This window comes from Dermacentor andersoni, chromosome 9 (genome assembly GCF_023375885.2).
Source record: "Dermacentor andersoni chromosome 9, qqDerAnde1_hic_scaffold, whole genome shotgun sequence".
In the NCBI taxonomy this organism is placed as follows: domain Eukaryota; kingdom Metazoa; phylum Arthropoda; class Arachnida; order Ixodida; family Ixodidae; genus Dermacentor; species Dermacentor andersoni.
This window is the reverse complement of record NC_092822.1, coordinates 116,178,201-116,240,000: the sequence shown is the minus strand read 5'-3', so window position 1 is coordinate 116,240,000 and position 61,800 is coordinate 116,178,201. Positions and strand designations below refer to the sequence as shown.

At 46.8% G+C, this 61,800-nt stretch overlaps 1 protein-coding gene and 2 pseudogenes across 2 annotated transcripts; all 3 read right to left on the bottom strand.

Moving 5' to 3' along the window:
• Nucleotides 1-3,986: 3,986 nt before the first annotated feature.
• LOC126529627 (uncharacterized) lies at nt 3,987-6,630 on the bottom strand (annotated as a pseudogene).
• Nucleotides 6,631-6,751: 121 nt separating this feature from the next.
• Nucleotides 6,752-38,482, bottom strand: LOC140213350 (uncharacterized; annotated as a pseudogene).
• Nucleotides 38,483-45,255: 6,773 nt separating this feature from the next.
• LOC126529631 (uncharacterized) lies at nt 45,256-58,256 on the bottom strand. 2 transcript variants are annotated; one of them, XM_055069909.2, is made up of 3 exons: nt 56,793-58,253; nt 52,201-52,351; nt 45,256-46,922 (listed from the first exon to the last, which is right to left on the bottom strand). In XM_055069909.2, exons 1-3 carry the CDS (start codon nt 56,860-56,862, stop codon nt 46,685-46,687), a joined length of 459 nt encoding a protein of 152 aa, XP_054925884.1. In that variant the 5' UTR covers nt 56,863-58,253; the 3' UTR covers nt 45,256-46,684. The 2 variants fall into 2 exon arrangements, 1 of the variants encoding a protein (XP_054925884.1); XR_011890087.1 differs by having other exon boundaries at nt 45,257-46,922; nt 57,864-58,256.
• Nucleotides 58,257-61,800: the final 3,544 nt, after the last annotated feature.

Genomic DNA, 61,800 nt, shown 5'->3' with positions numbered 1-61,800 from the left:
CCACCAAGCTGTTGCTATTAAACTGCCTAATAACCTACCTATCTTAAACAAGAAAAGGAAAGAAAAAAACAACGCTATGAACTCCCACAACCAAATTTTCTGATCACCTATTGCGAACTTTGCTTTTGTACGAGTCTGTTTTTTGTCGTTTCCCGACTTACACCAATCTTCCAATCGCCTCTTACTAAACTCTATTGCGGACGTTTACTTTTCCAGTGCTCTCGCTGAACCCAAGGATTTCAAGGAGGCCATCATCATCATCATCATCATCATCATTAGCCTAGTTACGCCCACTGCAGGGCAAAGGCCTCTCCCATACTTCTCCAACTACCCCGGTCATGTACTAATTGTGGCCATGTTGTCCCTGCAAACGTCTTAATGTCATCTGCCCACCTAACTTTCTGCCGCCCCCTGCTACGCTTCCCTTCTCTTGGAATCCAGTCCGTAGCTCTTAGTGACCATCGGTTATCTTCCCTCCTCATTACATGTCCGGCCCATGCCCATTTCTTTTTCTTGATTTCAACTAAGACGTCGTTTACCCGCGTTTGTTGCCTCACCCAATCTGCTCTTTTCTTATCCCTTAACGTTACACCCATCATTCTTCTTTCCATAGCTCGTTGCGTCGTTCTCAATTTCAGCAGAACCCTTTTCGTAAGCCTCCAGGTTTCTGCCCCATATGTGAGTACTGGTAACACACAGCTGTTGTACACTTTCCTTTTGAGGGATAGTGGCAACCTACTGTTCATGATTTGAGAATGCCTGCCAAACGCTCCCCAACCCATTCTTATTCTTCTGGTTATTTCAGTCTCATGATCCGGATCCGTGGTCACTACCTGCCCTAAGTAGATGTATTCCCTTACCACTTCCAGTGTTTCGCTACCTATCGTAAACTGCTGTTCTCTTCCGAGACTGTTAAACAGTACTTTAGTTTTCTGCAGATTAATTTTCAGACCCACCCTTCTGCTTTGCCTCTCCAGGTCAGTGAGCATGCATTGCAATTGGTCTCCTGAGTTACTAAGCAAGGCAATATCATCAGCGAATCGCAAGTTGCTAAGGTATTCTCCATCAACTTTTATCCCCAATTCTTCCCACTCCAGGCCTCTGAATACCTCCTGTAAACATGCTGTGAATAGCATTGGAGATATCGTATCTCCCTGTCTGACGCCTCTCTTTATAGGGATTTTGTTGCTTTCTTTGTGGAGGACTACGGTGGCTGTGGAGCCGCTATAGATATCTTCCAGTATTTTTACATATGCCTCATCTACACCCTGATTCCGTAATGCCTCCATGACTGCTGAGGTTTCGACTGAATCAAACGCTTTCTCGTAATCAATGAAAGCTATATATAAGGGTTGGTTATATTCTGCACATTTCTCTATCACTTGATTGATAGTGTGAATATGGTCTATTGCTGAGTAGCCTTTACGGAATCCTGCCTGGTCCTTTGGTTGACAGAAGTCTAAGGTGTTCCTGATTCTATTTGCGATTACCTTAGTAAATACTTTGTAGGCAACGGACAGTAAGCTGATCGGTCTATAATTTTTCAAGTCTTTGGCGTCCCCTTTCTTATGGATTAGGATTATGTTAGCGTTCTTCCAAGGAGGCCAGTGGTGCCTAAATCGACCGCTGGACAGACGTCTTCACATTCTAATTAAACATGCTCTATCGTTTCCCTAGATCTTACCGCAGCAAGCACATACTTCGTCTTCCTTCTTATATCTCGCTTATAGGTGCGTGTTCTAAGGCATCCCGATCTCGCTTCGAAAAGTAATGAGCTTCCCTTTGAGTTATAATAAATTGTTTCTTTCCTGATTTCGTTTTCTTTTTTTTCTCTTAAGTAGTTACTCATGGCAGGTTTCTTTTCCATTGCCGCCACCCATGAGGTTATTTCAGCATCTCTGACTTCCTGCTTGACCTTCTTTGTTGCCGTGTTGCCCACCCTACAGGCCGCATACTTGCTGGTAAGCTTCCTAGTTATTTTCTTCCACTGTGAATCAATGTGTTTCCTGTACAGATACCTGGAACACTCTCCAAGCCCATTTACTTCCTTCCATATTCCTCAGTCGTTTTTCATAATCAATTTTACTGTTGGCTTCCCTCACTTCAAAACTAGTCTAGCCCATATCACCCTGCACAGTTTCATTTGTAGTCTTCCCGTGAGCGCCCAATGCGAGGCGACCCACTGACCTTTGGCTCTCATCGAGTCCTGATTGTACCCCTGATTTCAAGCAAACAACCGCATTTCCAAAACTAACTCCTGGAACCATTACACCTTTCCACATACCTCGGAGGACCTCGTACCTATTGTATCCCCAAAGCGCTCTGCGCTTCATTACGGCTGAATTTCTCTTCACCTTTACTGTTATTGTTTTTCCCTGTGTTTCCATATATCTATTGCCTTCGTTTATCCATATACCAAGGTATTTATATTCTCTTACCCGAGGTATTTCCTGGCCCTGTATTGCCACTGTCTGTACAATGTTTTCATTGAATACCATAACACCTCATTCTCTAACACTAAATTTCAGATCTAAATTCTTGCCTTCCTGTCCACAAATATTAGCCATACGTTTCAAATCACTTTGGTTCTTAGCTAGCAACACAATGTCGTCCGCTAAAATAAACCTGGAAACTGCTGATCTACTACTGTACCCGCCTGTTCGTATGGGACATTAAACCCGATATTACTTCCTTCTAGCGCCCTCTCCATCCTTAACTTGTACATCATAAACAGCAGTGGCGATAAAGGGCACCCCTGCCTCAGTCCCTTGTTGATATCAACTGTCTCCTCGCTTCTCATCCCTTCCCATTCAATGCAAACGGTATTTTCTAGGTGAATCTCTCAAAAGCTGTAGGCAATCGTCACCTAAGCCTTCCCCTTCCAGAATATCCCACAAAATCTTGCGGTCTACGTTGTTTTACGCCCCTGTAATGTCTAAAAAGGCCACATATAACAGTCTCCTTTGTACTCTTGATATTTCAATACACTGAGTAAGAACAAATAAGCTAGCATCCAAACGCCTACCTATTCTGAAGCCATTACGAAGTTCTCCCAGAATGCCATTATTCTCTGCCCAATTTTGCAGCTTTAATTTGATTGCCTGCATTGGTAGCCTGTATATTACTGATGTAATGGTCAACGGTCTATACGGGTGAATTCTAGCTTTCTCCTCTTTACCTTTATAAATTAAATTCATTCTACTTTGTCGCCAACTGGCTGGTATTCGTCTATCTTTTAAAGTTTTTTCCACTGTTTTCACCAGAGCTTCCTTACTTTCTGTTCCTAGTTCATTAATCATTCTAACGGGAACCTCGTCAAGCCCTGTGGCTGCACGCTTAGGAATTTTCTCTTCGGCTTTCTTCCAGTTCAAATTCGTCAGCAACAGCTCCTTTTCCATCTGGTTCTCTTTCATGCTCTTTTTTTTTTAAATACAACCTCGTCATTGACTTGGAAAGATTCGGCTGTAATTTAATGCCGCTTTCCCTTCCAATTTGTTTCCGTCTTCGTCTAGGATATGTAGTAGTATTGTTGTTGACTTCCTGCCTAATAATTTGATGTGGTTCCAATAAACTCTAGGTGCGGCCTTCTTTTTCTCACGTATTTCTGACAACCAACGTTCACTTTCACCTTTTATCTTTGTTTGCACCTGCATTTGAACCATAGACTTTTTTCTCCCGGTATAGTTCCCACTTACTGGCTACTTCAACTGCGCTTACTGTGCCTGCCTGTGCTCGCGGTATGCTGTCTGTAGTTCGGCGATCGCTTCTCATATCTCCTGTATCATACGTAATGCACACGGTCGTGGCAGCAAGAAGACTATTGATAACAAGGGAACGTATTTATAGCCGCGCTTGTGCACCACGCTGATCTCTTCGTTCGCCCAGTGTCACTGTCTTGGTTGGCCGTTGCATCCTCCTTTCTTTGAAGAATGAAAACACTGAAAACACGGAAAGCACTCAGTATCGATGAGTAGCAGTCGACACTTCTAGGCCGTTTCAGTCTGCTGGAATCCGTGCGTGTAGGCCAGGCGATCTGGTAGTCTTCGCGGTCTGGTAGATCGCCTCAGTGAATCTAGGATGTTGGGCGGGCCTGGTGTGCATGCTGGTGGCCGATCCGGTGGGGCCTGCGGAGGTTCTGGCCGCTGCTGCGAGACTGCGCTCGAAGATGAATCGGGGGTGTCGTCGCAGTCGTCCGCCTGGTAATGGATGGCTCGATGAAGCGCTTCTGGTGTTTTGCTAAGGTGCTGTCTATTTCGACGGAAAACCCGGCCATCCTCCGTCAGAACAGTATACGACCTTGGGGCCACGAGATCTTGGACTTGCGCCATGATTTCCCATCTACCATTTACGAGGATGCGGACGACGTCTCCCTTCTGTAGTGGAGCTAGTGGTCTTCCTGCGGTCCTTGTTTGAACATGTTTTTGGGCGGGACCTGACGCTGACGCTGAAAAATCTGGAAGTAGCGTTCTGAAACTTCGTCCCTAGCAGTTCCGATGGTGAACGGCCGTCCTCGAGAGGACACACCCCGTAGTTGAGAAGGCCCAAGCCAAACTCCTCTTTCGTGCTCTCAGTCTTGCTCAGCAGCCGGTTGACCACTTGTACGCCCTTCTCGGCGAGTCCGTTGGACCTGGGAAAACGGGGACTGGAAATTGCATGCACAAAGTAATAACGAGCAGCAAAATTTTTAAACTCTTTTGAGGCAAACTGCGGGCCGCCATCACTGCAAACTTTTAGTGGTAATCCATGCCTTGCAAAGATCTGACGTAGTTTATGAATGATAGTCGTTGCAGAGGTCTCCTGCAGGTGCTCGACTTCTGGACAATTAGAGCAGGCGTCATGGACCAAAAAATGCTCCCCGGCGTGTTAAAAAAAATCTGTACCAACTCTGACTCATGGCATGTCTGGATCGGTGCGCTGGCACAGGGGCTCGTCAGCCTGTCGATGGGCAAACTTCTTGCAAACGTCACACCTGTCGATGAAATGGGCAATATCTGTTGACATTCCTGGCCAATACATCAACTTGCGAGCCCTCAATTTGCATTTTCCTAAGCCGAGATGCCCATGGTGCACTCGTCGCAGCATCTCTGTTCGCGTGCTTGCAGGCACGACTACTTTGGTTTCCTTGAGGAGTAATCCGTTGACTACAGAAAGTTCTTGTGCGAAGGGCTTTAGCTCGCCTTCTACAGGTATTGACGACTGCAGCCTGGAGATGACGTCTTGCGTCCTTGCATCACTGGCCGTTGCTGCCTGCAGACGGGATAGGGTGGCTGGTCCAACAACGGCAGTCAGGGCGCCCAACAAATGAACTTCAACGTCCGTTGTGGCTTTTTCTGGTTGTTCCTGTTATGGTATTCGTGACAAGGTGTCAGCGACAATCAATTTGCTGCCCGGAACATACTGCAACTAAAACTCGTACTTCAGCACTCGAAGAAATAGTCGTTGCAGACGGGGTGGCATGTCGCCTATTTCTTTCTTTGAAATTGCCAACAATGGGTCGCGGTCGGTTTCAATAACGACATGTCTTCCAATAACGTAATCATTAAACTTTTCACAGCCGAATGTTATGGCCAGAGCCTCTTTCTATTTGGGCGTACCTTTGCTCAGTTTCCGTGAGTGCTCGTGATGCGTGGCCTACCAGGCACCAGTCTCGTACATGTTGCTGGAAAGCACCGCTCCGAGTGCAAACGCTGACGCATCCGTACACAGTTTCGTGGAAAGCTCGGGATTAAAAATAGCCAGAACGGGTGCTTCCGTCAGCATCATTTTGAGCTACGTCCACTCACGCTCGTGAACCTGCGTCCACTCGAAAACTGTCGTTTCTAATCAGGCTGCGCAAGGCCTCAGTGTGGGCTGACAACAGTGGCAAGTATTTCCCGAAATATATAGTTCACAGTGCCAAGTAAGCGTTGAACGTCTTTCTTGGTCGTTGGCGGAGGGTGGTTTAAAAGGAACTTTATCAGGTCGGGATTCGGCTCAATACCTTTGGAACTAAGCTTAATTATCACTCAAGAATCTGATTTCAGTACGTCCAAAAATGCACTTTTCTGCATTCAATGTTAGGCCCTCTGCCTGTGCCCTTTCTAGCGCTTTGTACAGGCGTTCATCGTGTTCCTTTTGCATAGAACCCCACACTAGCACATCGTCAATGTACACACGTGTACCCGGGAGGTCGTCGAATATCTGGCTCATTGTACGCTGGAAAGCTTCTGGTGCAGATGCAGCACCAAACGGCAGTCTGATATGCCGATAACGATCAAACGGCGAACTGAATGTGCAGATTTCTTATGTTTTTTTGTCGAGAGGAATTTGATGGAACCCACTGTTTGCATCGAGTCTGCTGAAATACTTTGCATGTGTTACATCACCTTCGCTTTCTTCCTGGCATGGCAACTGAAAGTGCTCTCTCTTCACCACCCTATTAATTGCCCGCGGGTCCATGCCTACTCTTAAGTCTCCATTTTTCTTCCTCACGGTAACCAAAGGACTTACCCAGTCTGACGGTTCTTCCACCTTCTCGACGATGTTCACAGCATTCATCCGGTCGAGTTCTTTCTTAAGCGGCTTCTTGAGGGCATAAGGCGCACGCCGAGTTGGCTGTACTACAGGGACAGCGTCCTTCCGAAGCACCATTCTGTACTCGCGCTGCGTCCTGCCAATGCCCGTGAACAGCCTTGGGAATGTCTGCTTTAAGCTTCCGTATGCCTCGCTGCTGTCCACCGAGTTCACTCTGTTGACCAGACCAATAAGTTGCTCACTTGCCCCCGAGGCCCAGGATGGTTTGCTTCTTTACTATGAAGAACTCAAACAGCACATGCCGTTTGTCTAACTGCACGGCGAGGCAAACCTTCCCACTGTGTGGTATTTTGTCGCCCTCGTAATGGTGCAGGATGCTCCTCGTGGGGTACGGCTGCTGCCTAGTTCCGAGCCTTTTGAACAGTGAACGCGGCAACAAGTTAGCCTGCGCTCCCCTATCGACCTTCAACAAGTTAGCCTGCGCTCCCGTGTCGACCTTCAGCTGCGCATCACTTCCCTCAATGCTCGTTGTTACAATCCAGTCGCGACTTTCGGGGCCACGCTTACTTTCCGTCGTCCTTATCTCAAGAACGTTGAAGTCAATGTCACTCTCCGCTCCCTCGAGCACGCCATCAACGGCTGCTCGCTTGCTCGTACAGCAGGCGGCGAAGTGATTAGGCTTCGTGCACTTGTTGCATGTTTTGCCGTACGCCGGACACTTCCCTGGCGCGTGCGAGAAGTTGCAGTACCGACATTGTTGGCGTCCGTGTTTAGCTTGCGTTCGTAAAACAGGTTCAATCTTGCTTTCCGCCGTCCACGCCCTATTTTTCGATTCGGCAAGTTCCTCAGCTTTGCAGCATTCCACTGCTGTGGCCAGGGTCAGGTCTTTCGAAGTTTTTCTCGCAGGGACGTGCTTAAAATGCCACAGACGATTTGATCCCGCAGCATGGAATTTCGTAGATCCCCGAAGTTCTTGCTTTTAGTTGCAGATACCGAAAGACCTGTTCGAATGGCTCTTCGTGTGCCTGACGACGCAAGCGAAACGCATATCGCTCTTAAGTGTCATTACACTTAGGCAAGCAGTAGTTTTCAGATGCTTTAACCAAAACGTCATAGTCTTTAGCTTCCTCCGGTGATAGGTTCAGAGTGTTAAACACGTCAATTGCTTCTTGACCCGCAACGTGCAAAAGAAATTGCAGCTTTCTGCTACTTACTGCGTGGCTTCGTGGGCTCAGTTGCTATCAGGTACAGCTCGATGCATTGCTTGAATGTCTTCCAGGACGCCGCTGCGTTGTCGCCCACTTGCAGTGGCTCAGGCGGGCGTAGGACGGTGATGGTTCCGTGAGCGATCTACACTTCTGACACCATGTATCGTGCGTAATGCACACGGTCGTGGCAAGAAGAAGACTGCTGAGACTGCTTTATTGATAACAAGGGAACGTATTTACAGCCGCGCTTGTGCACCGCGCTGCTCTCTTCGTTCCCCCAGTGTTGCTGTCTTGGTTGGCCGTTGCATCTCCTTGTTCCACCAGCTTTTCGTTTTCTTTTTTCCTTTCCAACGAACATGTTGTTTCCTTCCGTATTTCTGTCGTTATTACACTTAAAAGCTCACTATATTCCCACTCTTTACTTGGCCATTTGCAAAATTCTTCCTCTACTCTAGTGACTATATTTGTTATCTGTTCAGCGTTTAAATTTGCCTGGCCATTTTGCACACCTTGCTCTCTTTCCCAACTACATATCCCATATTCAATATGATACGTTTATGGTCACTCCCTATGCTGTTATACCCTTCCTCATCAATGACCATTTCTCTCAACTTATCATGAATTCCTTCTGTCATCAAACAGTAATCAATGGTTGATTGCCGGTTTCCCACTTCCCGCGTGATCTGCCCTTCACACTTAGGCCCTGTATTCACGATAACGAGGTTATGTTGCTCACAAAGGTCTAGCATTGACTTCCCATTGTTGTCGGTATAGCCATATAAATCCTTTATGTGGGCATTCATGTCACCTAATAGGATAATTTCAGCACCATTCCCGAAACCCTTAATATCAGCGCTTATGCATTCCACTAACTCTTTATTCTTCTCTGTGCTATTATTTCCGGTCCACAAATATGTAACGCCTAGCCAAGTTCTTTTTCCCCTCATTGTACCTGATAACCAAAGATGCTCTAGACATTTTGAATTTTATCTTTTCCATTTGGCTTCCTGGTGTATTAGCATTCCGACTCCCCCTTCCTTTCTTTCCAACTTAGTTCTGTTGCACCCTTCCGAAACATAATTCTCAATCACTGGCGGCTCTTCCCAGTCCCTAAGGTGCGTGTCTGTAACCACATACACACCTATTTGTTCTCTATTTAACTGCTCCTCAATCTCTGCCCACTTTTCCTTTCTTCTGCCGTCCTGCATGTTCATGTAGCCTATTGCATGGCGAGCTCTCTTTCTTGCTTTCCTCCTATTTCTGTTATTGACGGCGATGCTATACTGAGGTTTCCTTAGGGGACCTTCATTACCACCTACTCAGGCCTCCTGAGCGCCCGTGGGCCCCCTAAAAATGCAACAGCGCGACCAGCAAGTCGCCAGCCCACTTCTCGTGCAAGCCTGTAATTGAAGTGGATCCCGTCTTGTTGAAAACCACCACACCTTCTCACTTCTCTGTTTTCTTCGACAACCTCGAAGCCTTTCTCTCGGGTCATTTTCCATACCGCCTAATTAGCAGCCATTATGGCTCTTTGTATGTGACCGTCACGTACAGGCACCTTCGGCACCGTGCACACCACGATCTGCACCTGAGGTGACAGCTCGCGCAAGTCGTCCACCCTCTTCGCCAAGCGCTGGGCTAGTCCTGTCCCTTTCCTGTTTAGGACGTCATTTAGCCCCCCTGCTACTATGACAAGGTTGTGCATGTGAGCATTTTCCGCGAGCTTTTCTTTCGCTCGCTCCATGACAGCACCCTGTGTCCGCCCTGGAAATGTCCCTACCGCCACTCTTTTATCGCCTTTCACCCTCTCCACTATTGCTTCTGAGCACCCAGCCAGATTTGAGTCGCCGGCAATAATCACCTTTTCACTCTCTCCTACCTCTCCCGCTTCCCTTTGACCTTTTCCGCGCGATTCTCACTCGACAAGGGGCATTGTCCCCTGTGCCCCTGCTTTTTCCGCGTGGCAGCCTCAAGGTAGGTCTTTCTTTCCAGGCCGCTCTTTCCAGTTAACCCTTCACCACGTTGCACGCATTCCACATTCTTTGCTAGCACTCACTTTCCTTTCACTTGTCCTGACCATTCTCGTTCACAATGGCGGCCCTGTTCAGCTTTTCCTCGGCTGCTTCAAGTCCTTTTTCCACTACCTTCCGTGCATCACGCTCCCTATTTAGCTCATTTTTGTGCTATTCAACCTGTTTGACAAGCTCTTCCTGGAAAGCCTCCATTTTCTCCAGCCTAGCATCGACATCACAGTGTGTGCCGATTGACTCGCTTCCCTCTCCATTGTCATCCGTCCCCTCATCTTCCTTGAGGGACCCCCCGCGCACTGCTTGCTTTCCCGGCTTTCTTGTCATGTATTGCACGGCTTTTTCTAATGCAAATACTATATTACTATTGTAATGCAGAGCACGTGCCTTCTGGCAAAAACTGATACGCACAGGATCTAAATCCTTAAAATGCTGCAAAGTAATTCTCACAAATGTTTTAAAAGCAGTCAAAGCCGCAGAGCTAGACTTAAGGTATGACACGTTTTCGCACGTGTTCAACCACGCGGCCACGCTCTCACTTTCCTACCAACACACACACGGTAAAACCACTACTAGCTATTAGTCTTGCCACTTCACTATTTAAAGGCCATAAGGACTCAACGTCGCACCCGGTTGCACGTGCTGAAGCACGTGGCGCGAAAGGGCGCTTTGACTATCTTGCAAAACCTAGTATACACGAAACACACGCACACACGAAAAAATGAGAGTGACAAAAAAAAGAAGAAAACTACCCAATTATTATTTAAAGGCTAGAAAAACAGCAAATCAAAAACAGAAGCAAGCTCAAAGCATGCACAAGAACTTATGATTTCGTCGTCGCCGCCACGGAGCCCTATAAAGCACGTCCATCCGCCGCAAAATCTCGAATGCTGGCTTGGGCGAGCGCATGGCGGTAGTTTCTGGCGTTTCTTTTCGCGCTCGTGCGGTCTGTTTAATATGACGTGGTGTCTTCTACGTGGCAAACGGTTGTGTGAGACGTGCTGAAGTGGTTTAAGAGGAAGCTTTAGCTCGGGCCCAACTCCGACGCGGCCTATTCAAATACATGTAAAACGCAAAAACGTTTTTATGAGATAAACCCTGGACCGATTTTGATGAAATTTGTTGCATTTGAAAGAGAAAGTTAAATTCTAGTGACTGTTGGAAGCGGAATTTCGATTTAGGACTTGAATTTTCTTAAAACAATTTTCAAATATTTCACCGTTTGAAAAAAATAGAAGCACGAAGTTTACTAATTCATAGCTCTGCATCAAGAACTGATATCGCGGTTCTGTAAACGGCATCCATTAGATCGTTCAAAGCGGACAAATTCAATATGTCATTTTACATGTTACGTGAATTTGTTACGTTGGTTACAACGGTTTTGCAAAAGTTGTATTTCCCTGTGATTAAATTTTTTTATATTCATGTGTAACATATCAATTTTGTCCGCTTTAGATGTACTACTAGATGCAATTCACAGAATTGCATTATCATTTTTAGTGGTTGAGTTACAGAGTTGTAAACTTGATAGTTTCGTTTTATAAAAATTTTCAATTTTTGCCAATTTTTAATAAAAAATTGACAACCTAACTCAAAAATTCGAAACCAACAGTCACTAGATTTTAAGTTTGTCTTTTAAATGCAACAAACCTTGTCAAATTTGATGCAGTGGTTGCCGAGAAAAACGAATTCTCCTTTTGCATGTATTTAGATAGGAGCGCCCGAGTTAAAGCTTCCTCTTAAGTCGGCAGGGCCGTACTTTCTGCTGGCGTTGGCGAGCACGGAGCACGCAGCGCGATGTGTGCGCGCATATAGAGCCTACTATGAGCCTCGGAGATCAAGTGTATATTTTTGAATGTTCCATTCACTAATGTGACATTATCGCAGTATTATCCTCTAGTTCTACATGGTGGTTTACAAGCAATGCAATATGCACGAAGATCGTAACAGCGAGGGTTCCGTTCTGCTACGATAGGAGCTGTGCTGTTATACTTTGACAAGCGTTCAAACTGTTAGCTGCAGATTACATTGCGTGGCTACTTGGTTCGGTGGATGAGGTTTGCACCCATGCATAAAATAGCTTTGTTATTACGAACACCATACTTTACAGTGTGAATTAAGCTTGTCCAGCAAAGCGACAGTTCACGAACCACGCGATAGGTGCAGTGATAGAAGTGATATGTGCTGGATTACAGATATCTTTGTTCTATATAGCGCATGGTCCGAGCATACGACATCAACGTTTATCGATCTATAAACGTTGATGCCGTATGCTGATCTATAAACGTGGTGCGGCGTGACCATACGAGGTAGTACTGCGGCTCTAGCCCGTTTTCTCTTTTTTTTTAATTCGAAAGCATGCCCTTAGGCATAATACAAAAGATGTTAGAAATACACGAAGAGGTTCGACTCGTGCAAAAAATCTAGGAGTGGACGATGATGGGGTCCATGAATCCAACGTTCAAGGTCGGGTGGGCGGCCAGGCCGGAGGCCTGTGGCCCGGAGATGGCGGAGACGGCTTAGATGAAGTCCTGGGCACGTCCATAGTAGGTGTATCACTGTCACATTTTGGATTCCTGTGTTGCAAAATGGGCACGATGAGCCGTAAGGACCATGGTATTGTTGTGGCCAGAGACGGGTCACAACAGTCGACCCCGACACGTAGCCTCCTTAACGTAACCTCCTCTCGGCGGGTTAACCCACCAGGGAGGTCAGACCCACACGGAGGTATGAGAGCTCGTGTGGTACGTCGGAGGTTTTCCGTTTCCCGGATCAGTCGTCCACAGGCGTCTTCAGGGAAATGTGGAAGTGGGTATGTTGTAATCTGTGGGTGGGTTGCCATATCTGCTTCAAGGAGACCCGGCAGTGCTGCTCGAGGCACCCACTGGACGCGTATGAGGATATTCGTAGTGGCAGCAAGGCGGTGAGTGCTATCTGACAATACAGTGGACCGAGATACCCTACGTATGTCGTGGATGGCTTGAGTCGAGTCTGTGCGAATTATGAGTTGAGAGTATCGATCATTATGAACAGTAGGTAGCAACGCGACCAAGCCGTCTCGTATGGCAGCAAGCTCGGCAAGGTAGGCCGGTGGTGCAGGATCGGCAACATACGAGCACGCTTGGCCTGCCTCTGGTATCAATGGATACACGAGAGCTGTGTGAATTATGGTGCCATTAACACTGGCATCAGTGTATGCTACAAGAGTCGCATCGTCTTGATTGTCATCGGCACGGTGAAGGCGGGAAACATGGGCATTCGCCTGACGAGGAACCGGGCTATACAGACGACCAAGAGGCTTATTGTCACTTAATTGTACCCTTTTCCACGGAGCTACATCGGGTCTCGTAGATGCTGGATTGTCTATTTCGTGTCCCATGTACCGGGCCAGTGAAGCAGCCGAGCCGAAATATGATGGCTTTAGGGCGCGCGCGCATCGACGTTGGTGTACGAGTTCGTCAATAGTGTTGAGTTGGGACTCACCCTGTAGGGTTGGCAACGGAGTGAGACGTGGTAGTCCCGTTATGGCCCGCATAGCTTCGTTATTAATGGCCTCAAGGCGAGCCCATTGTGCCTTCGTTAGATGATGAAACTGGACTCTGTAGACGAGTCGTGGTTGCAATACAGAATGGACAAGAAGGCGAGCCATGTTGGTGCTCGCTCCGCCAGATTTCTTCGCAATCCGACGTATCAACTGTATCGTTTCTGCAGCCTGTTGCTTTGCATTCTTGACCCATGGTCCCGCAGATCCGGAGCAATCCATTTCAAGGCCGAGTACACGGAGATGATGATGATATGTGGTGTTTAATGGCGCAAGGGCCAGGTTTGGCCAAAGAGCGCCATGACAAGTGGTGATGTTGACGATGTATTATGGAGATGTGACTTGGCTGTAAACTGGCCTAAAAATTGTCGCTGTAAAGTGCGTAAAATCTACGTGCTATAAAATTATGGCGATGACTCATGACGAATACTTTGAACATTAAAATCCATCGTAAAAGTATGATGCAGAATAGAAGATATATGAGATAGTAAAATTACCTGGAGCACTGCTGCCTCACCGGAGCCCTGGAAGCACAAGGGCCTAGAGGCGCGTGCTATACGAAAGAGCTATCGCAGCGGCATCCTCTGAAGAGAGGACCCGCTACGAACATGTGGGGCTAAAAACATGCAGGACAACATCTTTCAGGAAACTTAGAACTGCGTTGGTGTCAAATAGCGGTTCTGGGCCGAGTAACATTACCGGATGTAGGGGGATGTGCTGCCGGTATGCTAGGGAAAAATGTTTCCTTCTTTCAGGTTCGGCTGCCCGACACTCCAGGAGGACGTGCAGGACGGTCAGCCTCTCCCCGCATCTACCGCAGGTTGGAGGATCATTTTCAGTGAGTAGAAAATTATGCGTGCCAAATGTGTGTCCTATTGTCAGGCGACAGAATAGGACATTTGTTCGCCGTGATTTTGTTACGGGGGGCCAAGAACCTAACTGTGGTTTTATCACGTGCAGTTTGTTATTTACTTCTGCGTCCCACATACGTTGCCAGTGATTTCGCAGTTTCCTTCTTAAAAAAGGCTTCAGGTCTGTGACAGGGACCGAAGCAGCAGGATTAACTGTATGCAAGGAAATTGATGTGGCCATCTGGTCTGCTAGAACGTTACCCTCGATGCCCCTATGTCCAGGCACCCAGCATACAATGACATGCTGGTTAGACATATACGCTCTACAGAGAATGGAATAGAGTTCAGTAATTACGGGGTTTCTGTGTTTACAGTGTGACTTCAAGGCTTTCACTACGCTTAGGGAGTCTGTAAATAAAATTGTTTTTTGAATATTTGATTTTCTGATATGTTTCACAGCCGACAATAGTGCATGGGCCTCAGCCGTAAATATACTTGTTTCAGGGTGCAGTACACCGGATTCCGAGAAGGATGGACCAATGGCAGCGTAGGACACCCCGGCATGCGACTTAGAAGCGTCTGTGTAAAACTCTGTGCACGAGTACTTGTACTGGAGCTCCAAGAAATGCATTTTGATATGTGTCTCTGGCGCATGTTTAGTGACCTCTACAAACGATGTGTCACACTCTATCAGCTGCCACTCCCAGGGCGGTACTAGCTTAGCTGGAGGCATTAGGCGTTGTTCGAGAATTGGGACATCCATTTCCTTGCTAAGTTCTCTTGCACGCAGTGAGAAAGGAAGTCTCATAGAGGGTCTGTTATTAAAAAGTGTTTCACACGTCAAGTCGTTAATGGTTGTGAAACACGGATGTTCCTTATTAGAGCGAACCTTGAGAAAATACGTTAAGCTGATGTTGGTTCGCTGAAGATGGAGTGGCCACTCATCCGACTCTACATATAAACTTTCAACAGGGCTTGTCCTAAATGCGCCAGTGGCCAGACGGATACCCAGATGGTGTACGGGATCTAACATCTTAAGCGCGCTCGGTGCAGCAGAGTGGTATACTACGGCACCATAATGTAACCGTGATCGAACTAGGCTCCTGTAAATATTCAATAAACACTGTCTGTCGCTACCCCACGTTGTGTGGGAGAGTATTTTAAGTAAGTTCATTGTTCTAAGACATTTTTCTTTAAGATGTTTTAAGTGAGGAATGAAAGTGAGCCTGGAGTCAAGGATAATACCTAGGAATTTGTGTTCTTTGTTGACAGGAATTTGTTGTCCGCCCAGTTCTACACAAGGATCGGGGACCAGGCCTCTCTTTCTTGTGAAGAGAACACAAGAACTTTTGTGGGGGTTGACCTTAAATCCGTTTTGGTCTGCCCATTTGGACACTTTGTTTAATTCCTGCTGTACCTGTCTTTCGCATACTGTGAGGTTGCAGGATTTGAAGCCTATTTGTATATCGTCTACGTATACGGAATAAAAAATGGCAGGTGGTAGTGAAGCACGTAGTTTGTTCATCTTAACAATAAAGAGAGTGCAGCTGAGCACGCCTCCCTGGGGTACACCAGTTTCCTGGGTAAAGGGACGTGACAGTGCATTGCCGACTTTTACACGGAAGGTACGATTGGACAAATAGCTTTCAATTACTTTCAACATATTTCCACAGATGCCCATTCCCGACAAATCTCGCAAGATCCCGTAGCGCCATGTTGTATCATATGCCTTCTCCATATCGAGGAATATGGAGAGGAAATACTGTTTGTGTACAAAGGCATCGCGAATATATCCTTCAATGCGCACAAGATGATCTGTTGTTGACCGCCCTTGTCTGAAGCCACACTGATGGGGATCGAGTATATTGTTGAATTCAAGGAAGTGTATGAGTCTGTGATTAATCATTTTTTCGAAGAGCTTACACAAGCAATTCGTAAGAGCTATTGGACGATAACTTGCTGTCAAGGAGGGGTCTTTTCCTTGCTTCAGGACAGGAACGACAATCGCCTCTTTCCATGTAGATGGGAGGTATCCCGCAGCCCAAATAGTGTTGTAAAGTGTGAGTAGTGTAACTTGTGTGTCAGTATGTAAGTTTCTGATCATATCATACATGACTCTGTCAGGTCCCGGTGCAGTGCTTTTGCATGTGTTCAACGCAGCTCTCAACTCGGCAATACTGAAAGGCCGGTTATAGGGTTCATTCTGCCTGGAGTTTCTAATAATTGGCTTACATTCTTCTATCTGTTTATATTTGAGAAAGGACTGAGAATAATGGGTTGAGCTCGAGACGCCCTCAAAGTGCTCCCCAAGTGAGTCTGCCTGAGCTTGCAGGGTATCGCCTCGTGTGTTTACCAGAGGGAGTGATTGTGCTTGTCGCCCTATTATCCTAATAACCCTGCTCCAGACCTTGGCCTCATCTGTGTACGAGTTGATGCCCGATAAAAACTTCTGCCAGCTTTCTCTTCTGGCCTGTCGGCGGGTTCGCCTGCCTTCGGATTTTACTTTTTTAAAGTGGATAAGATTTTCTGCAGTGGGAGAAGCGCGTAGCAAACCCCACGCTTTGTTCTGTTTTTTATGTGCGATCCTACAATCGTCGGTCCACCACGGGACGCGCCGTTTGCACGAGAGGCCATTTACTTGTGATATGCATTTAGATGCGGCATCTATTATAAAGGCTGTAAAATACTCCACAGCTGCATCAATTTCTAAGGAGGAGATGTCATGCCATGAGATACCAGTAAGAGTTCGAAATTTGTCCCAATCAGCTGTCTCAATCTTCCACCGAGGTGCCTGTGGTGGATATTCGTTTTCTTGAGGTGTTCGTATTAGTATGGGGAAGTGATCGCTTCCGTAAGGGTTCTTTGTAACTTCCCATTCGAGTTCGGGCAGAATAGAAGGAGAGACTATGCTGAGATCGATTGAAGAAAAGGTTCTGTTTGCTAGAGAGTAATATGTGGGTTCCTTCTTATTCAGAAGGCACGCACCACAAGAAAAAAGGAACTGTTCAACAAGACGACCTCGCGCATCTATACGAGAGTCGCCCCACAGGGAGCTGTGCGCATTGAAATCGCCGAGGACAAGATAAGGTTCTGGCAATTCGTCTATAAATGACTGAAATTCATGTTTGTTTAATTTGAAGTGTGGGGGTACATAGAGCGAGCAAATGGTGACGAGTTTACTTAGAAGAACAGCTCGAACCGCCACTGCTTCAAGGGGCGTTTGTAGCTGTAAACGCTGACAGGAAATATTTTTATGAACCAAAATGGCAACACCGCCTGATGATACGACAGCATCATCGCGATCTTTGCGAAACGTGACATACGGTCGGAGAAAGTTTGTGTGTTGTGGTTTTAAGTGTGTTTCCTGTAGACACAGCACTTTTGGATTGTGTTTTTGTATAAGCTCTTGCACGTCATCAAGGTTCCTGAGAAGTCCTCTGACGTTCCATTGAATTATTGGTGTATCCATATTGGTAGTAAATAAGTGCTGTGTATACGGAAACAGAAGTATTAATTACAGAGATTTCAGAGCTTAGGTTCCAGAGCTCTTTCGAGGCCCTGTAACCGGGGTTTTACTCTTTTTGAAGCGTTCGAGGGAGCCTCGCCGCTCCTTAGGCGCTTGGTGCGCCGTGGGGATAGGTGTTGTGTCCATTGCCTCTTGGGAGGCGCCGGACACGCGCTCTTGCGAGCGAGAAGTTTTTCGGGAGAGTCTCACCTCGGAAGGCGAGACCCCTGCGCCCACCAGCCCGGAGGTCGATGGGGCACCCTGTGGAATTTGGCTGCGCCGGCTGTTGCCAGCGCTGGGAGGGGCCGGGGAAGTCGAAGCAGCCTCGGCTGCGCCTACCTTCGGGGCCACTATCGGTACTGCGGGATCGCTGCGTGTAGCGTAGGTTGCCGCAGAAAAGTCTTGTGGGGCTGGCAACCCAAGGGTAGCCTGGCCTGGTTGCTGGTTGGATGGAGTAGGCTTACCTACTTCCACCCTGGGGGCAGGAGCCAAAGGTACCTGCTCGCTGCACGCGGGCTGGGCACTTGGCATTGGCCGCTGCGACGCTGCCCCCCGACGCGCCGCATCAGCATAAGGTGTGTTGTGGAAAGGTGAGCACCGTTTACGGGCTTCCTTAAACGAAATATTTTCCTTGACTTTAAGCGTGATTATCTCTTTTTCTTTCTTCCAGTTTGGACAAGAGCGTGAGTAGGCTGGATGGTCACCACTGCAGTTCACACAATGAAGTGTGCCACTGCAGTTGTCTGAGGGGTGGCCCTGGATTCCACACTTTGCACAAGTTATTTGACCACGGCAGCTCTGCGAGCCATGGCCGAACCTCTGACATTTGAAACATCGTCTAGGGTTGGGGATAAATGGTCGAACATTTAATCTGATGTATCCTGTTTCGATGGTTTCTGGCAGTACGCTGGATGAGAATGTTAGGATAAGATGTTTCGTGGGTATTTCCTTGTTGTCTCGTCTAATTATAATACGTTTTACATCAGTGACATTTTGTTCTTTCCATCCTTCCAGGAGTTCAGCTTCTGTCAAGTCTAGGAGGTCTGCCTCTGACACGACTCCCCGTGAGCTATTCATCGTTCGGTGTTGTGTAACAGAAATTTGTATGTTGCCAAATGTCACAAGACTGCCAAGCTTCTCGTATTGATGTTTCTGAGGGATCTCAAGGAGAAGGTCCCCGCTAGCCATTTTCGTTACCTTATAACCTGGCCCTAAGGCTTCGGTTAAAGATTTTGCTACTGTGAATGGCGAAATGAATCTGGCTTGCTTTTCAGGATTTCCACTATGGACAACATGGTACTTCGGTTAGTTCTCTTTTATGCGGGTCAAACATGCGCTGAAGTCTTCGGTGCGTCCCCTCTTCTGAGGGTGACGATCAAGTAGGCGGGGAAATGCGGGTGTTCCCATGGTATTTCGGTTTGTGTTCGGCAGCAATGGCGGCCACCCACCACGGAGCCCAACATGGGGACGCTGCAGGCCTTAACGCTTAAGGCTGCAGGCGCCAGCCGTACATTGCTACTATAACCTAATATATTATACCCAAGGGAGGGCAGATACACAAGGTTAACCCTTGCCGCCGTGGAGAAAGGAAGTAATAAGAAGTGAAGAGAAGACAGGAAAGATGTAAAAGTGGGAGAGGAAGTCGAAGATTGGAGAGGAGGACAGGAAGAGGCGACTACCGATTTCCCCCGGGTGGGTCAGTCCGGGGGTGCCGTCTATGTGAAGCCGAGGCCGAAGAGGTGTGTTGCCTCCGCCGGGGGGCCTTAAAGGTCCAAACACCCAGCTTCGGCTCAACCCCCAGGATCCCCTTTTCCCCAGACACGGCTAAGCCGCGCACGGCTACACGCGGGAGGGTCCAACCCTCGTGTGCTCGGGTACGTGGTGTCGCAACACACCAAACGCCTGCTGGCGCAGACGCCCCTGCGGGGGAGTACACGGAGAGTTGAAGCCTCGTGTAATGGTTGCTGATCCAGAGTTAACTGAAGAGGCCGGAGTGCCAGTAGACGGCGCCCATACTTGTTCGCTACTGACATGTACGTCGTCTTGTCCTTGGAAATGTCAAGGCCTATCTGAGCACACCAGTTCTGCGTCATGTTTAGGGCCTCTTGGAGGGATTGTTCTTGGTGGCAGATTTCAGGATCAACTGACCAGACAGTGATGTCATCTGCGTACATTATGTACTGTGCGTTATGTATCGTGGCTAGCTTCCAGGCTAGTGGAAGGAGAGCAATATTGAAAAGGACTGGTGCGAGCACAGATCCTTGTGGGACACCCCGATGTGCGACGAACTGACCTGCTGCTTGGCCAGCCAGGCGAATGGAGAAGGTGCGAGCGCACAGGAAGGCTTCGACGAATGTGCTGACACGGCTAGGGAACTGAAGCCAGTGAAGAATTCCTACAATTGCTTCGTGACTCACATGATCGTATGCTTTACGAATATCCATTGCCAGAATCGTGCGAATTCTTCGGGAGCGGCCTCCGATGAGAACCATAGAAGATAGGTATGCAAGGCCATCCTCTGCGCCTAGATGAGCACGGAACCCGATTTGGCCAGGATGATACCATGAGTACCGCTCGAGCCACCATGTAATACGTGTCGCGAGCATACGCTCCATCAGCTTGCCTAACGTTGAGGTTAGTGCTATTGGGCGCATATGAGCGATATTATCTTGGGGTTTTCCGGGTTTGGGAATAGGGACCATTTCTGCATGCCGCCAAGAATCGGGAATGACTCCTGTAGCCGAAGCTTCGTTTATGGCCCCCAACAGCACTTCGAGAACCTTGCCTTCCGTGTTTTTATAATGTTCATACGGTATGCCATCCGGTCCTGGTGCCTTGCATGGCTTCGACAGGTCGATTGCCGCTAAAAATTCCGCCATAGTGAAGGCAGCTTGTATACCCTCGATGTCAGAGAGCGTAGGCGGCGTGCCTGCGTCCGCGGGAAGGCAGTTTTGAACAACGAAGGGAGGCGGTGCTGTGTCCAAAGCCGGAAAAAAGGTGTGGGCGACAGTTTCTGCGAATACTGCTGGTGTCTGGCCCGATGCTAACAAGGCGCAGGCTGCGGGCTCTGGAGGGCGCCGACCACGTTCCATTACCCGGAAGGCGCGCCAAATGGAGGCATTGGACGACGAAGGTCCGAGAGAAGAGCACCAGTCCATCCAGCGGCTACGTTCTAAGCGGTGTTCATGGCGCCGAGCTACTGCAGTAAGGCGTTGGGCCTCTAAGCGAAGGGTATTTGATGCAGGGTCACGTTCTGATGCAAGTTCTGCTTGGCGGCGCGACGCCCAGAGACGCAGAAGTTGCAAATCAGGAGCGGTTCGCGATTCATCAACCCAAGACGTACGTGTCGCCTCAACTAATGCCGCCTTAAGACAATGGGACGGGTCCACCATGAAGTTGGATACATTGCTTTCTGATACCGCCCTGTATCGATCCCAGTCCACCACTCGACATAGTCGGCGGAGGCGGCCTGTTCCTCCCGAAGATAAGCCAAGGTGAATCGGATGATGGCCGCTACCCCAGCAGTCGGGTTCACATGACCACGAGACGGTCGTCCTTCCTAGCCACCAAGATAAGTCCGGTGAGTGTGGCGGCGCGCGAGGGTGGTCTCGCCGACGAGTAGGCACTGACACATTATTAAGCAGAGTGAATTGGGCGTCCATAAATGTGTCCAGCACACATGTACCACGCGCACTGGAAATAGCATATCCCCATGTGGTGTGGGGCGCGTTAAAATCTCCTGCGACCATAATGGGTCAACCAGGATGTTTCTGTCGTAGGTGCGCCAGCCAGCCGAGACACAACCGAACCGCACGACCGCTGTAGGGGCGGGCATAGTATGAAACGATGATAACGTCCGTGCGTTGGAGACGAACCAATACGGCCACGACTTCTTGCCATAGAGTACACCACCGTGAAAGACCAACGCGAGTCTGATGAAGAGTGCATCTTATATACGCTGCAGCCTTTCCTCTAGGGACATCGGGCGTAGCACTCCTGCGATCCAACATTGAAGGCGATGAGTATGCCACAAATCCTGGAATGGGTGGCAGGCCATTGGATTCTTGAAGCAGTAGAGCCCAAACACGCAGCTTCCCATATCTGAGACGCTGACGCAGCTCTCCGACCTTCCCCGCGATGCCGCGACAGTTCCACTGTAAGATGCCTTCTGGCACACTTGAAGACGTAGCAGCCATCATAGATTAAGATTGGCCAGTAGAACCGAGGTGAGATGCTGGAGCTGTTGCGCAACGAAGCGCAGGAGTTCTTGGGGTGAAAGAGGCTTCGACACAGATGCCGGGTTAGCCATATGAGCAGGACTAGACGTCGACGGCGAATGCGACGGCCACGCTCCGTCATGACGACGCCGGAGCACTGTACGGCGTTCCTTGAGACGTTGGATTTCCTTTTCAAGGTTGGCCAGGCGAGCGTCGATCTCGAACTCTTCGTCTGCCAAAGGAAGCGGCGTGTCTTCTATCGATTGTGATGCCCGTTGCGGTCGTGAAGTGGACGACCTAACAGCTGCGCTATAGGTACGAGTGGCAGCATCACTAGTCGCTGTACTTGCTTTTGTCACCTGGCTAGCGTCCTCTTCCAGCGAGGTCATAAGGCGTAACGGTTGTACACAGGGACTTGTTTCATTGATGAATCTCGAGGGGTCCTTGCTGGCTGTCGAGAATGGCGTTGTCGAGCCTTCTTGGTGGCCTTCAACTTCGTAGGACACGTCGTGGAAGTGATGTCATGATCGTTTGTTTGGCATAGGCCGCATCTAAACGATGCCGACGGTTCAGGCTCCATGGTGTCGTCCTTAGGTGGGCAGGGGCAGGATGACTTCATGTGTCCCTGTCTAAAGCAAGAGTAGCAGTACACAACGGAAGGCTTGAACGGACGCGGGCGCAGTACGCAGCCGTAATACAGGATACGTTCAGGTGGGGAATGAGGACCTTGAAGCGTGATTAGGCAAGTACGGCCGCTGCCTAGGTAGCGAGCAGCCACGACATTGTGTGTGGGACACGATAGTTCCTGCAGGAGCCTCTCGGCTTCTTCGTCAAGGTCAACGCCATTAACCACGTAGCGTCTTAAATCTGTACCACTGGCGAGGTACGCCTGAACTGGAAGGACACACTCTTCCGAGACTTGTATTTGTTGCAGTTCTTCGAGTTTATAAACTAGTGCCATAGCAGACACCCATACTGAGACCGTATTAGTGGGTTTGTGTAGAGCAAAACCTTGAAATCGGGAAGTCTCGAGGCAGGCGTCCAGGGCCGCTTGAATAATACGGTTGTGCAGAGTGGACATGTCATATCTAGCACGAGGAATGATAACCACTTTGTACCACGATGTCGTTGGCGACTCAGGAGACGTGCGTGTTGGTCGTGCGGGCAGGCCTTGTGATGAGCGAGGTCTTTTCGGGGCTGCTGGAGCTACATTTTCACCTGATGGGAGGCCAGTAGCTTCCTTCGTTCTCTTGGCTGAGGTGTGCGCCACGACAGCAGGGCTGTTCTGCTCCATGTTGGTGGTATCCATGCTCAGGGTACCGCCTTCACACGTTGCACTTGTCCCCACGAAGGAGACGTTCCTGGCTTGGATGGCAGTTGCATCAGTAATGTTCCGCTCCCTCGACGCAGCGGACAGCAGCTTGGATGCTCCGCGCCGACGCGGCGAGTGCCGCGGGGGCACTCGCACTCGTGAAGCCGCGCAAGAACTCGAGCTGGACGACGCAGCAGGAAGGTGTAGATGACGACGGACCTTGTAGATAGGCGCCAGTAGTAATTACGAACCGCCAAAGCGGTCCATAAACAACAGAGTTCGAAAAAAAACAGCAAACGGGGCGAAAATCCGGAGCTACGGAAAAACACGTCCGAGCGGAACGAGCGCTGGAAACGCCCCTCCTTTCTCTTTCTTTTTCGAGAAAAAGGATGATAACCGATTTTTTTTCTTCTTTTGGGGGGGGGGGGGAGGGGGGTGTTCGTTCCGTTCTGTACGACGAACTCACACGTATCACGGAAATTTTATCGTCGAAAATAGCCATCAGGTTCTTTTTATCCGATCCCTCTCATATATCATGCAAGGTAAATATACCTGGTAGCGAAGCTTCCATAGGAGCCCATAGGTTCAAAACATGGCGGTCCATCGGCGGTCCATGGGGCTTAGCGCCATCTGTATGTGGTGGGAACACTTCCGGCGGAAGAAAAAATAATGTGACGCCATGTCCGTTAAAAGCAGAAGTGACGTCATTTTGTTTTCGAAGGCGCAAAATTTGTTTTGTTGTTCTTCCTTTGGAGCTATATATTCAAATGCCCCGCCATTCGACTTGATGGGCGTTTCGAGCTTTCAGCGTGGAAAGCGATGCAGGAAAAGGCCAGCCGTATGGTTGTCGAAATCGCATCCCTGCACAGAACATACTTTCTTTGGAAGCCGACGAAAGCTTTAGGTGTAGAGTGCTGATCCTATTGTTGGATGCCAAGCCCGTCGGCCAGCGCAGTCGCACGAAAACAACTACACAATTATCTGGCGGTCGTAACTCACTACTTTTGACTGAACAGATTAAGAAGCAATGCTACCCGCGTCACCAAATTCAGACAAACTTCGACAAGCAAGAAAGCACAAACTGTGAGGGGGGCGTATTTCAACAGGTGATACGAGTGCGCCTTTCTGCCCATTTCAAGACGTGCATTGCATTGCGAGTGATAGTGGCGTCAACGCCCCCTGTAGCGATGGGCGCTGAAAAGAAATGCATTTATTAATAATAATAAAATTAAACTTGTATTTTCTTAACACGTCACGAATATATAAAATTGACTAGGAATTTTATTTTCGTTGAATGAATCTAACTGTGTCTCGTTTGAATTAAAAAACGCGTTTTTCTTTCCCTATGTTTGTTCCCTCCAAACCTAGTCGCGCTTCAATCGCTGCTCCCATAACCCCCCATGCTGATGTCGGTGACAATCTGTACTGAACCGCTTTTCGCCCGAAGCTTCGCGACCTATTTGAATCGACCTTGTATTATGCCTTTACGGGAAAAAAGGCAATGCCGAATCACATAGCTTGTATATGTATCCTGCTGGTTCACCAACCGCAGTGATCGCTGTGTTGAGCAGCGCCATCGGCCTCATGCCGGACGCCTAGCGTAGACATATAGTGACTTCAAGCCTTAGTACTAGACTTGAAATGCGTGAGAACGATGCCGGTGTATAAGAAATGTTTGTTATAGCACCTGCCGATCGTAGTTGCCTTAGGTTGGCCGCACACGAGCATGCGCTCTTATGTTTCATGTGTTTAGCCCCTACGCCAAGCGATCAGATAGTGAGCAGATTTACCATTTCATGCTGGTAGTACAGAGAAACCGGTTCTCTTCGTTGAATTAAAACCGCTACACGCAAAATAATTCACACATACGCACACCGCGGCTGATAATAGAGTGTTTTAGTTGAGCGTGTTTACGCTCCGCTAAGCAGCTAAGCGGAGCGGAAGCACGAATGCGCATGCGCCGTCCGCTTAGCCGGCAAGCGGGCTAGCGGAGCGAGAAACACGGTTCGCTTTACAAGCTGCGGAGCCCTCGCTAGGCAGCTCGCCCGCCGCTCCGCCGGCCCACCGCTCCGCTTTGGCTTAGCGGGGCCACCCGGAGCGGAGCGTACCGTAAAGACGCTCAACTAAAATACTCTATTACGCGTCGCGTGTTTGCACCCTAAAGAGATACTTCCGCGTACTGTAGTGACCAATGCACCGGGAGGCTTTCCTGATGACCTTATATGAATGGACATTGGGGAAATTTCACAAATTACGATATGAAACATCTCGAAATCGTTCCGCAGCACGCGACAGCAATACTTTCCAGCTGCGCCGCGCAGGATTGCACATGCCAGAGAGGAAGAAAGGCTCGCCACGCGCCTTTTCCTCCTCGCCCGATGAAAAGGTCTATATATATTTAGACGCTTGAAAGCTGCTCAAGTTCATTATGATGATTTCAGGCAGAAATAAACTGCTCAAGATATTCATGAATGTTTTTGGTATTCAGACATAAAGCTTTTGCCCAAAGTAATTGGCGATTACTGTTAAGATACCGTGTATGACGGGAAAGAATGTTACACATTAACTTTAACTTATTTCACTCGCTAAAGGAAGCAGACAGTTATGAATCTATGTTCTCTTTAGCGATGAAAAAGTACATAGCGACTTTTGCACTTGATATAGGGTATTTCTGCTTGAAAATACAATGCATACTGGCATCTCATCACACAATGTGCAGAAAGTCTTAAATATACACAGGTTATTTACACAACCTGCACACTTTAAATCGGCACACAAAAAAAAAATATCAGCATATTTATTTACTCTTTATAAGCCTACTGCAATGTTTCAATAGAGAAATGAATTTGGCTGGTTCTGTGAGCCAAGCATTAACTGCTGTATAATATATGATACAACATGCAGTTCTGGAAAAATAGGCGAATTGGTGCTGATTCATGGCAATAGGCAGCATGAACACATGGAAAAGCGCCCTTTGTACTAGAAGCAACATACTCAAAAGAACGGAAAATTGGGACAGTTGTGTTGATTCATGGTAGCGTGTAGCAGTAATGAGTCTGACATCGACTGAAGATGGTTTCCAGCGATTATAACATGGATGGTGTTTTTGTCATGCTGCAGCAGTAAGAGCCCGTGCCCGCCCCAGTGCTCCCGAATGAGGCACTAGCAAAGTCAAGCACCACATGCATTCTGTGCCTTGTAAAATCGGGCTGGTATACTGTCTACTAATATCCTACTAATAGGATGAACTCGGAGATCTATAGATGCAGTGCATTCCCACTTGGCCTTTCACTGCAACAGGAGCAGTTGCACACCAATATTTAGTGAGGCTGAAGTGCTTTTCCAGCACAAAAATCGGAGGATGTGCCAGCTTCTTGAGACATACCATACAAAGAAAAGAAGAACTGTGTGCATCAGCCAGGCATTGGTATCACTTTCACAAATTGAAATAACCTTGTTAGGAAAGGGGTGGGCACATGTGCAATTCTTTACAAGTGAGTTTGAAATAGTCTGTCATAATTCGTACCTGGTGTCAACATATGTTTTCTTATGCTTTGAAGTCTTTGTTATCATTGCCGTCTGTGTTGTTTTTCCTTTTTCTGTTGCCATGTCGTACGATAGCTGGGGTTAGATAACCTTGTTTGTATTTAAAAATACTTTTCTATGAATAAAATGTAGTTGCAGTTCAGCACTCGTTGTGTGCGGTTCTTTCTTATGGCGTTTTTCACTGGTCGATCTGGAGCGGCCGCCGAAATCCTCGAGCGAGCGCTCGGGTTTCACCAATCCGAATCGGCCAGCGGAGCGGAAAAACGCTCCGCGGGTGATCGCACAGGAAATCCGCGTACACGTCGCACAAATCTTCGTTGTTTGTGCTGCCCATTACCATGACATTACAGTTTGTTTTGTGGAGGACAGTAGAGATGTTTTCTCACGAAATAACGCGTTTCGTGGCAAAATTTATTCGTTTGCATCAACTATACTTTTTTATAAGAAAATGAAAATGCCAACAGTGTGAACAGTGAAGATAGCTTGGGACCTGTCATGTTCCAGAAGCTAATAAGAGAAGCAACAAACAACTCCCAGAAGAAAAAAAAAAGGTTTTCCTTGAGCTTGTGCCAAACTCAAACAACGCAAAGCAAACATAAAACCAAGGTGTATAAATGGTCTGTAAAAATGCATAAATGAATAAAAGACATTGAAGGCATGAATCAGCCAGTCAAGGAAGACATCAAATTTTAGTCTAACTTGCATACTGACTAGAGCTGTGAGAAATATACTCCATCACTTAAAGCAAAGCAATGTGTCAAGTCATTTCAGTAGTTCTGATATTATTATTTTTTTGAGTTTATCGGCAATTTTATACCAAGTGTGCTGCTCGGCTATCAAAGATTTGCGTGGTCTAAAAAGGAAATTTCTTTTTCTTGGTGGGCTCTTGAAGGCTGACTAACAGATTGTATTAGCCAGATTGCTCCCCACCACAACACAAATTGTTGATAGCTGAGCAGCACTGTTATAGATTGTTAATTATTTTTAGTATCAAATGATCTCACCACTAATGCTTGTCATGAATCGTTCACTGCCTTGCAAGCACATGCGCAGTTTAAATGCATATGAACTTGTAACTGCAAGGTCGTATGCGACAATTCCCGCTCATAAATTTGCAACTAGCAATTTCTTTAGCAAATTTGCACGGTTGCTTCAGGCATATCTGGCCTAAACAAAGGCTTGTTTAATTTTTTTACAGAACAAAAGTTCATGCTCTACGGGGTTAAAAGAGAATCACAAGCATGTGATTTCCAGTTCAACCCTGTGCTAGAACGTAACGGTTTACGCCGGCTTGAACTGTTTGCATAAGTTATGGATAATTACAGGAGAACGGCATAAACTTGTTGCACAAAAAGTCGATTAGGGCTCCTGCGCTGCGTGGAAACAAAAGAAAAAAATTTTATGCACTTTGCTTTTCATGTTACAAGAAGTTAAGAAAGTGCATTTTGGAAGCACACCTCGGAAGAAATAAATCATTTCTATCGCACCTACCTCTGTTTACAAACCAATGTAATCAAATGTGGCAGCTTATTAACTAGAAGCACTTTGTTTGGCATGTAAAACCCCATAATTTAATTAATTTAGAAGCGCTTCGTAACTTCTACAATTTAGTAGCTTCACTAAGCACACGTGTTTATCCTATCTTGCGTCTCGCCCAGAAACGTAGGCCAAATCGCCATGTCGCTGTACAGCTTTTACACGCTCTACAGTCATTAACCTGTACTGCAGGTTACTTCGTAAATGCAGAACTCGCGATGCATAATGGTGTAAATTTCCCGCAAGAATCACAACCGATGCTTCGGCACCAAAGTTCAGAAATACTGATACCGCGTCGTTAATTTCAGACGCTTTACTCACCACTTTGCGATTATTGGGTTTTCATATGCCCCCATCGCGACAGAGAAAAGACGATTTACGACTGCAGAGCACGGCAGAGCAACAAATGCAAGAGGCGTGACTTCTGCCACTCCATAGACGACCGCACGCCAAGTTTCATCCTAAAATCCCTTGATGATTTGAAAGTAGCGACACTCTTTGAACTCTGCCGCCGCCGCGCGACCTCCTCGCCTCCTCCTCGCCCCTTGCGCGTTCCCCCGTTTTGCCCCCGTTTTCGTGCACGACGATTGGTCTCCCTGCCGTTGCCCTTGGAAACGCGCGGATCTTGAGTTTTGCTTGTGTTTTTCTTTTTCGTTCGCGCCATTTTCCTCTTCAGCACGGCTGGCTCGGCCCTTTAACTCGGCGCAGCGAACGTTATACGCTGTGTTTCCTGCTCTATGTGCTAGCGCTATGCCGGCCTGTTGCGCATATAACAGCAGCAAGAAGCCTGAAGATGGTTGTGCCGTTTTTGTGATGCCACAAGGAAAGCGTGACGGCTTGCGCAGGAAGCAGTGGCTGCATGACATTGGCCGAGAGAACTTTGTTCCGACAAAGAACAGCGTTGTTTGCGAGCTGAGGCATCTTTCTTATAGCTCGTAGCAAAGCATCCCGTAATGCTGCATTTTTTTTTTCATTCTTCCGGCCTGCTAACCAGTGTTTTTGTTGCGGTTGTCCTCAGTATGCTTAATATTCTGGGGCGGCTCCATCACCTCGCACGTCGCTAACTGTTGTTATTCAATCGGAAGTGCAGCATTATAGATTCTGCCTTGCGCCCTGAAAAAATCAGTGGCAAGTATACCCGTGGTATTGCGGGTGATAAGCGTAAGCCAGTCAACATTGAGTTCTTTTTTCAAGTTTTAAGGCAAAAGCCTTTAGATCTCTGTTTCAAGGTCGCGTTGTAAACTGGAAGTATCACGTGACCCAAGGAGGCCAGAGGTGACCCAAAGCATGTCCACCCCGGTATAAGAGAATGATTCAAGTTAATTAATGAATCATTGGTGATTGACCTAAGGTGGATTAGGGATGATTAAGGTTGATTAGAGTGTATTAAGGAAGATTAAGGTGGATTATAGTGCATTAAGGAGGATAATATGCATGAATAAAGATTAAGGTGGGTGGAGGGAAATTAAGGCGGATTATGGTGGATTAAGGTGAAGGGTTGATGAAAGTGTATTAAGACCGATTAGGGTGCATGAACAAGGATTAGGGGGGATTAAGGTGGACAAAGTATTAAGACCGATTAGGGTGCATGAACAAGGATTAGGCGGAATTAAGGTGGATAAAGGGAGATTAAGGTCGATTAATGTAGATTCGGGTGAATTAGGGTTGGTAAAGGAGAATTAAGGCCGATTAGGTTGGATTAAGGAGGATTAGGGTGTATTAAGGTAGATTGGGACTATTATGCAGGATTAAGTTGGATTAAGGTGCATGAATAAGGACTAAGGTGGGGAAAGGTGGATTAAGGCGGATTATTATAGATTCGGGTTGATAAAGGAGGATTAAGACCGTATAGGGTAGGATAAGGTGCATTAGGGGCGATGTGGGTTGATTAGATTGTATTAAGGTGGAGTGGGAGAATTAAGCTGGATTAAGGTGGATGAATGAGCATTAAGGTGGATTAGGGGAGACTAAGGGGAATTAGGGTTCATTGAGTATTAAGACCGATTAGTCTACCATAATCCTCCTAATGAACATTAATCCACATTCATCGACCTTAATCCTCCTTCATTCAGTTTAATCCACCATAATCCACAAAAGCCCTTTTTAATGCACCCTAATCCACCTTCATCGACCTTAATCTACTCTAACCCTCCTTAAGGCACTTTAATCCTCCTTAATCAACCGTAATGCTTCCTCATTCACTTTATTCCACCCTAATCCACTATAATCGTTCTTAATTCACCTTAATCCACCCGAATCCACATTCATCCACCTTAGTCCACCCTAATCCTTATTAATCCCCCTAATCCTCCTTCATTCACTTTAATTCACCCTAGCCCACCATAATCCTCTTTAATGCACCTTAATCCACCCTTATCCTTCTTCGTGCACTTTAATCCACCCTAATCCACTATAATCGTCCTTAATGCACCTCAACGCACCTTCATCCACCTTTATCCAACCTCCCTTATGACCTTAATCCACCTTCATCACCCTAATGCACCTTTATCGACTTTAATCCACCTTAATCCTCCTTAATACACCCGAATTCATCTTAATCCAATCACTAATCAATCATTACTTTGCTAATAATTAATCATCTCTTATACGCGGCTGCATATGCTTTGGTTCGCTTCCCGCCTTCCTTCGGTCACGCGATATTTTATGTAGCTCACAACGGGACCTTGAAACAGAGGTCTAAGGCTTTCGTTTAATAAGCCACACACAAAGGGATGTGTCACAATGAATACTAGATCAGACGCACGAAGTAAAGCGTCTGATCGTGTGGCAGAAAAATTGTCTGGAGTATAGAACTCGCCTCAAAACTTCCTTTAAACCAGTATACCCAGTTCATACGGCTTTAAGAAAAAACCAACCTCCTCATAAACGTTGCCTCCAGCATTATCGATGCTGTTATCAGCATTTCTCAAAATTTTCAACCCCACTGGTGCACGCAACTGGCCCAAAATAACAGACCTCCATAGAATCCTGCGGTCCGTCCGCGGGAGCCCAGGAGGAATAGCGTGCCGTGCGCAGCCAACGGGCGAGGAGAATCGAGGAGGAAAGCGCCGTGAGGAGGAGAGTGTCGCTACTTTCAAATTATCAAGGGGTTTTATTTCATCCTAGACGCCAGCGCTCGTTTCTCCCCTGGCGGAACGATTTCATCTCCAACGGGTGTAGGTTTCCGCCGCCGCTTCCCTCGGTCGCGCCCGCGTTCGGTTCGCGCTGCGCGCGAAACGTCTCTTGTTTGCGACGGCGCCTCTTCGGATGACCGGAAATTATTATTGTGTTGTTAACTGTCACGACAGGAATGTAAACACGAAAGGGTTGTTGCCACCAGTGAAATTCTGCCGATTCACAAGAAAATGGTACGAAATAAGCAGACGACACACATGGATTACTGCGGTGCGCCGAGCGAAGTAAACAACTGGAAAACGAAGCGAGCTCGTTCATTGATCACTCCTGAGTGTATGACGGTTTTTATATGTAACCCACATGAATTTAATAATTACTCGGTACATAATCCTTTTATTCATATAAAAACTTTAAGTTGTTCGACGAGCGCTTGTCCTGTCGTCTTTCTCGTGTTTCGTTTATGTATGCGCTGCCCAAGAATGGAAACCACTTCTGTTGTATGCGCTAGCAGTGGCCGAACTTCACGCGTGCCGAGAAAGTGAATATGTGCACGATGCATTGAGCGTGACCAGAGTTCATTCCCGCTTCAACACTGCACCGATCGATCAAGTTGCTGGACGATTCACGCCAGCGTCTTGGTCGCGCCGGCATTGCTGAAGCAGGAATGATTACTAATACTTTCAACTTCCGTCTCTTGAGCACTGTTAAAAAATGGCCAAGCTGTCTACACTGCTGCTTCTATTCCATATTGTAGGGGACGCACTAGTTAAAGTTGTGTTCGCATGTCATACTTGTGCTATGCAGCGACATATTTTTGAGAGCAGCATTCCGGGCAAGTTGGTAATCCATTACTTAAATGATATTGCGCGACAAAAAACGACACGAACGTGAGAGACGACACACCAAGCGCTTGGTGTGTCGACAACATGCGCTTGGTGTGTCGTCTCTCACGTCCGTGTCGTTTTTTGTAGCGCAATATCATTTAAGTCATCGATATATTTTGTTTATTTCCGCACAGTGTCGATGGAAGACCGTTGTCGCCATCAGAGACAACACGGATTTGTAGCAAACATATTGTGAGAAACTGCAAAAATGACTTTAGCTCGTATGTGCCGTATGTATGTGCCGCATCGTATGTGCTGACGATTTTTCCGGCGGTACATACGATGTCGTTTCCAATCAATTGCTCAGCGTCACTTACATGGTTAAGCAGACGCTGCCCTTTCGCCGCATTGCAGCCATAAAAACAATCGTCAAGCGTACCGATCTTCTTAAAGGCAAATAGAAGCGTGTACAGTCTGTTTCACACTTAGGGGAAAACTCGGAACGTATTGCATCGCGATGCGGCAAGCAATGGATTCGTGCGGTGGCAGCAGCTCGAGCAGGCGCAGACGCTCGAGGGGCGGAGTCGTGATCTGAGTCGTCTGCTACGGCGGCGCGCGCTGGCCGCATTGTCGGGAAGCGTGCTACTGTCAGGGGCAGTGCACGTATATTTCTTCACTGTGTGTGCTACCGTAATAAGCAGCGACAAGACGCACTAAGATGTGCGCGCAACGTGTTCAGTCTTTGTTTGACTCGAAAGGAAAACAAAGCACTCAACAATGACAACTATGGGAGTCGAACACGATGAAACAAACGGATACGATTAAATGAATGTTTTAGGTTCAGACATTGAGCTGGAAATGATTTTTTCTCGACAATCATTCGCTACACCAGACAGACTCTGCCCGCCGGCGGGGAATTGGACACGTCACGCACGGAACTTCAGTATCTCGTCATGTCCCCAGCGGCAGCGATGACAGCGCTCATCCTGGAAGGAAGTGAAGTGCAGAATGACTTGATCAGGGATGTGTTCATTCGCAGCACGTCTCAGTCGGTGACGATGGTGGATCGAAGCCTATCCTCGGGCGACTGATAGAGGGGATGGTGCGCCAGCGATACTTTCAACGAGCCCATGACATTTTAAATGATGTTGGCGCCCGGGGATTGAGGCGGCCACTCCAAGAGAGTGACTGTGCGCTCTTCTAGCAGTTGTTGCACCACACGAACAGTGTGGATAGGCGACCTATCGCGTTAGAATATATAGTCGCCTTCCAGAAACGGGCCGTCAAGAATGTATGGAATCAGTACGTCGTCTATGACTGCCCTGCAGCGATGAACTTACCTTCGAGGCATATCAGTTGGCGTCGCACAACGCATAGTAAAGAATACCGGCTCATTTCACGCCGTAACGATGAGATCGGCGCCCTGCAACTGATAGTAGAACGTTTAGCAACAATGCGGCCAGCGCGCGCCGCCGTTGCAGACGACGCCGTTCAAGATCCCGCCCCTTGAGCACCTGCGCGAGCTGCTGCCGCCGCCTGACTCAAGCGCTCGCCGCATCGCGATGCAATGCGCTCCGAGTTTTCCCCTAAATGTGAAACAGACTGTACACCGCCCTTCACGCGCGCACACGTAGGCACACACCGCGCGCGGCGCGAAACGTGCCCAAACACGCGCAGTGCAGGAGGCAATCAAGGCGGCGCGAACGAGAGATGGGAGAGGGGTACCACCCGCTAATAGAATTTTGCTTCGCATGCGGCGCTCTCAACACCGGCGCAGCAGCGCCGCTCTCGGTGCCGTTCTTGTCTATTGCGGCTGTGTTTCAAGTTGTGTGGTAGCATAGCTAGGGACGAATGGACCCACGGGCGTTTCTTGCATTAGTACCTAGGCTAATGGCGTTGTTAGGGAGAAAAAGTGCCCAGAGTCGAGGTGCCGGCGTGGTTCACGTCCTCCCGAGTGGCGGCGCTACAGTCGAGGGCCCTGCTGCCCTGGAAAATGAATTACGCCAACCGGGCTCCTCACGTTTCTTTCTTTGACACGCTGCACCTTCTATAGTACTGCTAGAAGTCCACGCGAGGCCTCCGAGACGAGAAGCATGAGCGCACCGGTGCATGTGAACGCTGAGAATTGTTCCCTTGCTTGACTGCACACTCAGTGGCGTATACTCAGTGACCCAAGCTTGCGAGAGGTTCACTGAAGAGCGGCACATACCGAGTGCATTTGTGGCGCAGCCTACTAATGTGTCGGGTCGCAGTCCTTGAGGAACCTTTGTGACGTGGGCTTGTTTCTGCTCACCACTGGATAAATTTAAACTATCTCTTTATTTATTGTAGAGCGGCACATAACTTGCTACCGAAGTTTGTGTCGAAGACCTTCGTTGAGTGGCCACACACCTACTGACACATACCCAGTGACCCAAGTTGACATAAAGGGGTTAATTGGAGACCCACACAGAGCGAGTGGCACATAACCAATACTCCAAGTGGGCGTCAGTTTTCTTGAACAGCAGTATCTGCATACCCAGGCCCGCATCTACAGCGACTCATGTCGGCACGAAAGAGAGAGAGAGTAAAACTTTATTCAATCTAAATAAAATAAGGCACGATGGTTGGAGCCCCTATTCCAGGGCCCCACTGGCACGAAAGAGGTTCGTTGAGAAGCGGAACGTCTGTACACATTGCCACATACTCGGTGACCCAGGTTGGTCCGATGGTTGGTTTCGAACCCTAGGTTACCTGAGCACAGCAGCCCGATGTGCTACCAATTCGAACACTGTCTACCCAGTGACCCAGAAAGGCGGGGAAATGCTTAGACAGACAGACAGATAGATAGCGCCCGGAAAGTATGTGAAGTACCCAAAGAATGCTAATGCATTTAAGGGGGTACGTGGCTTTGAAAATCAACTTCCTTATTTCTTCATGGATTTTGATTAAAATTGGCACAAATGTTTAGAATGTCTCCCTGGTGCTTCCATAAAAGTTTCAGAGTGATACCTTTAGAATATTTTATTAAATTTGATTCAGCAGAATGTTTCAACCTCGAACTTTGTGAAGAGCCTTGGGAACTTAAAGAACCTGATAGAAGGCTTGTTAAGTACTAACTACATAGCTAAATGCACGCTGAAGGTCGTGACATTCTTGCTTTTTTTTTCAACACAAATTTTTTGGAGTGTCATTTTTTATGTTACCTTCGTATCAAGCACACTTTCGGGATGAACGAATAGCCGCATCATAAATTTATAAAACGTCAAGGCCTAAAAGCATGAATGTCACGACCTGCACTGTAGCCCAAGGAACAAGACAAAAAACAGTCAGAATAAGCCAAACGGTAACAAAGAAAGCAGCTGCACAAACTGAGCAGAAAGGCAAAAACACAGTTTTGAGAAAAATTTGCCTTGCCTCCACTCTTCCAAAATGCACCAGGATTGTATTCCTTGGTGTCCTTAGCACAGCGGGGCTTCTTGGGCATGCGGCCTTTTATTTGATGTTGTTTCGATGCCTTTTTTTTTCGTAGGGCATCCTTTTCTGCAGCTCTTTGAAGGGAATGCTTTCCTGGCTTCAAGCCAAGTGAGGCACAAAACTGTCTGTATGCACGAAGCGTTCCGGCGTTGCACTTGCAGACTGCCTCATCGGCAGCTGTCTCCGCTGCGATCAATGAAGCATTTTGCTCTTTTGGTAGAATTGAGCAAATGACAGAGTGGAGTCTCTCGGCTGCATTCAGTCTTCTTGCCTTGGCAACAGCTGAGTAGCTGAGGATCCGAGAGGCGTTGATACACAGGCAGCAACGCAGCTTAAACATGTGTTGCCAATTTGTACTTGTGTTCTGGCGGAGCTTTACCTTCAGCTTCTGCAGCCCGGTGTCTGCACGAGCTCAGGGGTCCTGGAGGGCAGAGCTCATGATGAGGGTCTTTATCTGTTGAAGTGATATGATAGAAGGTTGCCATTGTGGCCCTTTGCATATCATCTACTTCACTATTGTTACGTATGGCCATGCCCTAATAATTGGTGAGCTTTTTGATTAGGTCTTGGGTCAGGCCACCCTTCCCTCCAATTGGTTTACTTCTACTTTTTGAGACAAGTGTTCGCAGGGCTGTACCCATCCTCTTTTTCACTTGACTGATACAGTCCTCTTTGGTGAATGTAATGAAGCCATAAGCCTTGTCTTCACAAAGGGCCTGGAAAGTACGGCTATCCCCATCACAAACAATAGACGTGTAGCGGAGGTCATTCCTTTCCAGTCACCTGAACAAGATCAACGCTGCCTCGACCTCCATTCGGCTTGAGTTTGCATCGGTGTTCTTTTGGCACACGTGATTCTCTTTCCATTCACTGTAGCCTTCATCGTTTTCTTTCGGCCCAAGCGTGCATCCATGGCATCTGTTCGAGAGCACAACGCAGTCAAATACCAGACCAGCGTAAAATTCAATTATTGTGGCCACACCAATATGCGATGCATGACCACGTGTGATCCATGTCCCGTCGTAGACTACTGTCAACATTTTTTGTGAATGCCAGGTCCATTTCGCTGTAAACTTTCTGCACGGCTGCCACAGCATCAGAAAAGAGACTTGCCGCAGCCATCTCACCAGCAGGCCTGAATTTTGATTTCAGATGTCTTTGGAATGTCTTATGGTGCAAGCCTCTGTGTGAAACGTTCATTACTGACCAAAAGTCAGTCAATGCAGTTGCCCCTCTGCCGGTGGTTTCAATTACTTGCATTGCATGCATATTCAGGTCAAAAGCCTTACCACCCGCTACTCGCGGCGATGGCCATTCACTTGCAACAATGCCGCAGGCATTGCAGGTCAGTAGCATTCGTGCAGCCAATCCATGCCTTGTTCCCAAATGAACAGTCAGTCCCGGCTGAGAGCATTCTTGGCACAACGCATTCTTGTACAAAGCATTCAATGCTGTGACCTGCACCACCAAAAACTCATCCGCCAGCTCCACATCGGCACAACTTCTTCTCTCACCTCTGAGCTTCATTTTTCTCTCGGTCGCCGAAGCAGAATTGAGTGATGCTTGCACTGTCTCGGCTCGCCCACGAGAAGCTTCTATCGATATGTAGTGCGGTTTCAAGTGAGCCTGAATTGTACTGCCGAATCTCGACTGCGTTTCATCCACGCTCGAGGTGCTTGGTCGCGGGTCCGAATCATCGGCGCGTGAAGTGCTTGGTCGCAGGTCCGAGTCGTCGGCGTGCGAGGTGCTTGGTCGCGGGTCCGAGACGTAGGCGCCCGAGGTGCTTGGTCGCGGGTCCGATAAGTCGGCGGCCGAGGTGCTTGGTCGCGGGTCCGATACGTCGGCGCCTGAAGTGCTTGGTCGCGGGTCCGAGACGTCGGCGCCCGAGGTGCTTGGTCGCGGGTCCGAGACGTCGGCGCCCGAGGTGCTTGGTCGCGGGTCCGATACGTCGGCGCCTGAAGTGCTTGGTCGCGGGTCCGAGACGTCGGCGCCCGAGGTGCTTGGTCGCGGGTCCGAGACGTCGGCGCCCAAGGTGCTTGGTCGCGGGTGCGAGACGTCGGCGCCCGAGGTGCTTGGTCGCGGGTCCGAGATGTCGGCGCCCGAGGTGCTTGGTCGCGGGTCCGATACGTCGGCGGCCGAGGTGCTTGGTCGCGGGTCCGATACGTCGGCGCTCGAGGTGCTTGGTCGCGGGTCCGATACGTCGGCGCCCGAGGAGCTAGGTCGCGGGTCCGAGACGTCGATGCGAAAGATACGTCGTCGCGGGTCCAAGACGTCGGCGCGCGATGTGCTTGGTTGGGGGTCCGATACGTCGGCGCCCGAGGTGCTTGGACGCAGATCTGAGACGTCGGCGCCCGAGGTGCTTGGTCGTGGGTCCGAGACGTCGGCGCCCGAGGTGCTTGGTCGCGGGTCCGATACGTCGGCGCCCGAGGTGCTTGGTCGCGGATCCGAGACGTCGGCGCCCGAGGTGCTTGGTCGCGGGTCCGAGACGTCGGCGCCCGAGGTGCTTGGACGCGGATCCGAGACGTCGGCGCCCGAGGTGCTTGGTCGCGGGTCCGATACGTCGGCGCCCGAGGTGCTTGGTCGCGGGTCCGAGACGTCGGCGCCCGAGGTGCTTGGTCGCGGATCCGAGACGTCGACGCGCAAGATACGTCGTCGCGGGTCCAAGACGTCGGCGCGCGAGGTGCTTGGTTGCGTGTCCGAGGCATCCATACATAGAGGGAACTGCTGCTGTGTGTCCACGATGTCCGCGCCGCACTGAACATCAGCAGAATCAGCACTGGAAGCTGTTGACGACGCTTTACTTTTTGGCATAGAAGACTTGCGCTTACGGCTGCCAAATTGATGCGAAGTTTTGTATTTCTTCTTGCGCCGTCGCCGATCCGTGATCACAGCCGAGATCCAACGCGAAACTACGCCACGGAGCTTCAGAGCCGCTACCGTAACTATGGGGAGGCTGGTGATATGGGCGATGGAGAACGTAGCTGCTGGAAGAGCAGACGACGCGCAGCACTTCGCCCGCGGTTGCTAGGGGCAACCGCTCCGGAAACCAACGGGGGCGCGCGCCGTTGTCACGTGGCACGCGCCGCCAATCGGGAACCTTCGCGAGACCTCGAAACTTTTGCTTTTTCTGTATTTGTTTTCGCTCGGAAGAGGCCGGGATGGGCGGCAGATTTGAAGCTGAAGAAATGCTCTTTGTGTTGCGACCAAGATGACGGCGCTCGGTTGCGCCGTCAAGGAGATATCGTGGCTTGAAAAACACCGTCTTTTTGCGATTTCCGCAAAGCTTCTCGTCGCCGTGGCTGATACAACAATTTTTTAAAGCACTTCTAAGCGGTTTTCAGGGAAGATACTTTGGAATCAGGTAGAGAAAGGGTTATAAAAACTGAAAATGTTATTTTTGAAAAATCGGCTTTTCGGTCATTTTTCGCGATGCGAAAGCCGCGTCCCCCCTTAAAGAGGTCAATCATTTCAAGTGTCAAAGCTAAAGAATACAAGCTTCATGTCGTTTAACTGGACACAAGTGTGACACGAATAAGATGAAAAATGAGTGAATAATGAGCACTAAAAAAGAGACAGAACAGAGAGACCATGTAAGACCATAATATATATTTGTTCAGTTGAACCGTGTACATTGACCTTGTCTTCTTTATTGTGAACGCTCGGTTGACCATCTTTTTTTTTTTTTTTTTTTTTTTTTGCTGCAGTGGAAACATTAGCAACCTAGCATTATCACTGTTTCGCGCAAAAGTGTTATATGCCCCATTACTCGAAAATCCGTCGGCATCGACCTGACCCAATGATAGCACCAAAAAATGGCCCACGGAGCAAAGAGTAAAAACACATAAAAAATACTCGGATCGACGTCAAATTACTCAAGGAAGCTGTCGTAGAGTGTAAACAAAGTGAATTAATGGCTTCGAATAGAGAAAATTTGGTACATTTTGGCCTGGGTGGAAACTGAACCAGGGCCTCCAGGGTGCGAGACGTGCACGCTTCCTCGACGACATGGCGGCTCTGCGGTTCTGGCTGATTAGTGCACCTGGTGTGTGCGTCATTGGGCAAGTGACGGCGCAGCCAATGTGGAGGAGGTGGTGCTACGTCATTATTGTATAAAATGAGCGCGTTCATGACGTTCCGATGTCTGCAAACGGTATGATCCTTTCGCATTCGCACATGTAAGCAGTGTTAAAGTGTCTGTGCTGAATTTTACTTTTATAAACTTAGTTGGAAATGGTCACAAGGTAACTATGAGCACAGCATAGTTTGTTAATTATGCAATGTGTGCAATGGATAATTTTCTGCGTACCTTTGCAGAAGGCAGCACTTCGGAATTTTTATGTAACACTGTTAGAAGTGCATCTTTTAGTGACTATAGTTTTGAAGACTGTAGCAGGTTGTCCAGTGATTCACAATTTAACAAGTTGAATTAAATAGCATAGAGCTTTTTCTGCGTTTCTATGAGGTGCTGTACTGGAAACTGCCTTCAACTAGTATTAAAATTATCATAGCTGGCTAAAATTCAAGCAATGACAGATACCAGAACAAGAGTTATGACTACCAACTAAATTTCACCAGTTAGCTTCTCGCTAATTCAGTACCATTGAGATAATACAACCAGAGTGTGCAGTCGTATATTTTTCATTTATTTACTGCGAAATTAGCAATAGTATTACCGAGATTGTTCTTGTGATCCCAAAATCAGCCAATATTTGTTGGCGGGCTATTGAGGAAAAGCTCCCCATAGCGCCCATTCATTGAAATCACTAACCCCAAGGGCGCCACCATGTTACCTTGCTGTGCAGGCTCCGACCAGCGCGGACAATGAGATGCGATTCAAACGAGACGTGCAATCAAAAGCAGCCCCAGACCTTCCTCGGTATGGTGGGACTACCTAGTAGGGCTACCTACAAGCGCACACTTTCATGTACTGCAAATTTTATTCCGATAGCAATTATGTGAACACTCCAAGCGAATTTCTGCTGTCGTCGTCGTGATGTTCCGTATTAAGTGCAAACACGTTAACATCATCGCCGCATGCCGTATGTGCGAGTTAAAGCTTGTGAGGGTCAGCCGACGATAGTGGCTCAAATCTCGCGCGTGTGAGGGAGGAGAGCCGAATTGAAGCCATCTTCTGTCGCGCGTGAGGCACGAGCATGGAAGGGGGGGGGGGGGGGGTCGTCCTACTTTGGCGGCTGCTGCTTACGGCACGCCCACGTGGGCCCAGTCTTCAAAGCGATCTGCGATGTGGACAAAGTGCACGCGCCGCGTGCCGGTAGTTTCAGATGCGCTGTGCTTTCGACGTTTAGTTCGCATTGAGGCGAGACAACACGAAGGTCAATTCGCTCGCTGCTGCTGCCGCGTTTCCTCACTCCAGCATTTTGAGAGTGAGTTTCTGCGGTGATCGAGTGTGATGTGTTTATGTTTACCTGTGTGCACGTGACACCGTGCTTGGTAGTTCAGCTAGCAAGCGAATGTTTACAACTTCATATGGATGGTAAAAGTAATATACTCACTTCATATATAGCTCCCTACTAATTTGCTATCGCAAACGATGCTTCGCCTTTCAGGCGAAACTGTTTTTTTTAAATAAATACCCATTAGGTCTTTCTCAAAAATATACGGAATGAACCTTACACATTGTTTATATGCATGCGTTACAAGTAAATACTTATTTTTTGTCATAATTGTTCTTTGGCATTACAGAAATGGTTTTAGAAATTGTTAGGTTACAGAAATAGTTACACAAACATGGCAGCTAGTGCCTTTGCGGATGCCACTTTCTTTTTGCTCAGCTTTTTCTCTAGTTATGGTGGCTAGAGCTAGCATACTAACTCTATGTTAAGTGTATAACAGATGTGCTAGGGCCAATGCACAAGACCTAAGTTTCTAGGCGCAAAGCCTAGAGCTCATTGGTGCCACATGCTGCATTCTGTAGGCAAAGCCAAGCCAATCGCTTTAGCATCAGAAGCCAAATGACGCACATTGTATGTGTGAGCACAGCAGAGCAAAGTGCAGCATACATTTAGAAGGAATCCTGATGTTGCACTCATATTCGGATATGTGTTCTTTGAATGTCAGGTGCTGTCAGGCATAGGTGTTCCACAAATTTTGTTCTGCTATGTGCAAGGAAGACTGGACAAAGTAGCATACATCCATGCACAGAAACAGAGTCGGAGCACAAGCTTAGGGAGAAATATCTGAAGGCTTGTGTTTGTTTTAGGATTCCCACTGTGTCAGTACTCAAGACCTATTCGTGAACATGTCTTGAGCAGTGACTGGCATCAATTCCTAACATTTAAAACTTTCCTTACTAAAGAGAAATGATAAATCTGTGTAGAACGGTATTCTTTCTAATTTCATGCTAAGCAGGTTATTACATGAGGAAATCAAGGTGAATGCTCTACTTTGAAAAGGTTGCACTGAAATCTCAGCACTGGTATGCCAATGCAAGGTCACATATTTGAAAGTATTCTTTTCCACTTGAGACCCGGTGGCTTAGTAAAAGTTTTTCAAACTTGCCAAGTTACAGCTTTGGCACCTTTAGACTACAATCCAGTCAATCTTAACCGAGGAAAATTAAGTGGGCCTGGGTGGTTGCATTTTGGTGAGCTAGTGCAGAAATTTCAAGGGTACGTCGCCACCCACCTTTTGTTCTTGCGTCTTAGCTGGCTCATGAAGCTGTCAGAATAAGAGCAGCTCTTCTTGTATTGTAGGTAAGTAATTTACTAATTTACTGTTCAACTTATTTAAAATCTCATTGGAATATGCCCGATGTCTACCATTGCTACGACTCTGCCCCAGCAATGAGTATTCTATTTGGAAGTCCCTATTTCAAATAACTGAAAAGTATTTGCTGAACCAGCCAACGTATACTGACACGAAGTCATGCTCTCTTGTTTGCTTCTTTAACACATAGGTAATAGGAAACTGCCGTAACTGTGGTGGTACACTACAGTCTCCAGCAACTACCACACAATATGCCCAAGGCCATGCTACCTGTGGATTGCAAATCACATGAAAAAACAAGCCACAAGAATGGTTTCAATGAGTGCATGGCATGACCAGCACTTATCACGCAGTACCTTACATGGAGCTGCTCAGCCTTTACCAGGAGCAACTTCAGTATTTATTCAAGTCTTCACCAGAAAGACTATTCAAGCATTTTATTAAATCTGGGGCACAGTATGTTGCCTCTGTGTTGACCACTGTCTACATATTTTGTTTTCATAAGCAACATAAAGCTTGACAATGCAAATTTTATGAAATACCCATGCAAGCACACATACACATTACGGTTATAGAAGTTAACACATATACAGAAAAACAAAACTGAACACTACCATAGTATTTGAGTGTAAGAATCTAAAAAAAGAAAGAAATTGCAACTAATGTCTTCCATTTGAGACAGTGCAAATATGCACTGACAGATAACATTGCACACAAAACATCCAAATACACTACATCAAACTTGTCAAACTTCCTTAAGTAATTTTGTCAGGCGATCACGAAAGAAACAGACTCCGTGTCACTTGATGGTTTGATCAGTTGTTATGGAGAGCAATAACTTCGCACAGAAAGTAAGTCTGGACATTTGATGCAAAAGCAAAGTGCCAAACGAGATACAAGCAAGAATGTAAAACTAAGTACTATCCCCTCGATTAACTGCACAAACAAGCTGCTCTCTGCTACTGTTCAGCCATTGAACCATGCACACAAACAGAAACATCAATGACTTGCATAAGGCAATTAGCCTCGTACATCACAACTCATGCGCTAGGCCTAGCATGCTAGGCTTAGCACCTAACCACTACACCTAGTCTTTCGTAAATGCCACAAGCTGCATTCTGCTCTGTGGGCTACAGGCAAAGTTTAGGCAAGCACTTCGCTTGAGAAAGCAAATAAATGGTCCACAAGAGTAGCTGAAAACAGCAGTAGAGAAGCCACAATGTACAACATCCACAATCCCTCAATCATATTTTGTAGCCAAGCACTCATTGTGACCAAGACGAGTAGATGAAATATATGCGTGCACTTTTGCTTGCAAAATGACTTCGTTGCGTGAGGAAGTACACCACATAAGAACAGAAAGCTGAGTAAGCAATAATTCAAAGTAAATTCACTGTGGCAATGTTTGGTCTATTTTAGCACATACAATTTGTTCATTCTCAACCTGCCTGATGGATAATTTTCCACTGCAAATAGTGCTCAAGTTCTAAAGCAAATAGCATGGTTAGCAAAATTTGTAGCTGTGACAAATTCACAACTCATTCCTTGTGAAATCATCACTTTACAAATCAGTTAAATGTACATGACGGTGCACCACCGAAAACTGTCACTCAAATATGAAGCAATGAACCTGGTAAGCGGAATTCAAAGAAATGCGCTTACCTGTCAGGGGTTTCTCCATAATCAGTATGATGCAGCTAAGCTGTCTGTAGTGCTTGGCACGAGACTAATTTCATCACTGCCAGTGCACAGCTTCAGGTCTCCAAATGCCAGTTAACGCCAAATTTAACAGGTTACCAACTTCAGGTTTCACATTTCACTAATACTTAGCCTGAATTATAGGCCTAAAGTAAGTCAGGAGGCTGTTCTTTATACTAGGGCCCTTCGTGCTTCTGTTAGACGCACTTGCCAAAAAAAAAAAGAATACTTCGCTTGAGAAATCTAAGGCTCTTATCCCTCTAGGCCAAGCCAAGTCTGGCATTTATGCCACGATCAGAATACCAGCAGCCTGAATTAGACTTGTAACAGATGTGTGTGATGAGTGAGACATTAGCGGTTAATCATGCCCGCAGTTAATCAAGCGGTTAATCATGAAAGCTAGCTTGAGCTGTAGATGGACTTCAATGCTACTAAAGATTGCCAACTATCCATGAAATTTGGGTAAACAGAGTGAAAGAGCAATCTGGTCTTTGGCAACACTGTAGTATTAGTAAGACTGACTTTGTGCCCTGCCAATTTCATGTGTAGGTGCACACAACTCTTTGCAGCTCAAATATGGGTGGAAAAGAGCTGCCATCTCTTCATCTGCTGGGCTCCATGCATTTAAATTGTCACTTTGTTTTTGCTTCACTCCAAGCCAGACATCTTGCAGGCAACACAACTGTGCTGGTGCCCTACTGCTCACAGACAACTCCCAAGTGTCATGTATGTAACTTCGGAAAACTAGGGCACACAAAGATTTAATCCGTACATAACTGAATACGCTGGCACCAAGTTTTGATTTATACTGCTGCTGCAAGTAGAACACAGCCTATGCAATGCCACAAACACATTTCAAAGCAAGTGCTGTCTTAAAGTTTCATGGAAGACAGCTTTTTAAGTAAAACCAAAAGAAGTGATATCATGAGAAGCCAACAAAAAACCATAGGGGAAATTACTTGTACTTGCTAACTGAATTAAAGAAATTATAAATTAATGGGAATTAAAATGGATGAACAAACAACTTGCCGCAGCTGGGGAACGATCCCACGTCTTCGCATTACGTGTGCGAGCATTGCACGTGTAATGCAAAGATGTGGGATCGTTCCCCACCTGCGACAAGTTGTTTGTTCATCCACTTTAATTGCCATTAATTTATCATTTCTTTAATTCAGTTAGTAAGTACAAGTAATTTCCCCTATGTTTTCTTTGGTGTCATTGCTTGTTGGCTTCTCATGATATGATTAATAAAAATCGGGCCCCTTGGTTAACCCCCTTCCTTCTAAAAAAAAAGTAAGTAGCATAATTTCTGAAAAGGCACTTAGCTCACACATTGCTTATATAAAACTCCGTACGGTGAACAAGGTAACAAGGCATGATGAGATGCTCCACAGACCAGTATCACGTGGTTGCCAGAGAGCCTCAATCGTATGGCTGCTCATCTACACCTAGCGGCAACAATGGTTCTGAGACCATGTGATGACATTAGTGTTAAAGCATCACATTACTTCATTCATTCATTAATCACACCAACTAGCCCAACAGCTTACTAGTCACACTAATAAAAATTACACTATTAGTACAAAACATCAAACCACCAGCTATGCCATAGTCGTCAGTTTAGAAATGACTATTAGGTCCCATCTAGTTGGCAAACAATTAGACAGGCAGTCACTGCACGGTACTGAAAGACACATCTGGATCCCAACCTAGGCCAGATTCTGTTTGGTGGTGCACATACAGTGCAGCAGCCGGGCAAGCACTTCGCAGAGTGCACGCCTAATCATGGCAAAGTTATCACTGGCACAGCACTAACAGAGGAAGTTCCAAGGCCTATATTGACAAGCGAAACTGATAAGCACACTGATAAGCGAAACAGGACACTAACACATGAATGAATCTACACGGTTTGCAGAAAGCCTAGCACCTAAGGGCACACTTGAGGGTATAAGTGGATTGCACTATAAATAATTTCCATTAAGCTTTCCCCAAGATAAGACAGGCTGCCACATAAGTAGTGCTGTTGAACATCAGACGCCACCCATGGTGGTTGTACATGTGCCCGCTGAGCAACAGCTTCAAAAAGCACCGGGGAAAGCACAGCTCACTCGTATGCTCTTCTTCATGCTTTAGGAAAGATGTAAAGCTAAGGAGTTTCTGTGGAAAAAGCTGGCATCCAAATCACTGCCAACGTGCATAATGCACTTTCTGCTGCTCAGGTGATAGAGGGCACTGCGCACAGATGCAAAGTAGTATGTGTCGACAAGTATTTGTGCACTCCAAAAGATCTGCTGTGCACATCCATGAAGTGACACATGCAGTTAAGATTAAGCAGCAGAACTGCGCAGTTGAACCTAGATGAACAGGGCATGCATCCACTTATGCCAAAGCAGCAGGTCGCCATCCATACACAACATTGCACAACGCACTCTGGACAGTCTTGGATCACTGGAAAACGCAGCATGATGAAGGGCTTGCTTATGTGGGCCAATGGCTGCAACTTCATTGCCCGCAGTGGTTGCCACCATGAATTCAGAGATGTGAAGCCGGAATCCCCCCCCCCCCCCACCACCATGCCTACATTCACTCTTATGGCGCGTTGTCGTTGTCGCCAAGTATCTCGTCCTTGTGGATACGGAGGTGGATGGTCAACAGCTGGCGGGTGACAAAGGCCTCGGGGCAAAAGTAGCAGCGGAAGCGCTTCTCATTGGTGTGTGCCTCTTCATGGGCGATGAAAGGTGTCAGGTAGACAAAGAATCTACCGCAGTAGCGACACTTGAAATTTCCCCTCTTGCGCGACTGGCTGGTGGCTGTGTACGGGCTGTTGCTAGATGAAGACAACAATGACAATGTTAGCATTATTACATAACAGGGTGCAAAACTCTCTTAGCACTATTTCAGTGAAGTGCAGATGTACTTTAAAGAACATTTCCTAAGCCAACTCCACAGTACCTTGCTAGGTGCACAAAAGTATGGGTTGCCGCCTAGTGACTTCTATAAACCTCTTGCCATTTTCAAATGGAGGCTCTAGAAGACATCCAGTTTTGACCACTGAAAAAGCCTGTTAAATTTAGCAGGCAAGAAAGTATTATGGCAGGCCGCAGTGCTATACTACTGTAAAATTCCAAGCAAGCGCTACCCCCTATAGTGAAAGATACTCCTTGAAAGTTTGCAGGGGGGACTACCTGTCTTGGATCCGGGGGTCAGCAAGCTAGGCCCATACCGTCTCTCAGCGATCACAGGCTCGCCTGGTTTGTTTGTTTGCTTCCGTCAGCGTCAATAAAATCAAACACATTGCAATTTAAGCACAACATAATTGTGTACACATTGTGCTGATCAACATATGTGTTTATTACGAGCTACATGCGGTCGTGTCCCAAGTGCCACAGGTCTCTGGTTTAACTCTATATGCACATCTTACTGTACATATGCTTGATCGAGAGGAAAAGAAGCCTGAGGGTCTGATCATTGTTAGTCACATTTATATGAGGCTAATGTGGTCAATGCATGCTCACTGACCTGGAGAGGCAGAGCAGAAGGGTGAGACTAAAAATTAATCTGCAAAAAACTAAAGTAATGTTTAACAGTCTCGGAAGGGAACAGCAGTTTATGATAGGCAGCGAGGCACTGGAAGTGGTAAGGGAATACATCTACTTAGGACAGGTAGTGACTGCTGATCCAGATCATGAGAGTGAAATAATCAGACCAATAAGAATGGGCTGGGGTGCGTTTGGCAGGCATTCTCAGATCATGAACAGCAGGTTGCCATTATCCCTCAAGAGAAAAGTGTATAATAGCTGTGTCTTACCAGTACTCACCTACGGGGCAGAAACCTGGAGGCTTACGAAAAGGGTTCTACTCAAATTGAGGACGACGCAACGAGCTATGGAAAGAAGAATGATAGGTGTAACGTTAAGGGATAAGAAAAGAGCAGATTGGGTGAGGGAACAAACGCGAGTTAATGACATCTTAGTTGAAATCAAGAAAAAGAAATGGGCATGGGCAGGACATGTAATGAGGAGGGATGATAACCGATGGTCATTAAGGGTTACGGACTGGATCCCAAGGGAAGGGAAGCGTAGCAGGGGGTGGCAGAAAGTTAGGTGGGCGGATGAGATTAAGAAGTTTGCAGGGACAGCATGGCCGCAATTAGTACATGACCAGGGTTGGAGAAGTATGGGAGAGGCCTTTGCCCTGCAGTGGGCGTAAACAGGCTGATGATGATGATGATGATGATGATGAACAGACAGCGAGGCCAAGGAAAGCATGGGAGAAATTACATATATTTTTAATTCAGATGTACATATGATAAAGTAAAGAGAAATAAAAGTGGACAAAAAACAACTCTTTGAAAGTGGGAACTGAACCAACATCTTTCATATTACCCGTACGTTGCACTACCAATTGTCCTTTGCTGTCTTTTCATCCATTTTCTTGTGTGTCTGTGTATGTGTCCTGGACCTAGGCCTGGGAGTGTTAGCCAGTGCCACCACTGATAGCCGGTGGACGTAGAACACCCTTTCAACTGCAAGTGTTTGCAATAAAACAAAGTGGCCCCATCTGAATGGTTACGACGAGCATGTTCAAATAAAAGGAGAAGTAACAAAGGGTTCATGGAGAACGCAGATCATCCTCTCCTATGCAAATTGGCGACAAGAAACCCACGACATAAGGCCTCTAGAAGCGAGACCGGGCAGTCTTTGTGGATTCGTGATTGCACTTAAGAGCCTGGAGGGCCATCGACAGGCCACCAAAGGCTGATGCTGGTGTGTGCCAGGCCTAGCCATTCCCAAGACCCAGTTCACCATGAATGTCTTCATGGACAGTGCCAGGAAGTTTGCTGTATGGATGACACCGCGACACCAACTCCACCTTGCAACACATCTGACTAGTGATGGCCTGCATTTTTGGCACTGGCGTGAATCATGAAAACCCGACTTGAAAAACAGAGCATGGTATGCAAGGCAGCCGTGGAAGCAACTGCAAGAATTCATGGATGACACCGCGACACCAACTCCACCTTGCAACACATCTGACTAGTGATGGCCTGCATTCTTGGCACTGGCGTGAATCATGAAAGCCCGACTTGAAAAACAGAGCATGGTATGCAAGGCAGCCGTGGAAGCCACTGCAAGAATTCATTGTCTTTTGCCTTTGGAGTGCCCATCATTACATGAGCTGCAGGAACTTCATTCCACAATGATAAATCAGTAACACGTACTAAGGAAAATCGGTAAAAAAGATAGTGCGACGGATAAATGAAAGGAAGAGAGGTTAACCAAGGCTGAGTGCAGTTGGCTTCCCTGCATTATTGGAAGGCGAAAGGAGAGGAAAAGATTAAGAGAAGGAAAGAAAGTCCAGTTATAAAGGCCAACTGCAATGAAATTATGGACTGTGTAAAAAGCCCTGTTCAGGTAGTTTAGACGTATAGCAGCCTCTGTGGAAAATTTTATGTTTGGAATGCAAGTGTGTGCTTCACAATATGTCCGCATAGTAGTAGCATGCTGCCCTATATATAATTTGGATTCACTGCAGCGACTGTGTTTACCCTGTTTGACTGTCTTTACCCCTGCCCTGCCACCACCAGGGAAAGGGGCTGACTGGTGGGTGAACAGTGTCCCAGAGAGACGAATAATGTCCTGCAGGCCGAATATAGTAGCCCATTGTCGGATCGCCTGCGACAAATTTTTAAATTCTGTTAATTCCGGTATGCTCTCTTATTTTTTTCCCTGCTGTGGTAACACATGCGCTGTAACGCTACATTCTCATTTTATAAAACTCTGATAGGGTTTTGACTTCCACATCAAGATTTTCTAAGTCTACTAAGACATCATTGCTGCTCTGTGGTTCATGTGCTATATACTCTTTTTTTTTTTTGCTCATCGCTCTGGTAAATCTCAGTTGCTCAACTTTCTGCACGTTCATTATGCTTATTTTTTCTTCGTTCTTTTGTATGGTGCACATTGATGTGTATTGCGCAATGTATGGTGAGCACTCCCCCCTCCCCGCCTCTCCCTAATGTAATGCATGCTTGGGTGATATGCAAGTATGCGAACAAATAAACCCATACGCTACGAGAGCCACCGCACTGCAGAGCTCAGGGTTCTTTAACCACTACCTCAGGTTCTTTAATGTGCACTAAATACACACCCCTTCCCCCCGCACCCCCCCGAAATGCAGCAGCCACAGCTGGAAACCAAACGCGCAACTTCCTCCAGCCCAATAGGAGAATGCAAATCCAGTGAGCCACACTGAGCCAATGATGCGAGAGGGAGGGGGTGATGCAAGATTAACACTGGAAATCAGGGTTGCCATGATCACAGCCCATGTGAACAAGGAAGCCATGTGCAGAGTCAGGTAAAAGGAGTACTGCATAAGAGGTAACCCCCATAGAGACAACAGCCCCTAATGTCTCGGTGCATGATCTCTACAGCTTTTTGAAAAAGAATTTATGTCACACTACAAATATTCAGGAACTTGTGTAACAAGCCTACAACTAATTAGCTGACAAAGCACATAGCAAATATATTGTAGTATGTCGAGAGAATTGAAAACACTGCACCGTTGGTTCTATTCATTCTATGATTTACCAATACTTGAAGAGTTTGCTTCTGGTCGTGTGAAGGCCACTGGGCATGTCTGTGCATGTTCCACAGCAAGCTATACAACAGCAAAAAGCTCAGGTATCAGCACTCGTGCTCCAAGGTGGCCTAAAAGATTTAATGATGTGGTCTTAACTGCTTAAGCCACCTCTGATTATGGGGCACGACACAGTGGACTGCAAATTAATTTTGACCTTCTCGGGTTCTTTTACCACATGCCCAATGGAATGGTGCACATGTTTTTGTCTATCATCTCCGTCGAAACTTAGCCCAGTAGTATGACAGGCCCTGGCAAATCCAGTACGAATGGCAGACTCCCCAATTAAGGTGATCGCTTACTTATACTTCCAAGTCATGCTTGTCAACTGCAACTCCTTCTGCAGACATACCTTGTCCCCGTTCAGACAGCCAGCGAATGTCTTTGAATGAAAGCACCGAAGAAAAAAGTGACGAGGACCCCAAAGAAAACAGTTGCTGCGGTGATCACAGGAACAGTAAAAGTGGTGCTGCGCTGCCATAATACCAAACCGTAGGGTGAAATTCAAGCCGAAATTCACATATATAACTCGTACCAATTATTCAGATTATCCCGAGGGCTTCCATTTATTGGAGCTATCCCCGCCAAGTCTGAATAATCTATCGGCTACTCTATGTCGCCTTATATTACTGAGCATACTGAAGTAACTTTTTTCGGGTTCCCATACTGGCGCCCTCAGGTTATAATCGTGACCACCTTATAATCGAACAAACATGGTAGTCAAATTATTCCACAGTTCACAACAGTGACCCTCAAGGCACCTAGGTAGCTTTGAACATTAAACTCCATAAATCAGTGAACCACAGCAGCCTATGCAAATTAGTCTGCTGAAAATCGTGCTTTGCAAACAATGTGCCAATTTCTAACTCTTTTTTTTTTATTTGAAAGTTTGCCCTGGGGTCCCTCATCTCCTCTGCAGTGGAAGTGCCGAGAAGCTACACATTATTTCTGGGCCATTACTCCCACTTAAAAAAAAAAAAAAAAAGAGGCAGGTCTAGGTACTAGAGTAAGTTATGCTGTTAAGCAGATTAGTTGGCTGCTGGCTTTTTAATGTTACCTGTGCAAAATCCCATTTCATTTTGCCGTCGCAAGATGAGCAACGACCTTCAATGCACACTACCAAAGTTCCTGAATAGCAATTTCCCCGGTAATATGGCGCATCACCTAGTGAAAGCACAGATGTAAAAACCTGTCCAGCACCAGGAGTGTTGGTGAAAGAATATCAATAATCACAGATCTAGCTCTGCAATAGGGTGAACACAAATTCACTGGTTCGAGTCCGGTATTAGTCTGTCATTTCTTCATTGTGTTGCTGTTAAAGATAGTTGGTGGGTCAAAGACAGGGATCACGTCACTGTCTGCATCACTGCGGTGGTGCTGAATTGGAGAGCTTAAAATGGTAGTGAAAGTTCCCATGCAATGCATTGCGACACCAATGTGTCCATAAAATGTCGAGCCAAGCCTACCTTTTGTGAAGTGAGAAGTTGTAGAAATCACCGCGCTCCTTGGCGTTCTCCCTGTAAGCACAGGTGTTCAGCTTGACGCCTGTACCGCTTCCTTGCGTGCCCAAACGATGTAAGAGTTTCGGTATGTCCTTCTCGAACGAGGCACCGGTTACTACAGAGAGAGAAAGAAAGCCACTCATGTATGGGAATTGCTGAAGGATCACGGTGAAATCATATGCACACACGCACTGGGCAATGGCAGTAGCAAGAAAATAATAATAATAAATGAATAAAACAACTACAACAGCTTGAGGTCAAACTAACTTTAAGTTAAACATAAGCTCTGCAAACACAGTCATGGTTCTCCCTGTTGCAATAAAAGCACCATTAAAAAGTGCACTACATTTCAAATATCATTTTATTACACGACATAAACAAACCAAGACTGTCTTGGTAAAGCATTTACAGCCAGAACTTGGCGATTCCTCTATCTCTAACCAACTTTGAAGCCACTTGGTTCTGAATTTTTGCACACCATTATGCTAAAATTACAAGAAAGGCTGCTTTGATATTTAAAAATGATGGACGAAATTAGTTTCACTCATTGCATAAAAAGAAGCAGTGATGCTAATGATGACATATGCTAAGGCAACCAGCACTTCCCATTTTTTATCAAAAAAGAATTCTGTCTTGCTAGTTTGCTACAGGCACTTTCATGAGCCAGCCATAAAATGCCAACAGACCAAGTCAAGGACTGTGCAAGGTAAATGTGAATTTTAGTTGAAAAGTAGAAATGAAGGGTGGAAAAATTTGAAATTTTGAATACAGATTGCGTGTTACTCACTATTGATATTGGAAAAGGTAATATTCGGCATTTTTGAATATTCATAAGTACCCAAACACTTGGCAACAACTGACTGTTAAAGCCTAGACACTATATATCGATTTGCTAAACAAGGTATCTGCAATTATCAGAAATGAAACAACACGACAAATGTCTCTGAAGGAATGCAGAAACAAAATGAATACCGCAAGTTTTGCATTTGGTTTTGCAGCATAAGCCTACATGCAATGTGCGAGTTTTGCTGGTACTACCTAATTTAGCGTTTTTGGCAGTCTGGTCACGTAGCATTTTAACCTTTTACACTAGGACTAGCGACATTTTCCTTGTAACGGGTCCCCTTATGTGTGTTTACTGCACACTAGTTCTTTGTGGAGCTTTTTTTTTCTCTCACAAGTTGTTTTCAGCCACCATTTCTTTAGTGTTTCTTATAGCTCCATTTCAAACAGCCAGCCGTTCATTCTTTGAAGCATGTTTGCAACCAGGCTCCAATGATGCTGACAGGTTATTTGTGCAGTTCTTTAATGGCAATTAGTGATCTGTTTAAAACCGATTCCTTGCCCCCGATAGCTATCTTTTTTGGACTAATGAGTGCAGGCGTCTTAATTATGGAGAAAGAGATATTCCTACTGTAAACATGTACATATGTCTGCATTTGTCTATTCAATACTGAATTCAAATTCGATACATACAACTCATATTTGATTGATATTAAAAAAATGTGGTATTTATGCACCTTTAGTAGAAATAATAAGGAAACAGGAAATGAAAATGGAAGAAATGACACCTGGCTGCAGGTGAGAGTCAAACCAGCCATCTCCACATGTCGTGCGCCAAGCTCTACCATTTCAGCTACAGTGACAGTTATTTTCTCCCTCTCGCCATCCATTCTCACAGGTATTTTGTGCACGCACACGAGCCTACCCTAGGGCAAATTAGCCAGCACCACTCACAGCCACTGAGGCAGATCTGCGATTCAATCACGGGCAGCGAGCTCCTGGTCCGGGGCTCCAGCAGTCACTTTCAGAGATACTTTAAGTTTTGTAAGGTTTCTCCAGACCAGCACCAGACATGTCGATGTCTACGAGTGACATCACTTCTGACACGCTCTGTCAGGATGGTTGGTAAAGTGGTAGAACGCTGTGGCTCGTGGATGCCGAAAGCATCAGGTGCTAAGTTCCGTGAAATCTGGCAGAGGTGAAAGTATCTCTGAAAGTGATTGCCCGAGAGTGCTGCCCTTGCTATAATGGCCACAAGTAGCACTAGCTAACACACCCACGTTACGTTTAGTCAAATAGACAAATACCAAAGAGAGTGGACGAGGAGGAAGGGACAGCTACCAGTGAAAGCTTGGGTCACTTCCTGTGCACCTGTATGGCACTAGAGATTAAATGCAGCAGTGGGAAGCTGCCATTTGGCAGATGCATGCACCCAACAGCCACATACATAAAGTTTCCAATGCTGCATCAAATTTTTGCCTCAGTTTTTTCACCAATGCAGTTGCAAAAGTGATCTCGACTGTACAAAGATGCCAACTTCAACATTTTGCAAAGGCTCCATAAGTGTCCCATAAACATGCACTCGGCCTTAGTGCACCAAAGGGTTTATACTGCGAGAGGGTGAGGCTGGCCAAACATGTAAAAGCACAGCATGTGGCAATGCATAGATTGTGCATGATTGTGCGAATTCACCTGTGAGATAATGTACAATTGGCTAGCTCGCATGATGTGGTAACGTGCTTGTAGGACCGCCTGAACAATATCAATCGCAATACAAACTGGAACTCAGGTGGTCACCAGTACTTAACATCAAGTTACACATTTAGTCAGCAAGACAATGCATCTGTGTAATGTCCTTTCCGATTGCTTGCTACTACCATCTATGGCTACTGTCATAGCATGGTGCCTTCCTCATAACCTCTGCTTCAGCAGTGGTACATCAATGAGCGGGACATTACAAGTTTTAAAACATTTATATATTTGGACCATTTTTGCTTAAAAGAAAGCTTTTAAAAAATTTTCTGGGTTGAGTCATTGGTAGCCTTAGAAATTGACATAGCCCTCATTTATGAATGAAGAATTTAGTTAAACAAGGCACTACAAAAACAAAAATCCATTAAGGTACAGGGGGCTGGTGAGATTGCACCCAAGGTGTCATCACCCCTGGTCCTTGGTTTCTGCCTCTTTGCTGCCTTACCTGGTATTAGCTAGTAGAAAAACTGCCCACAGTGGTATCCTGCTAATGGAATTTACCATTCCAGTTGAACCTAGCATCCCTCCTCCGTGTACCTTTATGAGCCTGTTCTGCACATCATGATCGTAGGTTAGTTGTATTTGTGAATGCAACAAGGTCAAGAGTTCGCCGCACATTATGTTCTAACAGCTTTAAAAAATAGGTAATGTGCTTACCGCTGCTTTCCTATTACTCAAAGTTCACATAACTGCATCTTTTAGCACGCATCAGTCCATAACCAGTGGTGTACTTGCCTGCCTAGTTTAACCAAATTTTTTATTCCTGACAGCGCACAAGCAGGGACAAAATACTGCAGGACCTGCGGGCATGTGCCAAACAGCATTACCGACAAAGCAAGCACCTGGTGCCATGACATGGCATCCTGCACGAGTGTCCTGTTATGCTCCTGTGCCTGCCATTGCGCCCACTTCTCGTGAGCCTGCAATCAGAATTGCTTTAAGTGCAAAACATTACACTAAGAGAGCGGTGTTTGTTTCGGCCAGCATAGTGTGGGGTACACTGTCCCTCACATCACAACAGCGAAAAGAGATGCTACTCTCCCAGTGTGATCTTTCGCACTCATTGCAACTCCTACAGCAGGAGTTGTGCTGCAACTAAACTGCAACTGCAAGTTGCATTGGAACACTGCAACTTCTACAACAACACGGCATTGCACGTGCACAGTGCCGTTGTTTCGACACCTGGTGCTTGCTTCATCAGAGGGCACAGGAATGCAACTTGGCATTAACTCACAAATCCTGTAATAGTTTGCCTCCACTGCACATCACTGTGGCTGCTCACTTCTCCAATGGTGAGACATGGGGAGGTATTTTCCAAGTCCACCTAGTGGGCATGTCCACTTCGTCTGCTGCTGAAGTGCTGACTGACTGTGGCATCTGGTTGCTGCAGACACAAAGCCCAGCCCAGCCAATCAGAACTTCAACAGCTGACGAAATGAACATGTCCACTAGGTGGACTCTTACAGAATACCTTCCGTGGTGCTATTTTCGTGTGTGTATATCTCTTAAAGGAAACAGGTAAGCGGATATGCCAAATGTTCTTTTGAATAAAGCAGACCAATAAATCCGATCATTCTGGGAAATTTGAGCGAAACCAAAGAAGCTGTAAGCAGAGAATATTCTTTCGGAGCTGTCAGAATAAAAATACACAGTGTCTACTTCAAGGGGGCAACAATCAGAAACAAGGAAAGGGACCATGTACACAGCAGAAGGTTTCACCCATGTTGCCACAGCTATACAGTACGTGGATAAATGTTAAATGTTTGCATGATAAAACCACTTGAGAACGAGGAATTCACAATGAATAATTTTTGCAACATGACACCAAATACAACTACAGTCACTAAAGAAGGGAATCTTGGTGATGTGGGACACAAGTGCAAACCTGGAACACAGAAAAAGAAATTAGTTAGAGGAGCAGGGTGAATGTTCAGGTGACATGGTGAGAGGCGCTTGCAGTCGCAACAAACCACATAAGTACATAGAAAGAATGCACGATTGGACATGCTAGCGATGGATACCTGCGTGGTACCAAGAATATTTATTGGCTCTCTGCAACAACTGCAAACTTGGAAGGCCTCCAGCGGTCATCTACTGAAAGTTGGAACACAATCATGCAAATACGCCAACTTAAAGGTAGTGCTCCTCAAAAAAAAAACAATTGAAGTTTCACCTACAACACTGGTTGATGGCTGGGAGCATGCCATCTTCACTTTTTGAATTGAGCGCATTTTAATCTTGCATGTCTGTAGTGCTATAAATGAGCTTGTTTTAATTTCTTCCAATGCTTGACCATTTATTGCTTAAACGTGTAATAATTATCGGATAAATATAGTGCTTAGCCCATTGGTTCTTTACCTTACCTGGGCGCAGGTGTAAGAATGGAGTTCAGTCAAGTTTGTAACTGAACATTTATATACACATAAAGTAAGTATGTCTGTGGAATTGCCAGTTAAAGAAATGAAGAAAGTAGGCTGTATGCAACAGCACACTAATCGGTGTTGACACTGCTGCTGATGCTAAAATTTCAAATTGATATCAAGTTTGAGTTGTCATTCGGTGTGCACAAACCCTATGTGGCTGTTTCTTGGGCAGAAAATGTTGCAATAACACACCCTGATTTTAAAAAATGGGGTGGGGCTGGGGGCTTGGGACAAGGTTGAATGATGTATAATAATGTGAATATAAATAAAAACGTGAATAAAATGTCACTGGGACACTCCGGACGAATGCAACCAGCAGGCGATCACTCTCGATCGTAAAGCAAACTTAATGATAAAGAATTATTTACGCGATGCAATTACACAATGTGTATACACGCACACACGCACACACACACGCAAATCCTTTCACCTCGTAATAATAGCTATTGCAAGTTATTCACTCCTTAATGAAAATGCCAAAAATGCACAATCTTTCTAACACCATCAGCAGATGAACGTTTCGAGAAGAACAGCTAGTTATAAGCATGAAGATCACACAACATTCCATAGCAATAACCATCGTGCTTAACTGTCGCTGAAGCAAACGCAGTTAATAAGCGGCGCGTGCTAACTACAACGCATGTTCGCTGACATGATTGTACTACGCACAAACAAGTGCACCCCTTGGAGCTGTCATATCTTCGTTCGCTGATGTGCGGATATCTCGAAGCATAGGCACAGCGCGACGATTTCTTCACCACAACATCGAAGAGATTTACAAGGATGCTTGTCATATCTGCCGAACGCAATACCGCATGCTTATTCCTCCGCTGGAAGCCGGCTCTTCGATTCGGCACCACGGAAAACGTGAACGCGTGCATAAACCGAACATTTCCAAGCGCGCCATTAGAGCGCGCGCTCACGGGCTTCACGGTTTCGAGATGTTTCGTTTTCCGCCGTCACGTTATAGTCACGTGGATTGCCAGACTACTTGCGTGAGTATGTACAGCAGCAACGTTTAGCCGTGCTTAATTATAAGTTTACTTTCCGGCCAATGCTTCCTAGATGTATAGTATTTACGCAAAACACGCAGGTTAGATACGGCTGCGCGCCCTGGCTGATTCCAGCAGCGCTCAGCTTGTGCAGTTGTGGTGGTCATTGCCATTGCTTTCAGCGTTTCAGCGGTCAATGTTTGCCTGTGTCGCCTGTGTTGATGATAACTGTGGTGTTGACTACTGCTGTTCGTCGTGTTCTAACGGCAACCTCGAGTGTCCGGCCTTATTATCGCGGTGAAGCCACCGAAGACGCCGGAAAGGCCTGTCACTTTCTTGTCACGTAGCGAGAAGATTGTGTGCCGATATCGGTCTCTTGACCTTCCCTTCTTGTTGCGGACCTACCAAAGATTAAACCACTGCCAGGCAGTCGTCGAAGGCTTCGACACTAACCTGTATGACGCGTGCTTTGAAAACGTCGCATAATACCAACAACGACGCGACCGTCGCTCTCGAGAATTAGTACTTTCATGCGTCGCCGATTGCATTATCTGGCATCATTTACCTAGCCAACCATTCTTTCGCAAACATTAGGAGCTTCTTGGGTTCGAATTTTAACTATTCGTCTGACATGCGGGCCTACGTCGCTCAACAACTTACATAGTCCTTGCATAGAGAGCATGCATTGAGCGTAACCGAAACTGCGCGACGCAGACGGAAGGTGCAAGTTTGTTTCGGACTCCATGCGGTAATTACCTTGGAAGTTGGACAAGTTTGAAACCTTGTGGTGTTTTGACTGGACACTTATCGCATTCAGTGAAGCAGACGAAAGTGGTTTTTGTCGTGGAAATCTTGCAAAAAGGTCGCGAATTTTTAAAATTTTTGTACGCGTGCTCCGGGTATTAAGCTTATGATATGCGAGCGTAATTTTTTTTATAGTTCGTAAAGTGTAGCGAAGAATCGGCCTCGCTGCACTACGCAGTGCACCCAAAGCGACACTACCTTAATGCACAACACAAGACGGCTTAGTAATGTAACAAGGTCCTGAATATTTGGTTGCGCGTGTTCAAAAAATGGTCTTGCGCTCACCGCTGCGCTGTTCTTGCTCAAATTTTGCAGAACGATCGCATTTTGGCGTATACCGCGTTTAGTGTAATACTTGACACGATTAGTCGCCTGTTCTTTAAGACAAAAATGAGAAACTGTTTTCGCCTGTGGGAAAATAGGCGTCTAAAAAGCCGGCCTTGGCACATACTTGTGTCGCCACCTGCCGCCATCTGCAAATGTCATCTGCATCTGGTCCCTCATTAGACAATGAGGGACCAGGCCTCCACCTGTCCATGATAATGACTGACAAGCAAGAAGAATACACCAAAATTTCATGTCTGGCATTCGCTGACGATATTGTGCTGCTAGCTAGCAGAATCAGCAGCTGACCTCCAACACCAGCTCAACATCTGCTCCCAAGTTACAGGAAACGATCAGCTAAGGTTCAACACTGAAAAAACACAGTGGATGGGCCCAGAATAAATGCAAGCAACACTAGCGACGAATTCGCCCTCCAAGGGAACCTAATAAAAAAAACATTGGAATACAAATACCTCAGCGTAACTCTCAGCGACCAACCAAACTTTCTGGATCCGCATCAAAATTCATTAGTAAAAAAATCTAATCGCCTCAAAGGCCACATCTGGCACTTGGTCAGACATTCATACAACCCATACACTGTCGAACGTACACTGTGGAAGGGAGTAGCAGTACCAGCGACAACATACGCAGGCGATGTGAAACCATAAAACGCCTGGAGCGTCACCAAACAGAACTAGGCCGTTGGCTGCTAGGGGGCAGCATAGCCACTGCAAATGCTGCAGTAAGCGGCGAAATGAGCTGGTCCTCATATGAGGCAAGGGAGGCGAGGTCCAAATTACAATACGCCGGCAGACTCAAATTCATGGCAAACACAAATTACAGTCGCAGAATGTACCTACACCTAAGATACGAAAACATCAAGATGGCTTGGATTTGGAAATACACGTCCCCAGACACGACATACAGCCAAAATTCAAAACACTAAGACAGAGGCAGAGTGGCACAAGGCAGTCATCAAGGAAATCAAGGATGCTGAAAAAACTATTTGGCACACGACAGTGGCAAAAAAGCAAAGCCTGGCACTGTATTACCACCACAAGCCGAAACCGTGCTCATCACCACACTACCGAGGAGATAGAGGCAGCACCCTGCTGTTTCAAGCCCACACTGGCGCTCTCCTCACAAACCAACGCCGCCACGAACTATTCAGCGTGGATTCGACGTGCCGCTTGTGCAGTGCAGCGGAAGAAACCCTTCTCCATGTGCTACAACAATGTCCGAGACTTCCCACAGATCCCCAATCGTGCCCCCTGGCTGAGAGCCTGGCACTGACTGGTTTCACCGAGGAGGACCGAACTGCATGCGCCGAGACTACGAAGATCCGGCTAGAACAGTGGGAACGACTGGGCAGGCGAGCCGAATATGTGAAGGAAACCCCCAGACAGACATCGCCCGGCTAGAGCCGCCCAGTCACAGCGAGTGGCCGCTGACGCCGACCACCTCAGCTACATGAGCTGCTATGACAGACGGCCGCCCAGGCAGCGACGCGGCTGGGACGCGCTGACTTGAACCGGCATGGCTGGCAGATTGGATCGTCGTGGCTTTGCTGAAATCCAAGGCGACTGGAGCCTAGAATACAATGAACCAGACAGACTCACAGACTGTGACTGTGACAAAACTGTGCTTTACGTTCTTTCTCTCCTTACTTTCTACACCTTACTTTCTTTCCTTTTCGTACTTTCAACGTCTCCTGTGGCATTGACAAACACCTGCCCTGAGTCAAAAGGGATCGGGACCACTTACTTACTTACTTACTTACTTACTAGCAGCGTTTAAGGGAGGGTGGCCGCGTGTTGCCCATAGAGTCATATATTAACTCTATGCATATAGGGGTGTTAGCTCCTGTAACCATAGAGTTCAATACAATAATGAAACTCTATGCCTGGAATCATGGAGTTTTGCCTGGAACAGGTGACTGCCCTCCCTGAAACGCTGCTTTCTGCAGATGATGACAGGCGGCGACACAAGTTTATACTTGCGCCGTCGCGGCAGCAGCTCGCATTTTCATAAGCGTAGGCAAATTTGCACTTTTTTCTTAGAAACCAGGCAATCAATTGTGCTAAGTGTTATACTAAACGAAGTCAACGCCAAAATGTGATCGTTCTGCAAAATTTGAGCAAGAACAGTGCAGTGTTGAGCGTAAAAGGTTTTTTTGAACACGCGCAGCCAAATATTCAGGACCCTGTACATTTGCCATTCTGCATACGTTATCTTCCCAACCAAGGATTAATTCCATACCTCCTCAATTTCACAAAACACAGCTATAGAACTCAACATGCCCCCTTTGACCGGACTTGGTATCCAGGTTTAGCCAGCACAGTCTTTCATGTGCTGGCCTTTTTTATTGCAGTAGCAATTATACAGGCACCCACTGTCGCCGTGATGTCCTGGCATGGACGTCGCAGGTGCAGCATGGGCCCGCGGAGGGTTAGAAGTTTTCCAGAGACGTGATGTGCAGTGCATTG

What these genes read in the sequence shown, in the direction of transcription:
- LOC126529631 (XM_055069909.2), bottom strand. Translation starts at nt 56,862, where the DNA reads ATGACCGCTGGAGGCCTTCCAAGTTTGCAGTTGTTGCAGAGAGCCAAT. An exon ending in ATATTCTTGGTACCACGCAG is followed by an intron (nt 52,352 to 56,792) that starts GTATCCATCGCT and finishes CTCTCTCTGTAG; the next exon opens with TAACCGGTGCCTCGTTCGAG. An exon ending in AACTTCTCACTTCACAAAAG is followed by an intron (nt 46,923 to 52,200) that starts GTAGGCTTGGCT and finishes GTCTTCATCTAG; the next exon opens with CAACAGCCCGTACACAGCCA.